Raw genomic sequence first — 72,089 nt, 5'->3', positions numbered from 1 at the left:
TTTGGGTGAAATCCCATGACCCTAATGCCTCGTTTGTTTTCACAGATGAGTTGAGATAAAAGTTGAAAGTTAAATAAAATATTGTTATAAGATATTTTTTTCATATTATTTTTGTTTTGGGATTTGAAAAGGTTGAATTGCTTATTTTATTTTGTATGGAAATTTGGGAGGTTGTAATGATTAGAGAATATAGGATGAGTTAGATAAAAGAAAGAGAAACGTTGTTCTGAAAAGTTTTTTTGATTCTTTTTGCAGTCTGATGGCTTCCCGACACTTCTCTTCTTCCCAGCAGGAAACAAGAGCTTTGATCCAGTGAGTGGTGTTGAAATTTAATTCATGTTTCTCTATACTACCTGTAGATTGTATTTTTCAAGTATATTTTCTCTATTCTGATTTCTTTTTAAAAAATATTTGTGGATATGATAAATATGTTTGGATCCTTTGTGTTTCAGATTACTGTAGATACTGATCGTACAGTGGTGGCGTTTTATAAATTCCTCAAGAAGCATGCATCAATCCCTTTCAAGCTCCAGAAACCAACTTCAACGCCAAAATCCGAGAAGGCTGATGCTAAAGACGGCCATGAGGGAAGCACAGAAGATTTGAAAGACGAGTTATGAGGATTTTAATTTATTGGCACACGTCTCTTGTCCGCCATCAGCAAGGTGGAAAAGGAATAGTGTCATGTAGAAGAAGATATAGTGAACGGATAGGGAAACCATTAGAGAATCCAATCCCCATCCCCCCCCCCCCACACCAAAAAACAAAAGTACGTTGTTGTAGCAAGTAAGTTTAAGTTTTGCATCACTTATGTTGAGTGAGTTTGGCTGAAGAATTTAATAAAATATCCTATTTGTATTTTTTTTTTTTTTTCCTTTGAAGGGTGATGATACGCTTCCTACGGATTAACAACCTGTTTACAATGGAGTTGATGACGTGTCATATTATTTATTAAAAAAATTTAAAAATTTTGGATCTGAAGTCCAGTACCCACTGTACATCATCTTGTCCAAAATTTTGCCATAGAGCATGTCAGAGCTCTACAACTTTGGATCCCTACAGTGCGAAGTTGGGTCTCCAGGGGTACCACCCACGTCAAGCGAGCGGCCCCCTCTCTCTCTCTCTCTCTCTCTCTCTCTCTCTCTCTCTCTCTCTCTCTCTCTCTCCTTGAAACTTGACTAGAAAATGGATGCTACTCGGAGACTTGACATTGGAGACGCGTTGGCCATGCACAGCGGCAACACACAATCATGAGAATGAGGGCATCTAATTGGTGAGATGCACGATCTCGAGGGAGAGAGAAATGCGGCACCGTGGAGGATGCAATCTTAAGAGAAGTGAACACAAAGGTTTTTGAAATGTGAAACTAGTTGGGGGAGAGAGAGCCACTTAATTCTTGAACAAAACAAAAAGTTAAATGGGTAAATGTTCTCGAGCCATTCCTACGACACGTTGCCACTAACGTCATACAGGAAGGAGAATGTTTCGTGATGATTGGAATAGAAATTTTTTATATTGGAATAAACGGGAAGGAGAATACATGCGTATCATGTGCGATGTCCTCAAGTTGGTTGGTCGATCGGTGTGTTCTTCAATACAACATGTACATCTTAATGTAAGATTTGGTGATTTGATAATTTGTATGTGAGAATTGGTAACTTGATAATCTCTGTCTGAGAACTGGTGATTTGATAATCTCTAAGTGAGATCTGGTGGTTTGAAATATTTCTGTTGGAGAACTGATGATTTGAAACGTCTCTATGTGAGATTGGATGATCTGAAACATTTCTATGTGAGAACGGATAATCTGAAACATCTTTGTATGAGATTAGATGTTTTCATCTTAAATTTTATATCTTAAAATACAATGAGTTTTACATGCTTGAAAACAAGATGATTCATTGCATCAATGATATATATGTACACTTGAGTTTTGCACAGAGGGAAATTTTTTAAAAGATGATTTCTTGTCGTATTTATATACTCATGTTTGATTTAGAGAGTGATTCCTCACCATACACTATACATGTACTCGCGGGTCTCTTAATATGGAATTGTGCATTATATTAGGACTGCAAATAAATAGAGTAGCTCGTGAACAGCTTGATCTCGGCTCGTGTATACCCAATTCGAACTTGATTCATTTAATAAATTAGATGTTTGTAAATACTAATACAGGTTTGAATATTAAACATGCAAAACTCATATAAACTCAGCTCGACTTGGTTTAAACTTGCGAATAAAACTCGTATTAAGTTCAGCTTGACTCATTTGAGCTCGTTTTTTAAGCTTGTAATATGTTTTACATCAGTATGTGTTATATATATATTACATGTTAGTTATATATTATATACTTAATTATCTATTATTAATTTATTTATAGTTTACTTTATCTAATATAAATATGTTATGTTCCCAAAATGTGTATAGGATAATTTGTATAATAATATATCATACAACTACAACTATTGATTTATTATAATTATCTATATGTATTAAACAATTTAGTTTATTACATTTATCTTGTGTATTATTCTTTTAATTTATAACTATAAGTTATTTTTATAAAGAAAGTTATACCATAAGGACTTTGAGTCAAAATTATTTGGTTGAATAGTTAAATGGTTGATTTTTATTTTTTATTCTTTTATTTTTATATAAAATTTAAAAATTTTTTATTAATCAAACAATAAAATTAGAAGTTTCAAAATAAAAAATTGAGTTCGAGCTCTAGTATTTTTAGTCGAGCTCAAGTTGGATTCGAACAACATTAATAGTTAACGAATTGAGTTTGAACAAGGATATTTAAGTTTTATTCAAGTTCGAGTCGAGTTCGAGTGAGTAAACTTTTTAATCGAATACCCTTATTTGAATTCGACTCGACTCGGTTCGTTTGCAGCCCTACATTACATCATCACATACATTATCTCACATTAGTAGTCTTGTCATAACTGTTTAATTTACTTATCATTTTGTTTATTATAATTGTAGACTTTAGTGTAGAGATAGACCCAAGAGAGGTACCCGAGGAACAAAGACCAACCCTATCTGAGCAATAGACACGGAGGCATGCCTCGGTTAATTGTAATTATATTGTTATTTTGAAGTTGTATTTTATTATTTAGTCTGGTGACAAATTGTGTCCATTTGCCATATTTGGATTTAGAGAACAAATAAATGGGTCTATATATTATTTTGGAAAATGAAGTGACATATAAATATTTGGATGTTTATTGAATGAACCTATTGACGGTTTAAACTCTAGTAAAAATAGCAATTAGCCTTTACTTATTTCACTGTAGTTTAAACATCCATTCATGTGCACATCTTCTTCTTAAAGAACGTTGCACATCTAATTTTGACAAAAAAATTTTGAGTGTCACCGACCGACTGACATCCTTGAAACCATGAATTCTAGCCAAATCTTTTACAAAAAAACATACACCAGATAGTAGGGCTATACACCGATGTATCGGCGTTAGTTTCGGCGCAAAACCGAGACCCAACCGACGTGGAAGAAAGCTGATTAGAACCTGCTGAAACCGGTCGACTATGGGAGAGAAAACCAATCCCATCTGTCTCGACATGCGTCGGCACGGTCTTCAGTCTGTCTGCATCTACAATTTTTCCCAAGGTCTGTGAATAAATGCTACAAGTAATCCTAAATTCTAAGGAATAAGAAGACGAGGAAGAAGAAGGGGAGAGGGGGTTCATTTAATCCCATTTTGGCAGTAGGGCTGAGCAGAAATCCGAAAATCTGACTCCGACTCTGACAAGTCGGAGTCGGAATCGGAGTTTTTTTCCTGAGAAAAGTCGGAGTCGGAGTCCAGTCTGATCTGACTCCGACTCTGCTCCGATTCGACTCCGATCCTCCGACTTCGACTCCCTATTCTGACTCCGACTCCACTCCGCTAGTGTACATATTTTGTAAAAAAAATGTGTTTTTCTATATAGTAATCATATAAATATAAATATAGTAACATCATTAGTTAAGTCCAATAATATACTAGCAATTAGCACTAGTTATTAGTTATAAACTTATAGTAAATAAGTTAATAAATATTATTAATTTACTATATACTAATAGACTAATAGTATTAGACTAGTAGAATATAGTAAATTACTAATATATATAATAGTATACTATTAGTTGTATATATTAAATTAATATCTTTAAGTTATTATCTATTAGTAATTTAGTACTAGTGTAGTGTTATCACATATTATTAGTTACTAGTTATTACATCTAGACTATCTAGTTATTAGACTATAGTAAATAAGTTAATAAATATTACTAATTTACTATAAATTAATAGACTAATAGTATTAGTATTAGTGTATTACTAATATATAATATATATAATAGGATATATTTTTACTAACTTAAATATATTTTTACTTACTTAAAGTAGATTGTTACTTACTTAAATATATTTTTACTAACTTAAATATATTTTTACTAACTTATTAATTTGTATTTGTAACTTTTTTTTTCCAATTTTTTAAAAGTGAAGCGTCGTTTCAGCCTAACCCATTAGGGTTTTCAACAATTCACTTCCCCCCCCCCCCATTCCCTCCCCTCCCCCTTCACTGAAAGTCTGAATCATTTTCTTCCTCAGTGCCTCACCTCTCATTTCAACCTTCACCGACAGAACCCTCACCTCTCATCTGAACCCGTGCCGTGCCGTGCCGTCGCCCCTCCGACCTCCATCACCCCTCTGAAAGCCCATTCTTTGCAAAACCGAGGTGCCTTTCTCTCTCTTTCTCTCTCTATAATTTGTATATCTTAACTATTTTTGCATTATTTTTGTTCATTTTCTTGATAGTTGTGGATATGAGGTTTGTTTGTGTGCTGGAATCGTTGGATAGTTGTGGATTTTAGGATTGTTGTGTGCTATTTATGAAAGGCCATGGGTTTTATTCATGAGAGATGGATGGGGGTCATGGGTTTAAGTGTACAAATGGTAGGAATTTATTGAAGTATGGAATTTGTTGGAATTTGTTGTTAGGATCTACTATGAAATACACTAAATGTTGTTAGGATCAATCTCCTTCAGTAGCCCTTGATGATCTGAAATGCTATTACTTATTTTTTCCCATTCCTCTAGTAAGCACTAAGCAGATTCGCAGAAGCTTTTAACCCAGTAAGCACTAAGTTCGCTCGAGCTCAGTGTCGACTGAGTGTCGAGCGGCACAATCTACCTGAGTTCGCTCGAGCTCAGTATCAAGCGAGAGTCGAGCGATGCAACCACATTTATAGATTCATAGGACATTTTTTCTCATTACTACTATATATATATATCATATAAGTTACTTGCGTAATCTTTACATTAGTTCATAAATTTATTTTGTTTATGTTTATCTTATTTGTTGTGTTTTACAGTTCTAGTTATTAAATCATGGATATGGAAGGCACAAACACTCCTACATCTATAGGTGCATCTTGTCCTGGCATTCTAGCCCCAGAAAAACCAATTGATATTCCGAGTCCAATAGTTGATGAGTCTAGCGGACCAATAGGCTCTTCGGTAAGTACTCCTAGTGCCTTTCATTCTACCCCTCGCCCTCCACCTGGTAGTAGAAATATTAAGAATAGGTCTGAGGTATGGTCCCACTTCACAAGAGTTCCCGATTGTGATCCCGAAGAGCCTATAGTTACTTGTAATCATTGTCATAGGCAATGGAAATGCCATCCTAAAAGGCAAGGCACTTCGGCCATGAAAACACACATCTAACTTTGCCCCAAAAACCGTAAGAGTAAATTGGACAAGAGTCAAACATTCTTGGTCCCGGAAGCAAAAAATGAAGGAGGGGAAGGGGAGAAGACCTTAGGGATGACCAAATATAATGAGAAAAAAATCCGAGCTGCCCTTGCTAGGATGGTGATAGTGGATGAGCTACTATTTAGATGTGTTGAGGGAGAAGGGTTTCAGGAATTTGTTAAAACCCTTTATCTAAGGTTTCCTATTCCTTCTCGATTTACCGTAATGCGTGACTGCATGAGGGTATTCTTGAGAGAGAATGATAGCTTGAAGAAAATGTTTTTGACCACCAAACAAAGAGTATGCCTGACCATCGACACTTGGACTTCTATCCAAAATATTAATTACATGTGTGTGACCGCTCACTTCATTGATAATAATTGGAAGTTGCATAAGCGGATCATTTCATTTGTTTGGATTAGCGACCAGAAGGGGGCAACGATTGGGAGGGAGTTGGAAGAGTGTATGCTTGATTGGGGCATTGATAAAATCCTCACAATTACAGTGGATAATGCTACCTTTAACGACTCCGCTATTGATTGGTTGAGAACAAGGGAAATAGGAAGTACGGATTGTATAGCAAGTCACGAGTTTATTCACATGAGGTGTACGGCACACATCTTAAACTTTATTGTGAGTGAAGGTTTGAAAGATGTTGATGACTCAATTGTAAGAGCTCAAAATTTGATTAAGTATGTGAAGTTTTCTCCCCAAAGACTTGCCACTTTCAAGTCTTGTGTTGATAGATCAAAAGTTCAATGCTCTAGTTTTTTTACTCTTGAATTCGACTTTTCTTATGTTGGACGTGGCTGAGAAGTATCAAAAAGCCTTTCAACTTTTGCTTGATGAAGATCCCTACTCACGAGTTTATTTGTCTGAGGATGGACATGGGAGAAAGGGTCTAGGAGCTCCTGGGCCGGATGATTGGGAGACCATAAGAAACTTTTCGAAGTTTCTTCAAATATTTTATGGTATTACATTGCGCATTTCTGATACACTATATGTCACATCAAATAATTATGTCCAATCTATATTTCTGGTACACTAGACTCAGGTAATGTATTTAGAGATTTTTTTAAGTTGTTACAAGAGTTGATTTTAATATTTTGTAATACTAATTTCCTATACTTTAACATCTTAATGCAGAATTAGCCAATTCTATGGCCAGCATACTTCGTGAAGAGGATTGAAAATCTTATTTCTGGTATTTTATTTCAATTTTGTTTTCTTTATTTTTATAAATTTATATGGTATCTTATTTTTTTACTAATTTTGTTCTTTTTTTTTTCAGGCACAAGTTGAAAAATGACATTTTTTGGACCTTTGGTTATGTATTTTTAATTTTAGGTTGTAATTTTGAACTTTTGGTTATGTATTTTTAATTTTAGGTTTTAATTTTGGTTATGTATTTTTAATTTTAGGTTTTAATTTTGGTTATGTAATTTTAATGTGTGTATTTAGTTTTAATTTAGTTTTTAATTTTGGTTGCACATTTGAATTTAGTTTTATTTTTTATAGTGATAGATTTTGAATTTAGTTTTATTTTCTAATGTGATGATTTTGGTTAAATAAATTAGAAATCTCAAATTATATTTTTTGAAAAAATTGATATAGAAGCCCAAATCCGATTAGAGTTACAAATTGTAAAATTGAAATGTTAATTGGGTAAAAAAAAAGTCCAATAAAAAAGCCCAACTCCGACTCCGCTCCGACTCCGACTCCGACTCTGACTTGTCGGAGTCGGAGTCGGAGTCGGAGTCAGAACGGAGTGGGGTGTAAGCGGAGTCGGAGTCGGAGTCGGAGGTCGGATTCGACCTCCGACAAAGTCGGAGTCGGAGAAGGCCAAATCCGACTCCGGTTGAATCGGTGCTCAGCCCTATTTGGCGGTGCCATTCCATTAAATTATTTTTCTCAGCCTAAAGTGAAATGGCATCGTTTCAACATAGGTATAAAAATCAAAATAAAAGGGTATAACTGACGTCAGCCGATTTAGCAATTTTTCTCAGGACCGAACCCCGAACCAAACCGGCCGACATCGAATCTACTTAGATCCTACTGTCGGCCAACCGGTTCTTCACTGGTTCGGTCCCGTTCATGTCTCCGTCAGCCAGTTCCTGTCGGTGGCAACCAGTTCGAGCAGTCCCTGTACACCCATACCAGATAGGGGAAGGTGGAGGGTTGGGAAGGCCATCCTAAAGGCATCCTCATTTGGCCAAGCCAATGAGAATATTGGCCAATATTTAAATTATTTGTATAAAAAAGACCCACATTGGACATTGGATTGAGCAAATCTAAAACAATTTAGATTTTTGTTACAGTGCTTAGCTAAAGTTGGAAGACTACAATTCATTTAGTTCATTCACCAAAGATCAAAATACTGCTTTCTCACTCCTACCAAACATGTGGGATACAAGAAGGCTACAATGTGAGAAAGAAACTACCCTCGACTCCATTTCACCCAAACTCTCTCTCTCTCTCTCTCTCTCTCTCTCTCTCTCTCTCTCTCTCTCTCTCTCTCTCTCTATTCGCAGAAGCTGAGCCCCTCCATGACCCACGGCTGAGCCCAACCATCCCACGGTTATGCCCCTCCTCTCTCTCTCTCTCTCTCTCTCTCTCTCTTTCACACACACACACACACACTCTCTCACTCTCGATCTGTAAGTTTTCTTTCATAATTTTTTTAAGCTCTCGATTTTTCTTGGTTTCTTAATCTCGATTTCTCAATTGTTACTATACTTCAACACGAAAGTAGAAATGGGATCAACAGTTAGGGTTTTTTATTTTTGGATTGACAGTTAAGGTTTTTTATTTTCGACGATTAGAAGTGATTTCAATCTGCTTGATAACTCATCTCCAATGAGTATTTGGAATCTAATCCTTTGATGGGAAAAATCTTATCTCCAATATTAATTTTAGTCCATTACTTTGGACTTGAACAAGTGTTAGTCCTCGTGGGTCTTTTGTTTTCAGAACCTATTTTACGTCTCCATGGCCTCCATATGTGCCGTAGCAAAACTTTCATCATGTTATGACACAGCAATTATAGTCAGAAAAAAATAGCAAAACTTTCATTCATGTTGTTTTACTTTGATTCATGTTATGATATGAGGTTTGTTGTTTGAGATGTTCTTTCTAGTTCCCATGGACCAACCTATTTGTATGAACTTGATGCAACCATTCTTATATGTTCATAACGTACCAGTTAATAGTCAGAACCTACTTAAACAAAATAGTTAATAGTCATCCTTTCTATTTTTTAAGTGCTATGTCATGTGTGTATGGGTAGAAGTCAGTAAGACTAAACTTTTTGAGAGACAAAATCATAAATATAACTTGCTTACTATTTTATGGAATTTGCTTACAGTATGATTTTAATGTCTATTTTTTATTGACTTTTTTAGTCATTTTGGCTTACTATTTTGAATGTTTCCCCTACTTAAATTGTTGTGTTGATTTTATTACTTGTTGATTGTTTTTTGAAAGATGGATTCATACTTATTGGACGATTTCTTTTTCACAACACTCTTGCAAACTGCAAAGTGGTGGAGAATGTATTAATGACTCCCCCCATGACTCACGTCTTGCATGATAATATTGCTAGATATTTGGTTAGTAATTAAGAATTTTAGATAGAATTTTAGATGAGTTTAATCTCAATTTTTGGTTATTAGGATTAAATGACCTATGAAAATATAATTTTTTAATATTAATTTAATTAGAATATAATTATTAATAATATTAAATTGATAGAATTATAAAATGTGATAATATTAAATTAAATAAAAAAGTATTAATTTAATAATATTTTATTATTATATAGAGCATGAATGGTTAATCTAATGTAAGGATTGAATTTAAATAAAATAAGTAAATATAAAAAAGTGTGATATTGGCTAAATTTTAAAAATGCATAAGACCAAGTCAATGAGGATGCTTAACATGTAAATGAGGCTTTTATTATTATTATTATTATTATTATTATTATTATTATTTTGAGGGAATAAAGGAGGCTTTTTAAGTGACGGGTATCGAATATTGATTAACTTGGGTCTCGTTTGATTACATAGATGAAATGAGATGAGATATCTTTTTAAAAGTTGAATAAAATATTATTATAATATAATTTTTTAATGTTAGTATTGTTTTAAAATTTGAAAAGGTTGAATTGTTTATTATATTTTATATATAAATTTATAAAAATTATAAAAATAAAATAAAATGAGTTGATTAACTAACATAATACTGATATATTGCTTTTAATAGTTTACTAACAGGGTTGAATTTTTTTAATCAACCGAACTCAACAACTCAAAACCGACTCGGCTGGACACAACTCGATTACAGCCCAGCACTGGAATAGAAATAGAACTAAAGGTGGAGTCCCCTCGAGTCTCAAAATTCCGACCTTTTTGGAAAAAGAAAAAACCAAAGTCTTCGCACTGCAGTGCAGTGCACTGCTTTGAAAATGATGCTCTTACACCCAACTGGTCTTGTTTTTAGTCAAGTCTTCCCCCACCGTAAGGGTTGGTTTAGGTAATGAAATGGAAATTTTTTATTTTAGATTAAAATTAAAAATATTATTTTTAAATATTATTATTATTTTAAAATTTAAAATTTAAAAAAGTTAAATTATTTATTATATTTTGTGTATAAATTTAAAAAAATTATAATTATAAAATGAAAAAAAATAAAAATTTTATACCTCATCTCACTTGTTATCTATACTAATATTACACAAAGAAGAGCTAGATTTGATAAACAATTTCCTAAAATATGAAAATATAATATTAAAAAAAATATTGATGAGCATAAAAGATCTTATAAATGTACCACATCAAGTCGCGCTAATTTATAAATTTATTTTTATATATTTACGGCTAAAATATTTATAATTAAAAAAATTGAGTCAAAATGCTTTAGTTTCAAGTTTTCTTAGTTAATTAAGGTATCAAAAATGAATAATTCTATTTGAAAGTATTTACGCTATATATAATCTGCGTGACACAATTTAATTTTGAAGATAAATTTTAAAATGTAGATGATTTGCAATATAAAGACTTTTACATAACAATAATCATTAACATAAAAAAATAAAAAATAAAAAAAGATGACCTAAGATTGATTGGTGTAGTGGTCTATATTAAATGGATAGCAGCTTTGATTTGTCTAATGTGGTTCCATGTTGCAATATTATAAAGAAGTGAGATTCTAAGTAATGCTGAGTCCATTAAAGAGTTCTCGATTTAGTAATGTTTTTTATAAGTCATGAAGTGCACAAATTTCATGTAAATATTTTGAAAAAAATAGAGTTTAATATTAGAAAATAATTTTTTTTTCCATGCATATTCTTTATTTACTCAATTTTTTTAAACAAAATTACATGATTTTTACATACTCAACAACTAAATATAATTTCCAATACTCAAAAACCATTACACAAGTACTTAAATATTCGGTAGCTAGAAATTTATGGTAAATGAAATTCTATATAATCATAATGCTTTGCCCACTACTGGTAGCTCCCGTTGGGGGCCACTGTTGGGGCTTTTTTTTTTTTTTTTTTTTTTTATTTTCTCAATGATTTAAGACATTTTTTTTAATACTATTATAAATTTTTTAATTTTTTTAAAATATTTAAAAATGATTTAAATAAAAAATAAATAAATAAATTATTTTGCCTAGTGGTGACTATCCGCGGCAGCCACTAGCGGTAGTTGTAGCACATTCCTAATCATAAATCACGTACCTTTTTGTTTAATGGATAATATTATATATAGTTATTTTTGTATAGTTTCTGCACACTCTACTGATATGATTGGCTGAATTAATTTTTTTAATACATAATCAATTATATTATTAGAATGCACAAAAAAATCTATAAAAATAACTACATATAAAATTTTTCTTTAATAAAATACGTCATTTTACACATTCTGAAAGACATGATATTATATTTATTATAGCTTTTTAAAATTAATAAAATTCTACTCTTTTATATTTGAGGTCAACGTCAATGATAGCTCAAAACCAGATGGCCCGCATGTCATGGCTCGTAATTCAATGACTCATAAATGCCAACTCAACTACTTTTTAAATAATTGTTTTAAAGATAATTAAATATTAAAAGACTACTTTTACGTTAAAATAATTTAATATATTAATTAAGTTAATTTAAAAGTTATACTTCTGTAACTAAACATTAAAAATAAATGTTACATACAGTGAATTTTATAAAATTAAATTTATAAATTTACTTAATTTCCTATAATGTATTAAATTTATTTTATAATAAATAGAATTTTATAATTTGAGATATTATATTAAATTATATTAATTTTAAAAAAATTATTAAATATAGTTATAGATAATATAAACGTCATACATATATTTTAAAAAAAATTGAGTTTATTATTAAAAAAATTATTTTTTATATAAATTTTATGTTTAATTTTTTTTAAACTATGCAGATTCTATAATTATAAATATAATTTATATATTTATTTAAAAAAAAATTCTTTGCGACTATATTTTCCAAAAAAATGCCAACTTTCAACCCGCGTTGCGAGAGAGACCTCCGCTCTCCCTCTTCTCTCCCTTTTCACAATGAAACACCAGGACTTAGCCGACCAACGTTTTTAAGACCATTCTTCGAGTCGCGCATTTTGTCTCCTGTACTGCTTTCAAGTTTCACGTTCCTCTCTCTCTCTCTCTCTCTCTCTCGTCGCCGGTACTCACTGCACTTCATGCCTCCGTTGCCGTTCTCGTCAATCTAGTTCTTTTCTCTGCTCCCCAAGGTCCCTTCTTCCCTAACCCGCTCTCTTCGATCTACTATTGCTTTACTTCAATACTTTTTCTTTGCTCTAGTCTCCGCCATCGCTACTTTTCTCACCAATCGCCATTCACAGATCCCATTGCCTTTGCGCATTCCATAGATTATACTTTCTAATGGCGGCACTCCCCAAATTCTGTATCGCTCTGCTTTTCGCGTTCTCCTTGGTGGGACTCTCCGTACCCGCACATGCTCCCGATAATTCACCCGGTCCGGCACCAGCATTTGGCAACGAGTCTCCGCTGCCACTGGCCCCGGAACCGAACGTTCGAGCTCCGGTGCACACGCCGTCGACTTTATCTACCCCGGCGCCTTCTCCAGGAAATCTCCCTTCAGACTCCTCCCCGACTCCAAAATCACAGGCTCCGACGCCAAAGCCTCCAGTTTCTGACAAAAAAAATCCGGAAAAGAGCTCCGGCAGCGGAAAAGAAGAAAAGAGCTCGTCCGACGGGATGAGCAGGGACAAGAAAGCGGGGATCGTGGTGGCAGTTATAGTGGCGGCAGGGCTGGTAGTAGTGGCTGGGTTGGTGTACAAGAAGCGCCGTGACAACATTCGGCGAGGTCAGTACGGGAACGCGGTGAGGAGAGAGATACTGTGAAAAGGCACCGTGGGGTTCAACTTCCTATCAACCGATACAAGATATGATGAGCAGAGAGAGGTTTCAAAAATTTATTTATATGTAATCGGTCCGGTTTTGTATATGTTCCATGAATTGGTATATGCCAGTTTAAAAAATTTAAGAATCAATATTAAATCAATTCACTATTAAAATAGAAATTTTCAATTTTTTAAGTTTATATCCAATCCGGTTCGGTTTTACGGATTATTTATATTAGTAATAATATGGTATTTACATATACTATACTATTAATTTATTTAAATTATAATATAAGTATATTATATATTTATATATCAAAAGTAAGTTTACAGTAATAACGTAATATTAATGTTTATGTTTAATATTAAAACTTTATATTATATTAATTTTATATTATAAGATTAAAATTTATCTATTATATAAAAAATTATATTAAAAATTATAAGATTAATTTTATGTTATAAGATTAATATACTTAAATAATAAGATCAAAATTTCATATTATATTAATTAATAATTTAGCATATAATACAAAAAATTATATATAATGAAAAAATTATAAATATATATACCAGTCTAGTTCTATTTAAATTAGATTTCAAAATATAAAAACTGATACTGCACCAGTTTCGATTCTTAAAATCCCTGCACTGACTGCTTACAATTGAACTGGTATGGTCTGGTCTAATACAACCGGTTTTTTGATTTTTTTTTTTTTTTTTTTTTAACCCTAAAGAGATCTCTCGAGTCAATCTATCTCAATAATGAATGAATATAGAGGAGAGCATTGGTTTTGGGTTTGTTTCATGCCATGTTAGGCAGAGATTTATTTTGTCCCTCTTTGGGATTGTGGAAAACATCAAAATAAAAATTATAGTTCTAAGTTGGATTAGAGTTCTACGTATTATTGATATGATTTAATTTGTAACAAAAATTTAAAAATTCATACTTCTGCAAAATAATAATAATAATAATAATAATAATAATAATAAATAAATAAATAAATAAATAATAATCTTATTATGGTGAGGAAGATTTGTCCTCTACAATGACTTGCAATTAAAGCCTACGTTCCCCATATGGCTTTCAGCAATGAATTTAACACAACATTTTAATTCATAATTAAAGTAAAGAGCGGAGGTGATTTTTTTTCTTAATTTTTTCTCGGGCTTCGTTAAAAAATTTGTGAGGTTTTGTAGTTTTTAGTTAAATATTTATACCGGGTATATTATATTCATAAGGATTACACAATACATATTGCATTAGGAGCATGAGTTTTTCAACTTTTAATACTTAAAAATGATATTCGCGTTATAAAGTTCAAAATATAATTATATTTGCAACCATTTTTTTTTTCTACGCACCAAATACACTGTTGAAGAGCGTTCAACGATAATGAAAATATATTAGTATTTTAATTTTTTTTTATTATTGTAACGAGTCTTGCAACAAATGATGCGTTGACACACATTGTAAATAGAAAAACTCTAATAATAATAATAATAATGCAGTTATTTAAATTTATATAAATTCCTACTAGTCAAGTCGAATTTTATGCAACGATACGAGGATGTCCTCTAAATATGCTCCCAAAAGTAGTGCCCCTAGTGTATTTTGATATTATTAATTTTCTTAATGTTAAAAAAAACATACACACAAATTCACTAATAGTAATTTTTTAAAACATTAAAAAAATATATATATACAAGGGATCACCTCGGGAAGGTACCCAAGTATTTTCTTTTATATAATTTGTATTAGGGGTGTAATCGGTTTGGTTCGATTCGGTATTTTATAAAATTTATGACCGAATCAGTATGCACCAGTTTTGCATTTTCTAAAACTAATTACGCACCAGTTACTCTTCTAAACCGGTACTACTATTTTACCGGTTTCTAATCCGGTTCGATCCGGTTTTTTGGTTTTAATATATATTATATATTATATAATATAATATGGTATATTATAATATATAATATATAGTGATAATATATTGTAATAGATTATAATATATAGTGACATAGTATTGATATAACTATTAATACAATAAACTATAGTGATATAAGATTTTAAAATTCAATATTATATTAATTAGTAATTTTATAATACAAAACTATTTTATATATAATTATATATTATATATATAAATTATATACAATATAAAAAATTAAAATATATATATACATGAATCAGTCCGGTTTTAGAAAAATAAAAACAGGAACCGGACCTGTTTTGACCGATTTTAAGAAAAATAAAATCGGTACTAGATCGAACTAAACTTGGTACCAGACCAAACCCATCGGTCTGGTTCGGTTTACCCGTTCAACGATTTTTTTACACTCTTAATTTGTACCATTTAATAGTTAATTTATGATTAAAAATTAACTAATTTAATAAATAATTTGTAGAAGCTCCACAATTAATATAAATCCAAAATGTTCGAAAATACTTAACTTTTGAAACATTAGAGGAAGACCAAGCGGCTTGAATTTAATATGGCCACCCAAAATTACTTAAAATGAAATCTTCATGTACGTCATGCGACACTCGAATATGAATTAAAATCCTCTCGATAGTTATGCTCTCATAGAGGCTCTCTCCTACGCAGGGCTCTGGTGTTTGAGTGAACATTCTGAATAGATGTGGCGAGGAAGATAGAGGAGCATATTGAAGAGTTGTACCGAAAGTTTTCTCTTTTAGAGCAAGAAAATTTGGAAGTTCTAGAGAACATAATTAATGGAGGGGAAAAACGTTTGCATGTGTTCTTGTTGACAAGTAAACATTACAACAATGAAACTTTTAAACAAACAATGCGGAAGATATGGCACCCAGTGAAGAAAATGGTTTTTATCAATTTGGGACCTAGATTGTTGTTGGCCAAGTGCGAAGATAGTATTGAGAAAGAAAGAATTAAGAGAGAGGTGTTGTAGTCCTTTGAAAAAAACCTGCTTTTGCTTAAGGATATTGAAGGGGAATTACAAATTAACAAAATAAAAATTACAAAAGCATCTTACCGAATTAGGATATACAATTTACCATTGCATGCAATGAATGAGAATGTTGGGAGGCTAATTGGGGAAACCATTGGAAGTATAGAGGAGTTTGATGTAGAAAGTGGCAAAGTGGCTTGGGAAGAGTTTCCATAATTCAAGTACGACTGAATATTATGCAACCTCTTATGAGAGGTAAAAGAATCAATCTGGGACCTTATGGCTAATGCTGGGTTAAGTTTGTATATGAGCTTTTACCAACATTCTGCTATGTTTGTAGAGAATTGGAGCACAATCAACCGTGATTGTAGTATGTGACAGTAGAACAAAGAGGTGATTTCTGAAGAGGATCTTTCGTTTGGGTAGTGTATACGACTAGAGGGATAGACTGAAAGGGGACGAGACCTGTGACGCCTCGAAATTCCGTTTGGGATCGGACGGACATTTGAAGCGTCGAGACATACAACACAAGGTTACCTGCCCCCGTTCATGACATATAAGATGTAATGTTCCTAACATGCATCTAACATTATGCAATATTCGCAGCGGATAATTTTTTTCTTTAGCAATACTATGCACCAAATTGAAAATATCCCAAATGCTTAAAACATACTTCATACATAAAGACCCATTGAATAGATCATAACACTAGTCCAAAATGGTTATGATCCAAAAAGTACTAAAGATGCAACTCCATTGTACAAGTAGTAATTTACGTTAACTACTATATTAACATTGACGTCGCAACGTCGCTTAGTCATCTGTGTCTAGTTGATCAGCTCCTGATTCTCCTTCAGGTCCTGTAACAAGATCTACCATTCGGGGGGAATGGTAGTTGGGACTACCAAAGTGAGATTTGATTACAAATCTCAGTAAGTTAACAAAAAACTTCCACACAAGCTAATGATACATGCATGACAGTAAAAGCATAAATGCATAATCAAATTCACATAACTTGGCGTAAGTATAACTTGGCGTACAACATAGCATAATTGACATAACTTAAATTGAAACATGAACTGAACTTGACTTGACATGAACTTGATCTGAAACTTGACTTACCATAAAAAATACATACTCCACAGTTGTTGTGGCCCCATGTATTCTACACAAACTTGACTTAACATGAAAAATACATACTCCACAGTTGTTATGGTCCCATGTATTCTACGTGTAAATACATACTCCACAGTTGTTGTGGCCTCATGTATTCTACACAAACTTGACTTAACATGAAAATATATACTCCACAGTTGTTGTGGCCCCATGTATTCTACACAAACTTGACTTAACATGAAAAATACATACTCCACAGTTGTTGTAGCCCCATGTATTCTACGTGTCACAATTGCTGTGTCTCACGTAGTGTATGCGTCACAATTGCTGTGACCCCATACATAAGTAATCAAGATGAAACGTGACTGGAATACAAAATGACTGAAGCCCCGACGTAACATAACGTGACTTGAATATAACTTGAAATACATAACCAACTTGAGATAGAAATATTTCGTAACATTGCATAACATATAATAGACAACATATTTAACATGACATACTTGCAACAGTGAATATTACATGACTTGACATACATGTAATAGATGACGTACTTAGCATGACGTACTTGTATGGTACAGTAATACATGACAGAATATATTATGTAACAGATAAAAATTGACGACAGAATAAATTCTGTATAATAGACAATTACGTGATAACTTGGCATGGCATGACATATATGATAACACACATACATACACTGTAGTTCCTTTACTTAGCACACATACACAGTAGACTGCTAGTAAGTTAAAAACTAATTTACCTCGATCTCCACGTTTCTTATAAAACTTCAAGTGCGACCACGATGAACTATAATTAGTGATTCTAAAAGTTAGAACTAAATCACTAATAATTTGAAATATGGAAAATACTAACTTAAAAAGTAAAATTTTCATTTTACTCTCTACATGTGGAAAAATGACCGTTTTACCCATAACTTAAGGATTTTGCATACTAACTCCAAAAGTTTCCAAAATTTACATTCCTCATGTAAATTTTGTCCTAAAGTTAAATATCAACTCAGAAAAATTTAAAACAAAACACAACTATGAAGAACACACTATGGCCGAAACATCCATAGGCCATTTCCCTTGATTTTTGTTGTAATTCCTTCCAATTTCAAAACTCATGCTTAAACCAAAATTTTGTAACAAACATCTTCCAATCCTAAGTTCAAAACCATACTTAAAACACCCATTTAGAAAAAGCTAATAATTAACACCAAACTTTTTTGTAAAAAGATCCAAGCACTTGAATCACAAGTTTTGACCTTAAATCAAAACATCTCCAAGAATTTCAAAAATCAAATCTTACTTCTAACATATTCATAATATCATCCTAACATCAACCATGCTTTAAATCATCAAACTAAAGTCACCAAAATCACAAAATAACATTTGGAGTTTTTGGTTTTACACTTAGTCCAAAAACAGAAACTTTGTCCTCAACTAGTTTTGATAAATCTCTTGATCTATGACTTATAAATATATGATCTTCAAACCAAACCATCACATGGTTTAAAAAGATGTCATAAAACATATATAAGCTTATAATTCAAGATCACATGGTTAGAAATTAACCAAAACATAAATTTAGCCAAGAATATCCACACTTTGGCTTATTTGAATATCTCTTTACATAAAATTTCATATATTTGAAACTAACATCAAATATCTTCAAAATAATAATATAACATGTATATAAGATACTTAGGATCCTCAAATAAAATTATTAAAGTCATTATAATAGGTTTAGACCACCAAAGAGTTAAACTTTCTCAAAACAGAAACTGTTTTCTTCTTCCAGTTTTTAAGTTTCTAAATCTAAGAAAATATTTAATCAAAACCTTTAATCATGCAAAAATCCTCAACCAATAGTCATATATACATGTTAACAATACTCCATAAAAATTTCGGACCAATATCTATCTATTAGCTTGGTCAAAAACTCCAAACTATAACATATTCTCCAGTTTATCTCCCAAAATGACCTTTTTATAGTTTACACAATATTTGACTGACTAAATGATCTTCAAATGGGGCAAATAAGATATCCATGTAAACTAGACTAAAAAAGGAACAACTTATATGAAGGAGACTTTATGATAAAATACTTACAAAAGCTTCGAAATGGGTGTGCAAAAGACCTTCTAAAAGCTGTCCGAGAGAGAGTGTTTGATATTCTTTCAATGGAAAGTGTAAATGAAGATAATTTCGTGAGAAGAGGTGACTGGAGATACTTATGGATGAGATATGGAAGAGATGAGGCTGGAGTTAAGAGTTGAGTGTAGTTTTTTCCTACCCAAAATATCTATAAAAGATTATCTCATAATATTCTATCCAATAATATCTACAAAAAATCAACTTAAGATATTTTTATCTAATAATATCTATAAAAATCAACTCAAAATATTTTTACCCAATAATATTCATGAAAATTACCTCAAGATATTTCTTTTTATCCAATAATATCTACAGTTTTGAACAGACGTTTTGTCCGAAAATATGAAAAAATGTTATTGCGCCATAAGACTTTAAATAACCCTCCGAGTCTAATGGCACAAACCATAATACATTTTGACACTTCTAACTATCTCCAATAATCAAAAACACATTTCTGATACCATAGTAAATAATAACACTAACTATGTAGTTAGACAAAAACCTATACGATTAATGGATTCGTGAAAACTTATGGGGTTTTCACGAGGTTCCTAAAGTTAATAGAAATTTTACAATTGAATTTCTAGCGGGCTGTTACAAGACCACTGTGAGCAGTAGGTGAATTTCGGTCCGAATCCTTCACCTCTCCCATCAGTGGATTTGAATTGGAGGGAAGCGAGATATACAGTAGAAAAATTGGGCGAAACGAAAGGGAGATCTAATTTGGAGAAAACTGTGAATATTGGTCATGTGTGTCAATTATTTTACCATCGTTACATTATTCTAACTGATGTATATGCAGCCAATAAAAGTGGGACACTTGGTGATAAGTAGCAGCTCTTATCTATATCCAGTGGTGTGGACATGTGCTAGGCACATGAGGATTAAACGGTGGTGTCTCTGATAAAGATGAAGGAGAGCCGCTCGATCAAGACATGTGTTGTAATTTGTTAGGCATGTATATATATGTAATGTTGTTGTGTTAGGGCAAGCGTGGTTTTCATTTTGCATTCTGCCAACTTTGAGGGCTTTGTGAGTCTGAGAGAAATGTGAGCTAGGGTTTTATCGAGGGAAGAAGAAAGCTGTTTCTTGTGGCTTGTTTTGGCTCGGTATTAGTTCAATCTTGTCTATGAGACACTGGCTTTGAAGATTCATCAATAAAAAATGATCTCTGAGGTTGTTCCTGTCGGGATGTAGGCCATTAGGGCCGAACCACGTAATCTCTGTGTGTATTTCTGATTTCTCTATTCTTTTCTTATTTCTTATTGATGAACTGGTTGATCTTGCTAATCTTGTTATCTTTATCTCGAGTAATTGTATTTTTAATTGGATTTCGGTACTGTGTCCTTTAGGCTATAAGAGACTCTGGTTGTGCTTTTAACCATCTTGTGTGTTGACTGGAAAAAAGTTTATATGGACTCAAGCAAGCACCTCAACAATGGTACAAGAAGTTTGAATCTTTTATGAGTGAACACGGGTATGATAAAACTACTTTTGATCAATGTGTATTTGTTAAAAAGTTTTTTGAAGATGACTTTATTATTCTCAAGCTATATGTGGATGACATGTTGATTGTTGGTTGTGATTCTAAAAAAATTATTAAATTGATAAGAGAATTAAGGAAGTCTTTTGCTACGAAAGACTTAGGCCTTGCAAAATAGATCCTTGGTATAAAGATCTCTCATGATAGAAATAATGGCAAGTTGTGGCTATCTCAAGAGAGTTATATCGAGAAAGTATTAAATAGGTTCAAAATTGGTAAGGCAAAACCAGTCTCCACTTGCAAGCCATTTGAAGCTAAGTTCAAAGCAGTCTTACAAGTGAAAAAGATAAAAAAGAAATGCAGAATGTGCTTATGCATCAGCTTTGGGCAGCTTAATGTATGTCATGATATGCACAAGACCCGATATCACTCATGCCATTGAAGTTGCCAATCGATTTCTCTCTAATCTTGGCAAAGAATATTAAGCAGCTATGAAATGAATTCTCAGGTATCTCACAGGTACTTACAAGGTCTGTTTGTGCTTTGGAAATTGTAAGCCTATGCTTGATGGGTTTACAGATGCAGACATGACTGGAGATATTGATTCCAGAAAATTCACTTTTGGGTACATGATTACTTATTTAGGGGGAGCTGTGTCTTAGTAATCCAAACTATAGACATGTGTTGCTCTATGTACTACAAAGGCTGGGTATATTACCATAACTGAAGCTAGTAAAGAGTTGTTATGGATGAAAAAATTATTAGAAGAATTGGGTCAGAAACAAGAGAAGCATATTCTCTACTGTGACACTGTCATCCATCTCACCAAGAAATCAACCTTTCATTCAAGATCCAAGCATATTGATATGAGATATCACTGGATTCGTAATGTATTGGAGATGAGGTTGTTATAGATTGAAAAAATTCATATTAATAAAAATGTATTAAATATGATGACAAAATCACTGCATATGCAAAAACTCGAAATATGTAGAGCAAAAGTAGATTTAGTAGAACCTCTCACATAGTTGAGAGGGGGAAATTTGTTGTGGTGGGTCCCTCCATGTGAGGGAAATTATGAGAATAGCATACTTGTAATTCTACTTGCCATACACATATATATAAATAGGATTGGCGGCTGAAAAGATGTGTAATTGGTAAGAAAAGAAAACGTAAGAAGAGGAAAAAATGAGAGAAAAAAAAAGGAGAGAAACTGTGTGTGTGTATGATGATTGTTTTTCTTCATACTTTCATCAGACATTTTGAGAGATCATCCATGGTTTGATTTTGATGAAATTTTAGTATGTTGATTGTGATGTCGACAACTTCATTTTGATTGGTTCCGATAGCTGAGATTCATCTTCATCTATCCTTTACAAATACTCGGTGAAGTCTTTATTGTCACTCTTGTGATTTTTCATTTGTGTGGTGATGATTTTGTATTGAACCAAGAATATAAATATTCTTGACGTATTGGTAGTCTCTAGATATTGTTCTAGAGAAGACAATTTGTAACCTCATTATCATTGACAGTGAAAGTTTAACTGGACTAGATCCAATGATTTTACCCTCCGCATTGGAGAATTTTCCATGTATAAATTTTTGTGTCTTGCTTGTGAGATTATATTTACTAGATTATTAATTTAATTTGTACATCAAAATGGTAGCAAAATATTCCACTGTGATTTAATATGGTTTTTGGTGTTCACCCTAACAGAGAGATCTATCTTTGTTGAAAAAAGCCCCTTTGCCGCTTGGGATTGACCGCCCGGGTTGACCGCTGGGCAAATTTTATTTTATTTTTTTTACTTAATGATTAAGAAAGTGATTTTAAGTATATTGATATATTTTCCTTTTTACTTAAATGATTAAAAAAATGTGAAATGAAAAATGAAAAAAAAAAAAAAAAAAAAAAGCTGAGCGTACCGCCCAGCGGTATGAATGGGGCGGCATAGTAGCCGGACCCATCTTTGTTATAATGGCTCTCTCTGTGAAGGACGAGAGGTTGCTGATGACACAGACAAGAAACGGCAAGGGTTACATTATCATCATCTCAAATTATAGCTGCCGGGAACCAGAGATCAACTCAAATATGTTAAATACACTGCTAAGTCCGTAAGGAGGATTTGACCACCTCGAATAACCAGAAGATAATTCGGTTGGAGTTTCCTTTTATTTTCTCTTACTTTTCCTTTATTTTCTTTCTTCCATATGCCCACAATTTCAACGTTTCTTGCAGGGAAAGAAAAAATAAAAAGAACACAATTGGTTACCAATGATGAGTATATTAATGTTGTTCCTATAATAGTTGATGAAAATATAATTCATATGCGCAGCTTACATGTTGTTCAGATCTCCATTCTGTGCTGCTGTTTATCATGTATTGTCCCTTACTTAGGAGGAGTGGACCTATGCAACATGATTGAGACACTCTTTGAGAGTCTCTTAACTCCTATTGGCAAGCCGGAACTCCCTATGCTAGTGCTCTTACTCTTCTGCAGGAGGGTCGACCCAGCGGCCATGATCCTTTATAAGCTGGATCAAGGCATCAGTTGCATGCTCCATCGCAATTCCGCGCTTCACCACCGTCTGAAATAGAATCAAAACTTTGCTATATTCACCCATTTGTTGAAATTGGGAACCCACAATCATAAAGAAAACAAGGGTATTATTACCTCTACTTCGACTGCTCAAAAGATGTCCTACTAATGTCTTCAGATTTAAAAGTCTATGAAGTGCTTCAAGAGAATGACTATTGCACTCAACTAAAAGGAAAACGTTATATACATGTTCCAGGGGAAATTCCTGAGTGGGTGCTTGGAAAATAGCACTCATTTGGAAGTCGAATGACTAATTGACAAAGGATCTGAGCAACTCAAGTGTTTGCATTCATTTTTAAACCCTTGTAGAGCCCCACTGTGTGGTTTTAGGACACGAGACATTTCAGATTAAAGGGACTAAAAGGCCGGCAATGTTTAATATCAATATGGTCTGACAAATTCATGTCCAAGGAGAAAAAGAATATGGTTCAACTTTTTTTTCCACTTTCAAAAAAAAAAACTTTTTTTCCAACTTTTTCCTCAATTTTCTATTGGCAATTTTACGATATTTACGGTCTTAGTAATTAACTAAACATGGCAACGATAATGTCTTTAGAGGATCGTGGGTTTGAACCCCACAACTACTGCACTCACTGCTCCATTTCCATACCCCATTATGAGAATGGAACTGTGATTGCTAATCACATGGTAACTCTGTTAATTCCTGAATCCTGTATGGTTTATTGATCCCACTGGGCAGCATGCTTTTACAACATCATCTGGTGTCAACCATATAACTCATACTTTTGGCCATTGGTCATAAAAAGTTCATACTGCATGCCCCTGGTATTTATGCTGACATACAGCTGCTGGACACCTTGAACTAGCATCGCAACTCGATTCAGAAATTCAAGAACTTACATATAATTAGATGAGAAATGATTTGTACAAGCCCCCAATAAACAAGTCCCATACAACCTCTTGTAAAAAAGTGGATCCCACATAAAAAAGTGTAAAAAAAACTATTATTTATTAGTGGGACCCCTTTTTGTTTTACAGAGGGCTTGTATGGGGCTTGTCTATTTGAACATGTACCTAGCATTACTCTTATTAAATTGATGTACTTTTCCAACGGGTTAGGTGTAATAAAGTACAATAAGACTCATAGAGCTGTACGTTCAAAATACGCTTGTACCCCACCTTGATTTTTCTATAGATATTGAAAAAGAATTAGTTATATCCAGGAAACAATTCATACCTTCCCAACATAAAGGTCAATCTTTCCGGGAGCACCACCAACATATCCAAAATCTGCATCAGCCATCTCCCCCGGACCATTTACAATGCAACCCATTATTGCAATCTGATGCAGAAAAGAAATAAATGATCAGAAATTAATGCAAAGAAACTGTTTGATATAAGTTAATCATGAAGGATAGGATGTTGATTTCAATTATCATCAGACGATGGCGCAAAGAATTAGGTAATTACTGAAACACCAGGCAAGTGTGATGTCTTCTCTCGTATTTGTGCACTTATTTCTTGAAGATCAAACAAAGTTCTGCCACATGATGGGCATGACACGTACTCCTGCAATTATATGTAGGCATATCAAGAAAAATGGTATGATACTGTGTTTATCCTCAGATGTCAAATCCTATTCTTTTCAATGTACAAACTTTTACCGTCTTTGTATTCCGCATTCTACAGCCTTGTAGTAAATTGAAAGATGTATTCCGAAGAAAATCAAAATCCTGATCTGGGGCTTCTAATAGGACTCCATCTCCTAGCCCATCTACAAGAAGGGCTCCCGCATTGGTACCGGCACCAATGACCAAGTCATCCCTGCATGTAGAAGAAAAGTAATACGATGAAGAACTATTGATACAGTGTATCTGTCACAAAAAGTGGAGTAATTACCTGTGAATTCCTTTTGGGAACTGAATATGGTGAATTACAGGGAAGTCCAGAGAACTGTCTGCTAGGTACTCAAATAGCCTGCAGTCAACAGTTATGTTATCAGCATAGGAGATATTTGTACAACGTTGTGGAGAATCCTCTCAAGAACCTAGATAACATGAGAGACAATTTAAAATATAGACAGACTGCTACCCAGGTCAAAAGCTTCAGTGGGTCATAAACTACAAACCAATTTTGGTATCTGTTACAAAAAATAAAATAAAACTAAGAAAGAAAAATGCCTTGGTCAGTGGAGTGAGACCAATAGGCAACAGGATTGTGATGAAGAGATACTTGAAAACTATTTCAAGAAAACTATTTCAAGATTGGGCTTACAGTCTTTAGACTCAAACTCAGGTACTCGATAGGCAACAGGTTTTATAATTTATATAGCACAGGTATCATTTTTTCTTCACCAAAGAAATTTAAACAGTGTTCTGGGCAGACGAGGGATGTCTGGACCATTCAAAATCTAAAAGCGAATGCTCTACATGAACTTGTTATTCCCTGCCATACCTATCAGTGAATTTGACCTTTTTAGTACTCAAGTAAATAAATTGAATGATTGACCTTCCAAGACTAGCCAATTGCCTTTTTGTTTCCATACTTCTTCACATGACTGAGTTCTTTACAAGTAACCTTATAAGTAATTACCTCCTTGCTGCATGCACTCTGCTGATTTTTTCTTCTGTAAGAGGTAGTTCATGAAGAAGCATGGTAGCATCTATATCTTTGAGGATTTCTAGCTCTTCATAGGGCTCATCACCACGTACAGACACAACCAAACGTGTGCCTGAGAAGCAAGCAACAGATATGGGATGAGATAAAAAATTTAACATTATAATAAAATGCACTCAATTTGAGGGGATATAAAAAGGAAAATGATGGGTTCGCTCAATAACTCAATACTGATCAAAACACTAATTGGCACCTTCTGGCAAAAGCTTGTAAGCACCAGTTGATAATTCCTTCAGGTTTACCAAAACCATGGAATTGGGCAATGGCTTTGTTAGCTGCTCTGACAAGGGAGTTATAATCCCCATGCTTATATCTATCAACCTTTTGAGAGCTAGCCGCTGTTCATGATGCAAAACAAATAATATCAAGTTGCTCCCATTCTTTCAATGCCTTGATAAGAATGCAATGACATGGTTGGTTTCAGAATTTTTTATTTTATTTTATTGGTACATGGTTTCAGAATATAACAAGGAAGAACTGATAAGCTGTGCATGTGTGATAGAGAGGACACATAATTCTTTTCACAAAGTAATGAAGTCAAAGGATAGGGCTCTTACCCCATCATCATCATCTACTGGTGGAAGCTCTCTCAATAAGATTGAGTCCACTGTTGCCAGATCCTGAATTAACATCGTTGTGGATCGCAATTGAAATGTTAATTCCACAAAAGACAGGTAAATATAATTTCTTCATCAAATATACAGAGTAAGAATAGACCTTAAATGGCATGCCAACAACAAGTTTTGCTGCAAGTGACTTGTATAGGAGCTCTGGCATCTGTATTTTTCCAAAAACATAAATGAAGAGAAAAAGGATTCAGACAGTTCTTAATCAAAACCCTTCCTTCTCTTTCTGAAAAGATTGAGACATAAAGGGAAAGAAGACCATCGCAGTTGATGTGGTACCTTCAATTGATCCAGGGAAACTGACATAAGGACAGAACCGTCACGGTGCAGGACACCTCTATAATCCACCTCCTCACCCTGTACTTATTTAAGTATTTATTCTGTTTTAGAAGTGCAAATAGAGCCTTAAGAATGCACAACTCTATACCACTATCCAAAAATCTCAAAGACAGACCTCTTTCTGCATTGGCAATTGACCAGATCGGCGCTGGAAATCAAAATAATGCCTGTTCTTTTCTTCAAATGGTGCCTGAGGGAAATGGTGCCATTAACGAGAAGACTCATAAGCTTATGTAAATATCAGTATTGAAGTACTTAAGCATATTTATTTGATTGTTCATAGGAAAATAAAGAATCCCACCACTCCTCGCTGAAGTTCAGCTGCTCTCATACCAAGATTGGCCAATCTTCGGCAGGGATCTATTTCCTCCTCCGGTGGTTCTGTCAGAGACACCCTGATCGTATCGCCTAGACCATCCTGCATGTAGAATGGTGTTTCTGAGTTTTCAATATGGCAATCATATTTCGTATGGTTAGAGCACATTTAGTCGGCAAGATCAAATAGAGTAAGAAAAGGAATAGGTATTAATAGGAATTGATATTACTTTGAATAACATAGTCTATATAACTGTTTATTTGTATGGTCGTAATGCAATCAAATTGAAACATACAACATGATATATTTATTATATGAAAAATAAATAATTAAACGGAAAAATTATATATTCAAGTTTATATTTTAATCACACAACCACATGAATATGCTTTCAAAAAGGCGACAACACAAGGAAGGTTTGAAGAAAAAATTAACCTAGATAGCATATTGCATTCTTGACAGCAGAGAAAGTCGTCACAACATGGTAACTATATAAAGTTTAAGAAACAATCATGCATATCGTCACATATGAAGTTCAAACCATACCTGAAGAAGGGTCCCAATGCCAATTGCAGATTTCATCCGCCCATCCTCACCTTCTCCAGCTTCAGTAACTCCCAAGTGTAACGGATAATCCCAGCCATGGACATACATTTCTGCAACAAGTAGACGGTATGCCTGGACCATGACAACTGGGTTGCTTGCTTTCATTGAAAAGACGAAATTATGGAAGTCCAACTTCCGGCATATCCTTGCAAACTCAAATGCAGATTCAACCTGTTCATGGAATGCTGCTTAGTAAGATGTCCTGAGCTTGGAGGTAGAAGAAACAAAGCATAAAAGTTGTTTGGAAGAACCAAAGAAATTAACTGCTCACCATTCCCCTAGGAGAATCCCCATAGTAGCTCATTATACGATCTGAAAGACTCCCATGGTTGGTACCAATCCGCATTGCTCTTCCATACTTCTTACATTTCTCAACCAATGGAATAAAAACCTGGTGTTGTTAGAATAAAAGAAGAATTCAGTACATTACTAATTCAATAATGAATTTTTTACCGTCTGATCAGATAAAACTTAATCTGAATGAAGATAACTAAAAATAGATATGAATATTTTCCATACGATTGGGTTGTTCGGGCGAAACCTGAGTTGCATACTGGTAGAGGAAAATTAGCTTTGATCTTTGAGTGCCCATCTGGCTCACTTACGAGAAAATTTGTGCTTTTAAAGAACTTGTAATTATTTCTAAACTACATTGGTTCTGGGCTTAAAATCAAGGAGGGATTAAGAGGATTATTGGCTTAAAATCAATTAGAGATAACAGTATTAGCAGGCTTACATAGCTAGCCATCTGTAGGAGCACTGAGTTTCAGAGAAACTTAAGGGAAGGAATTTGAAAACAAAGAAAATACATTTTTTTATTTCCCCTATTGGTTGTTCACTACACTCTGGGATACTTCGTACATAACACATGAACTTGTAGTTGAAGTTTATTCGGCAAAGTGCTGACACAGCTATCCATGCTAAAAAAATGAAATTAGCAGGTGCCTATACATTAACGCTTAGTGATTTGACCTGCTCGATATGCTCTAATTCTTTCTGATAGTCCTCCTCTGTGTACTCTAGCTTCTCAAACTGAGCCCGCCTATCAGCTGCAGTCAATCACCCCTCATTATATGCACCGAATAATTGTCATCAAAGATCCAAAAAAATTAATTACTGGCAAACTGCGTACCAAAATTTCCAGGGTTGACACGAATCTTGTCAAAGCAGTCTGCAACACGCAGCGCAACGGATGGAGCAAAATGAATATCTGCCACCAGAGGTATATTGTAACTGCACGAAAATATAGTTAATGGCTATTTGATCGTTAATATGAATTAATGCTCAATTTCACTTTTGATAATTCAGACCTACTTTTTCTGCACAAGAGAGTTCTTTATTTCAAAACATGCATCTGCTTCTCTCTTCCCTTGGACTGTTATCCGAACAATATCTGCTCCTTTGTCTGCTATTCTCATTACCTACTGACAGACAGGGAATTAGTTCAAAGAAATTTGTCTGATAAATGTGTAAGAGCAAAAAGAAAACATGCTTCACTACCTCCAATCAATTCCATCCATTTGACTTCTATTTAGTGTGTGTAAATTATGATAGCAAAATAAAGTGTTAATTAAACAAAAAAAGGTTATTTCATGTCCCATAAAAATTAAGAATTTTAGAACCGGGTAACCCAAAGTCTAGCTCGTCTGCTTAACCACACATGGTAGTATAGGCCAGCCATTAAATAATGATTCTAGACTTTGATAAACATTGGTTTGCAAATATTACTGATGCCCAGTTACGAACACGTATAAGAACATCAGATGCCAGTTACAAAAATCACATCTGCAGATAAGAATGAAGATGCAATTGGTCTTAATCCCTTTTGGTCATCTTTGATAAAAAATCATAGAATTATGTAGAAGGATACTCAAGCAGAAGGGAAGTTAAAGAACCTCTTCAACTGTTGCAGCAACATCTTTAGTGTCGGTTGTGGTCATTGTTTGAATCCGTATGGGATGCTCACTACCAAGAGCCACGTTTCCAACCATCACTGTCCGTGTTTTCCTCCTGACAGTTTTGTGAATGGATTCACAATACTTTTGACGAGGAACTACAGTCAAAATAATTATTTATCCATCAGAAAAAAAGCTGCCCATAAAGATTGAAAAATACAAATGAATTAGATATTCACCACCTTAATTCTAGTTTCTATGATATGCATAACAAAAGGTAAACAAAAAAAAGTGATAAAAATTTCATGAACCGCAGACAACTAAGGTAAACAAAATTGGTTATAGTAGAACCATTTGGCTTAGTGGGACAAGAAGTCAATTTTATAGAAACTAAAAACACTTGATTTTGTTACCCTCAATTGGAACCATTTGCGAAAGCTAGATATTATCAAATGCCTTCTTAATTACTTATAATTTTTAGTTGCATTCTTTTCCCAGATATTCAAAGCAACAGGAAGCCAAGATTGTGACAACATAACAAATGCATTCAGAAATTATACCCAAGAGAGGGCTCCCCTCCGATGCAGCCTGAAGTTCAACAATATCTGAGCCGGGATTTGAATTGCGTATCACCAAGACCTTTCTTCTACCAGTCTTAACCCTTTTCATATCAGAAATTCTCACAAAATCCATACTTCTCGTGAAACCTAAGCTTGGGTCCCTGCTCTTCAGACACGTAAAGGAAGCCGGTACAGCTCCGGTCGCCATTTCCACTGACACAAAGCTTCACCTTCAGATTCAAAACGCAATTCAACAGAATTTTACTTGGCTCATTAAAAAGTTATAAATGAAAATTTCAAAATCAAACTCCTGGTTTTCTTGTTGATGATATTGAGCGAAACATTAGGGGGGCAAAAAAGATTATAGAATTCAAAATCAGTTGCACTGTTTGGTACAAAGCTGAGACCTTCTTTTTTCCTTTGATTGTTAGGTTCCCAGCTCACTGATCAAAGGAACAAAATTGACCAGAACTTCAAAATCATCTTTTCTTTTCATTTCCTGAACTTTATCATCGACCTAACAGTAATTTATTCCTACTTGACTAGAACAAAATTGTAAATATCCACACAAGCAAGTAACAACAACAAAAATTTTCACCTGTAAATCCGTTCAAACTACCTCAGTATTGCCCACCTGGACTACGATCAGACCTCCCTAATAGAAGCGAAATACGTAACTACCGAGAAAACAGAAACAAATGCTTATACGAAGTGATTTCAGAAGAACCAAAACGTTTTACATAATCGAATTCAGCTTAATTGACAGAGCTTGAGCTTTTGTAGGAGTGGTTTACCTTAAGTTCCAATATATATCTATATTGAGCTCGGGATGACTGAAAATAAAAGGGAAGGGTCTGGAGGGAGGAACTGGTGGTGGAAGGAGTTTCAGAGGCCACTGTTTGCAAGGATTTTCAGAAAATTTTGGGCGAATTTGTATTGCTTTGTGAAAAATAAGGCGAAAAGGATGGGTTGGGTGGAGAATTACAGGACAAAAACGTGTTCGAGAGCATATCCGTGGCCATACAAAGCATGCAGAGAAGTTTAAACTCTTTTAAGAATTACTAATTCTGGCCTTATATTAGATTTTCTATTTTTTTTATTTGGTAAGTTTTTTAAATACATATAAATATATATTTTTCTTTGGTTCTTAAATTTGGTATTTTTATTAAAATATATTGGAAAGGAATCCATTCGAATATTAAATTTTAGATATGACGTTTATTTTCTACTAATCTTGACTTTAATTATTTATATTACATTGTTATAATTTTTTTTTTTTTTGAAAATTTTTCAGCGGCAAGTTTTCTTTATATTGAGGGTATTTTTAAAACTAAATTCTAAAAAATATTCTTGAAAATGCTTGTGGGACCCCACCCTCAATTTATTATTATTATTATTGTATCTCATCATGCTCTTAATCCATTGTGTTAAGGTGACATTATTCAAAAAATAAGGGTCAATTTGATTATTGATGGATAATGTAATACAATATTATAAAATTTAAGAGAAATGATATTTACAGTTAAAAAATTTTATTTACAATCTTGAGTGAGAGACTACAGTCTCATTGATAAATGATGGTTAAAAGAAAAAAAATATCATTTTAAAAATGATATTATTATAATTTTAAAATTTTTTAAACATAATTATATGTGCTTGCATGGACAATCCCCAAAAAGAGGTTATATATAGAATAAATCTTTACAGTTATACTCTGAATAAATGTCGTGTATATTTTTATATTAAAAAATTAAATATATATAAAATTCATAAAAAAATTAATTTTTTAATAATAAAAATTTACAATATTACTCATTCCAAAAAGTGATTAGATTCATTCAATAGTATAATATACATTTTTTAAAATTATATTTGTAGAGAGAGAGAAAAAACGACAAGGATTAGAACTTAGGAATCAAAGGGAGACCGTTTTACAAATATAATGAATATTCCACAGCTGTGTGAAGGTCCATCCGAAGACAAACGACCTTTGGCGGTGGTTTAGTTAATAAGTTTTGTTATATATAAGTACGGTTGTGTATTAATCTGTGTATTAATACTAATTTATTTATATTTAAAATTTAAATTAATACTATTTTTAATAAAATCTACTCTTTGATCAATCATATCACATTAATACATAGATTAGTGTACAATTATACTTATAACTATATTTTTCCTTAGTTAATTGATTAATATTTATAATTTGTTTTGTTGTCTTGGTTGTCCACACGACACGAGATTCACGAGCATCGGTTGTTCTTTGGCAGACGGCAACGAGACTCACAATTACTTTTGATGCTTCCGCAATTATCACGTGAATCACTTTTGCTACCTTCAAATGCTCTGTTTGTTTTGTCAAAAGATGTCATTCTTCGCTTATGAAAAAGATTGCTTTTTAAGGTATTTGACAGTTGTAATGTCTCGTGGATATAGGGATGGCAATATATTATACGACCTATTAACTTAACACGAATACGACACGATAATAGTAGATTAGGGTTTAATTTTAACGGATTCAGGTCAAAACAGGTTAACTCGTTAAGACACGATTACTTAACGGGTTGATAACGGGTCAACCCGTTATGACACGTTATAACCCATTATGACAAGTTAAGAAAGTTAAATTTACAATTATACCCCTTTACTTAAAAGTAAAATTGTTAGAATTTCAATTTCGATATTTTTATTATTTGAATTGTAATTTTAAACTTATAGTTAGTTTTATAATTTTTATAAATATTATGATTTAAAAATTTACATAAAATTATGCTAAATTTAATCAAGTCAAATTGGTTAATTTCAGACTTATTCAACCAATTTAAATAAACAGTTTGAAACGGGTCGTATTGTATCGTGTTAAAATATTTCGTAATATTTACTAATGGGTCAAAACGGGTTGACATGACCCGACCTGACCCGACTCGTTATGTTAATGGGTCGTGTTAGGGTTTGAGATTTTGATACGTTAAGTTTAACGGGTCGGGTTAGAGTTGAACTATATAGTATAATATACATATTTTGACACGATACGAATACGACCCGTTAACACGATTTGACACCCCTATATACATATGATGATATTAAATGACAAAATTATAACTATTTAAAAATTATATGAATATTTTTGTTTATTGATAATTTTTTTAAAATTAAAATTCACAATATCCGAAAAAATAGCTGTAAAAAAAGAAAAATTACTTTTTCTCAAATATACTTTTCCACTCACCTTCTTCTCTTTAATGTCTTCATCAACTTCTCCTAGTTGTCATAGCCTTTCACGTGGTTTTACTCTCTCAAGTCGTGCAGTTTAAGATATTAATCGAAGAGTTTTGTTATATATAAGTATAGTTACGTATTAATCTGTATACCAATATTAATTCATTCATACTTAAAATTTAAATTAACATTATTTTTAATAAAATTTATTTTTTGACCAATCACATTACATTAATATACATATTAATACACAATTATACTTACAATTATATTTTCCCTTAATCGAACCACTAGTGCTCTTTTTCACCGCTTGGACGTTGCTTGTACTTTTAAAAGGGTTGACTCATGCTTTTCCCATGCATGTACCTTACTATATTGATGAGAGTCACATGACTTTTTTGATCATTTTTTGTAAGAGAGATGTTTTTTTATAAAAATAAACTCATAAATTAATATAAATTAATATAATAAATTAATGTTATTTGTTAAATTATAAAAATATTTTTATTGTTAAATAAATTTAATGTATCATATGAAGTCATTTAAATTTATAAATTTATTTTAGTGAAATCTTTATGACTATAACACTTCACTTTTCACAGTCTTCTTTGTGATAGATAAGGATATTTTCAAGTGTAAAATACAAGATATTTTAATTATGGTGTAAAATGACCAAATTTATATCGAATGAATACTACGATCTACACTACAACTGTCAACATAACTGAGTATTTGCAAAAACTATTTGCAACAAAAATTATTTTCCTAACTAATTATACTCTTTTTACACCGATCAAATTTGTATATTTGCAAATAGCTATAATTGCAATGAAATATTTTCCTTGCAAAATTATTACTACAGTTAGTCTATTCTCAGGCATGTAAACTTAGTTTCCAACTATCATAATTATAATGAAAAATGTTGGAGACAGTCGATTGCACAAATGGTGTGCAAACAGTGTCTATGTGTAAAAGAAATGGTGCGTTTTGGGCTTAGATGACACGGCGCGTTTTGGCTGTTATTCTGCCTCCATCGTCTTCTCCATTCTCCCGAAACTCATCTTTTCCATTCTCTTTCTCCATTCTCTCGCACCTCCTTCTCGCCCCCCATCTTTCTTCAAACATGTTCCCCCCTTATGATCTACTGGTTGCTCACAAGAAATATCTCCATTCAATTGTAGAGAAATCCCTCCTTGGAGAACATTCCCAAACCCTTTGCAAGTCACTCCTTTGGCTCTTTGATCTTATATTGTGGTTCCAAAGTCATACCGATCGATTATATGAAGGCATATATGCGAGCTAGAACCAAGGTATTCATCTTTTGTGATGCCCCCAAATTCCACGTACGTATACGTGGAAATCGAGACATCGGGATGATGACAACACGGGTCACTACCCTATCGTCAAGTGTCAAGTGTGTGTACATGCAACAAGTGTATCATAAAAATACGCAGCGGATAATAAAAGTCTTATAACTAAGTACCAGAATTTTTGTTTAATACAAACCTGTTTAAAACATACATAATAAAATATTACAAGTTTCAAAACCATAATACAAGACATAAAAACTAATAGAGATATTTTTTTTGACATAACAACTCCAAATCAAAACTCTAGCAAAGCCGCCTCCTCGGGCTCAGCCTCCTCCTTCTCCTCTTCAACATCTGCATCAAAATCTACGGTACCAAAATGGTACCGCAAGTAAGTAATGATCCAAACGCCACAAGATAAAAACATATTAAACTCAACAATATGCATGAAAGAATGCCAAATGTATATATACCATAAATCCATATTTTTCCACGCACGCCAAAAATCACATTTGGCCCCAAAAACACATTACCTTCCAACTCATGCCAAAAGTCTCATTTGGCCCAAATCCAACTCAATTCAATATCCAATTAATCCGAATGCGCCATGACCTCCCCTAGGGGTCATCTGCACACCCTGGCTCCCATCGTCACACCACGGGTAACGACCATGCGTGCAACTTCGTAAAGAGTGATGCTCAGTTCAGCGCCCTGCGCGTATGTAGTCAAGCATCCTCTAACCCTCACCAGCAAAGGGCCACGGAGTCGGTACGAGAGCGTTACCATTTCGCCCGTTCCCGTTGTCGCCCAGTGACAATCCAGGGAACGTCACTCGGTATATTGCTCTCCCGAGTGACCAGAGGAGCTCCACCGAGATAATACCTCATCTCGGCTTGGGGTCGTGATACACACGCACCCGAAAATCCATTTACACTGATAAAACCAGATTTTCTCAATTTAATACATGCACATGAATGCACCATATAATGCACACCTCAAGACACAATTTATCCAACAAATCACAATGTTAACAATAACCAAATAACTCCGTCTTCAAATCCATCCGACCCCCGACTCCTCGGACTCAGTCCGGAATAACCAACCAGCCAATGAATTTATTGTAAAAGCAATAATATATTTAAATCTAAAATATAGTTTAGAAAATACTTATTGCGCTATATGATAATTTTTGAAGGATCAAGGAGCTGTAAACGACGGAGAAAAAGTAAAGTAACAGTGTAAAATACACTGTGGCCGTGAGTTGTAAAATACCCACTTTCGAACGGAGACAAACCAAGACTTGAGATTGATAGGAAATGACCTAGAAGTGTTTATGAAACTAATAGAAGTGAGAGTTGACCGTTGGTAGCGGTGGAAATGGCGGTGGAAGCGAAAAAACGGCAAAATGGAGATGAGCTCGTGGGAGCTGTTTCGGCAACGGATCAGAGCTGGAAATGGGTGGTTTAGGATGAAAAGAGGTAGGTGATGAAGTGGTGAAGAGATGGTGGCCGGAGGTGAAACGACGACGGCGGAAAAGTATAAAAACTATGCGGCTTGGAGAAGCTCGTGGCGGCTAATGGTGGCTCGGATGGAGGTGAAATTTGATGGGGAGGTGCGCCGGCCGGATGAGAAGATTTATGGGTTGGTGGTGTTGGCCACGTTGCCGGCGAGCGACGGCACTGGGCGGTGGAACGAAACCGGCGATAGTGAGAGAGAGAGAGAGAGAGAGAGAGAGAGAGAGAGAGAGAGAGAGAGAGAGAGAGAGAGAGAGAGAGAGAGAGAGAGAGAGAGAGAGAGAGAGAGAGAGAGAGAGAGAGAGAGAGAGAGAAGAACGGGAAGGAAGAAAGGAAAAAAAAAGGAAAAAAAAAGAAAGAAAAAAGAAAGAAAAGAAAAGAGAAAGAAAAAGAAAAGATGGAAAAAAAATGAGGTCCAATCCTCACCTCTGGAGTCCAGAAACTGATCCGACGAAAATAATCTTAAAAGCTATAAAACGACTAAATTAATTTAAACACCACATCAAAATAAAAAATATAATAAATAACTAGTAAAAACAAATAACTAAATTTTAAATCTAAAAACAAACTAAAATAAATTATATAGCAATTTAAATTCAAAACGATAATTAATATTAAAAAAGCTCTACAAAACAAATATTACAACTAAATAAATATAATTAAAATACAATAAATTAAAATAAAAGAACTAATATTTTAATTAAATTAAAATACTTATTCAGTAAAAATATACTTAAAAACGGGGTATCACATCTTTCATTTAGAGTTTTCCTTTTCAAAAACCAAAAAAATCCACTACCATGGAAATCCCATTGGAAGGAAAAAAAAAAATCAATGTTGGAGATGATTGTATTTACAATTTTCCAAGAACTAGAGAAACCCATTACCATGAATGCCATCTGAAGGAAAAAAATGAAAGCTTGAATGCCAGAAAACCAGCGAAGCAAGATAAAATACAGTTAGATATCAAGTGCTAGTTTGAACATACCAATCTAAAATTTAAAATGAGAAACTCGTTTCTTTCTCAAACAGTAGATTTGCAATTGTCACAAAAATCCTCCGATGAAGTTTGGGAGAAAATGCTCTAGACAAAGGCTTTGAGTTTGGACGAAGGATCTGTGTGAGTTCTTCGATGAACTGTACATCTTTTTTTTTTTCTTTTTTCTTTTTTTTCTTTGTAATTCTAACGTGGCAACCACCTCTTCAGCTGACTGCATCCAAACTCCTTCACACGACTGTATGTAGAAGAACTGAATTATCGTACTATCGCAAAAAATACCCACTCAATTTAAAAAAAAAAAAAAGTAAATTAGAAATGTGCAAAAAAAAAACATACCCACTCAATTAGCAACGGCTTATTTCCATTGCAAAAAATAATTCTTTAATTAGCAACAACTTCTTTACGTTGCAAAAGATGCCCACTCTTCCAAAGTATCATTTTTTAATAGTGAAAATATTTCATCTCATTTTATCTCATCATTATAACTTTTTTAAATTCCAACACAAAATATAATAAACAATTCAACTTTCTAGATCTCAAAATAATAATTATATTAAAAAATAATATTCTAATAATATTTTATTCAACTTTCATCTAAAACCATCATATCTTATCTCACCATCTAAAAGGCACCTTAACAATCACTTTTGAACAAGACAAGCACTACATATATAAAGAATAGATCAGGCAAAAGGAGGAAGCAAAAAAAGAGTAAGGAATGAAATATCAGATTTAGCTATCCTCGGATGTATCCTCCCACTTACCTTAAATGTTTAGGGACTCGTTTGTCACACTGTCACGTCCTCAAGATTTTGGCTATTATAAATGTATGGACACAAACATAAATTTCCTTACATTAAAGGCTGGATCATAGTTGTCCACCAGGAATACCGAGCTTATGAAGTTTATAAAAAGCTAGATGGATTCATTTCAATTTCTATGTACAAGACAAGGGCATGATTTCAGTTTCACCAAATGTCCAAATGATTTTCCGTGGGTTGAAATTTCTTTTGTTAATAAAACATAAGGCTCCGTTGGAATTTCCCAATACAGTTCAAGAATATAATTATAGCAATAATAAAAAATAAAAAATAAACTACAGTGACACAGGCAGCAACATTTTTCCACACCCAAGCAGCCTTTGCTTCCAAGGTAATAAACTAGTAAGCCTATAAAATACAAGGGAGCAAGCAGCATACTCCATTTCTTCAAGTAACTGTTGCTTCTTCTAGTAGAGAATGGCTTTCAAGAATTCCAATAGTCTCATCCTTTGCACTGGAAAAAGAAGGTAGAACACAGCACAATTAACAATCATGGGCTTTGTGACACCAGTAGAATTTACATGAAAACAGACGTTCGAGTCAAGAATGCCTGCAACCATGCAAAAGACTATTGTTCTACTGTAACAATAGAGTCCATGTGTAGAACAAAAGAAATGAAGGGGCATTTCCTTTTCAACTTAATAATGAGCATAAGTCCATTACAAATCCAACATAAAAATATAGGCACTGAATGATTGCTTCACTGGTCAAAAGTGAATTCCAGAAATTCTTTAAACGTTTATTTTTGTTTTCCCATTTTTTTGAGCATAGGATGATATAGTCCTTATGTTTATTTTTTAATATATTATTATTGGCACCGGGTGTCAGGAATAGCATCCCGACTAATGCTGGGGTGCATAGGCACTCAGCAAGGAGTTTTCCGTAAGTGCACTTCAGGTAATTCAAGGGAAAAATCCCCCAATCCGATGGCCCTTAGAGATTGTTTGCACCCAAGGGGATTTGAACCTTAGACCCAGGGGGAGCATATCCCTAAGCCCAAGGCCTTTACCACTTGAGCCAACCCCTATGATATAGTCCTTATGTTTCAGTTCATACTGAAAAGCATCAAAGAAATAACAATCTACCATTTCCTTCTGAATATTTAAGAATGAAATTTTTGTTAGTATTCAGATCCTCTAACACATTTGAAATTAATAAATGCAATGTTTCATAATGCATTATGAAATTAATACATGCAATGTTTTCATAATGTGTTACTAAAAGGGATATATAACAGTATACTGCATCTAACACATTTGTTAGATGCATCTAACAGTATATATAACAGTATACTGCATATAACAGTATAAAAGGGAAATTTTCATTAGTATTCAGATCCTCTTAACACATTTGAAATTAATACATGCAATGTTTCATAAGGCGTTATGAAATTAATACATGCAATGTTTTCATAATGTGTTACTAAAAGGGATATATAACAGTATACTGCATCTACTAAGCAGGGCTTATCGTGATTTGTTTCACAACTTCTTCTCGGCCTGAATGACTCAAAACCAATAATTATCATACTCCTCTTTCCTCTGGCTCATCCATCTACAATATAAGGAAAGAAATTGACCAACTAGATGCTTACCTTCCAGGTCTAAGAATCTTAAACTTTCCTGGCCCGGTGAGGTCCACAATTGTTGAGCCTGCTCGACCAGATGGAAGCACACCACCATCATAAACAAGAGCACAGTGTTGCCACTGGTTCTCAAAATCTTTGATGCATACACTACTTGGTTGCCCACTTAAATTTGCACTTGTAAGGGCCAGCGCACTTCCTGAACCACGAGCAACAACCCTTATAAAGTTACAGTCAGGCACTCGGACTCCTATAGTATCCAATCCTGGGTTCAAAGACCTCTCAAGAATACTTGACTCTCCTGTAAGACATTCAACTATCTAATCTTAGACTATGGAATGATTCAACCATTAATTAATTGCACAGTACAAACAGAAGAAGTCTTCAGCACTACTATCTTTTCCTTTATACATGAAGCCACAGAAATCAGTTACAAACCTCGCCTTAGTATGACAGTGACAGGACCTGGCAGGAGAGAATCAAGCAAGCGATGAGGCAAATGGTCAGTGATAGCAAATCGCTTTATATCTGATACATCCCCAACACATATTGCAAGAGGGCTAGTGTGTTTGCGTCCTTTAATCTCGTAAATCCTATTAACTGCTTGCAAAGAACTGCATACCGCATAAAAAGAAAACATGACAATTATATTCTAAATAAAGCAGGTAAGAGTTAAAAGTGGCCTGTTTCCAAAATTGTGCTCTGGAAATGAACAAATTAAGTCAAGGCCTTCCAATCATTCTTCATCATCTTTGAGGCAAACTATGAAATGCAGAGAAATAGGATCATAGATGACTAAAATACTATCCAAATGGTAACGTTTGAGATGAGAGTTAAAATTCTTCTGGTACTGAGATACAATGCCTGCCAGGGGAAGGAAGGAAGGTGGGGCTTCCTGGAACAAACCGTGAAAGCAATCTTCATGTACAGGTCTTTGCTGACAACCTACAGGATCCACCCATTAAGGTTGTACTAAACTCCCCGTAACCGCATAGATTTTCAGTAAGAGAAATTCTATTCAATAACATCAAAAGGTTGCCAATTATTCGTCCGACTCCTCCCAGAAGAAACACAGGGTAAAGTCTTTTTTTTTTTTTTTTTTTCCAACAATCCACTTCATTCTTGAGAAAAACGTCAACACTGCCAATCTTTACCTCGTAAACCAAGGAAGTTCGATGCATAATGGTCCAAGGATTTTAAACATACAAGTGATGGGCAATCTAAAGAACCCGTTGGAATGGCATACCAAGCATCACAAGCGAATCCGTAGAGTGTATCCGTGGGCACAGCAATAACCTTCCCAGCTTTAAGAGCTTCCATTGCCTCCTCAGCATACTCTTCCGTGGCAGGGCGAACCACCCCCAACGTATTTTCAATACCCACATCGCACTTCTCCATGCTCTGAGCCATTTTATTCGAAACACCCAAAGTCAACATCCGGTTCTGGTGCAAAAATGACACAAACCCAAGCTTGGGCACACCTGAAAAACATTGCAAAAGCTCAATATTGGTTCCTTTGCAGCTTTTCTTTTCTTTTCAATAAAATTCCACCCGCAGCTTTCTCAGCAACCAGAGTGAATATCAAGAGAGAAGAAGGGACTGACGTGTGGATGCGGTTAATGATATGAGAGATCACCTCGGAGATAGAGGAAAGGAAGGGCACGTGCGCTGAGAAGAGGCAGCCTCTGTGTTGCAGTCGCTACCCCTGTTGGAAGAATCATCCTATTCCATTGGAACTGGACAGTCCGCTTTGTACTATTTTAAGTTTGGATTCGGACTAATGATCGTTTTACTGACTCCTAATAAATAAAAGTAATTTGAGGTATAATTGTAAAGTTCATAAATGTCATATAATTATTTAAAAAAAATAAAATATCTTATTAAAAAAGTGAATCTCATATTTTATTTATTTTTTTCAAAATACATAATTTACAAATGCAAATATATTTTCTCAATAATCTTAAAAGACAAATATTTTAGTCACGAAAGATCTCAAAAAAAAAAAAAACACACAAATTGATATGATTTAAGCTCATTTGGATTCAAATAGTGTTTCATCCCATCTCATCATTAAAATTTTTTCAAATTTCTACATAAAATATAAAAAATAGTTGAATTATTTTAAATCACAATTCAATTTTTTTAAATCACAATTCAACTTTTTCAAATCACAAAATAATAATAATATTAAAAAATAATATTCTAATAATATTTTATTCAACTTCAACTTTAATCTAAAACCATCTTATCTTATCTCAGAATCTAAATATAATATGTTAAATTATAAATCTATTTTTATTATAAAATATATATAATGTACTATATTAAATCACGTTAATTTATAAATTTACTTTTATTAAATATCTTTGTCACCGTAGCATTTCTCATTTTAAAAATATAACAAGAAAGGAGTTCTATATAAGGGTTTAACATGCAAGTAAATTCATGATTAAATTGTCAAAATTTATTTATTTTTTCTCTGTTTTTGCCATTAATGCTACTGCAAATTTTCTAGAGTTACAAATAAAATCATGATAAAAAAATGTAAATAATTTTTTTTTTCCTGAAAATTAAATCATATTTATACGAACATAAGGTTAATAATTCAATTTTTTTTTTATAAATTATCTATCTATTTAATCTGAAAGGTATAATCTATTAATCTTAATAATAATTAATAATCTTTTTATATATTGATAACATATGTATTTAATTTGAAAGTTATAATCTTAATAATAATTAAAAAGTTATCAAAATAATTGTAAGAGTATTGGCAATAGTCTAGCCAAAGTCAAAGTTTAAATTTGCCTAAAAATATATGTTTTGGCTTTTGCTTTTTGTCATTCAAGATATAACCTCACGTTAGATTATCAATCATTAGCCAAAATAATAATAAATGTTACTTTTTTAATACTAATATTTTTTTTTATACATTTTTTCTTTAAATTTTATAATTATACTAACCATATGTTAATTAATAATTTAATCTTTAATTAAATTATTTTTTGACAACTATTTTTTTCCAACATAATTATCCAACAAACACATTTTACCAACCCTTCTTCAACCCCATAATCTCATCTACAATTTTTTAAACTAACAAACACATTTTGCCAATATTTCTTTTACCTAACAAGCACATCTACAATTATTGAAACTAACAAACACATTTTGTCAACCCTACTTCTCTACCCAACAATCACTTATACAATTTTAAAAACAAACAAACATATTTTGACAACCGTTCTTTTACCTAACAATCACATATATAATTCTTAAAACCAACAAACACATTTGGTTAATCATTCTTTGTAATAACTCTGCCCAATATTTCTAAGGTCGAAATATAGATAACGACATCAACTTACTCGATCAATCTTCTGTTTTTGCTACATTGGCCGAAGGTCATACTCCTCCATGCAACTACTCAATTAATGGTCACGAATATACAATAAGTTATTATGATATATATCCTTCTTGGGCAACATTAATGAAAACAATTCCTGCTCCACAAGGAAAAAAAAATATTTTACTACTTGCCAGGAGTATGCAATGAAAGATGTGGAGCGTGCATTCGGATTACTCCAACATAGATTTGCAATTATGTGTGGACCTGTTAGGTATTTCCAACCTAAAGTTTTAAAAGACATTATGTACACATGCATTATCTTGCACAATATAATCGTTGAAAACAAGTCTAATCTATATTGTGCAAGATAATGCATGCATACTTAATGTCTTGTGAATGTATGACATTGAGGATTATGCTGACGTGAAGCAGATGCTCCCTCGGTAGCCCTTCGTTCTACCGCCATTGCTTCAATCATATTAAACTTATGATTAGAATAATCATCATATACAATATGACCAGTACTTCAAGAGGGATACATAGCAAACTAAGGGAAGATAATTTGAAGAAGAAATATTGGTTTTTGATAAGTGGGAAGTAGTTAAAGGTTGATCTATTTATAGGACTTAATATGAGACAATTAGCTACAACTAAAAAAGTTGACAGAAGAAGAAAGGTTGGCAAAATGTGTTTGTTGGTTTGAAAAATTGTAGATGTGATTGTTGGGTTGAAGAATTGTTGGCAAAATATGTTTGTTGGTTTTTTAAAATTATAGATGTGATTGTTGGTAGAGAAGAAGGGTTGGCAAAATGTGTTTGTTGGATAATTAGGTTGGAAAAAATAGTTGTAAAATAATAATTTAATTAAAAATTAAATTATTAATTAACTTATGGTTAGTATAATTACAAAATTTTAAAAATAATTATAAAAAATTATTATTAAAAAAAGTAATATTTTATTATTATTTTGGCTAACAGATAAATAATCCAATATATTGAATTACAAAGGAAAAGACCAAAATATGTAGTTTTAGGCAAATTTTAGCTTTGGCTTTGGTTAAACCATTGCCAATGCTGTCATAGTCTTATTTAAAGGACTTTAGCCAGTCCAATACCGCTGATTTAATAAAAAACAAGCCATATTTTTTGTTTCGCTGGCATTTAGCTAGTTCAATGATAGTGCTCTAACATGTTAAGATTTAGCCATCTACGTTATGTTACACATCGTTCCAAACATCTTACATTATATTATTTGATTTAAAAGATAAATTTTAAATTTGAATTTTACAAATCAAGTCTTACCATTTAAGTTATGTAAATTATGTATTTTACATACCAACTTGATAATAGAATAACTCAAATTGTATATACACTCACTAAGGTGCCTTGTCAGCCAAACTATGTAACGCTTTGAATAGTCATCTTTACAATTAATTGTTATTAAAAACTTATTGACAGTTGGATTATTTATGATAGTTAAAAGTAGTTAATTATAGGTTAGGATTTTATATACAATTAATCAAGACCATAAGATTGCACTTATAAATAATGGTCAATTAATCTTGATCGTTAATTTGTGGTGTTATTTAATTTGAACATTATACTGATTAATTAATTAATAACCGTTGAATCAGCCATTTTAGATACGGTGATTCAGATCTAGCCACTTGACTGGATCTGAATGGTTGTGTTGAAGAAATCAATGAAGGAGAATGTGTTTTGTACTACAAAATCTTCCGTGCTACAAAGTGGAGAATACCTGTGTTATAGCCGTTTGGCAGGAAAGAAAAAAAGAGTTGTTCACAAATAATTCAAATGCTAGTAATTTTACATACTAGCACTGTCCTTTCACTTTTGGATCGTCTATTATTTTTTTAAAAACTAAATTCAAAGGTTGATGAACAATGTCATCTCGTTATAGTAGGATAAGAAGGTGAGTGACTGTCTCACTCTTTCGTTGAAGGAAGGTGAGTATTTGTACTCTCTCTTTGAGAAGGTGGAGCGTGCTAGTACCTCTCTTTTTCGAAAGAGAGATCATTTCAGTTCTGTTTTTTAACAGAGTGCTTTCTTAAGTTAAGACAATGTCTTCTATAAAGAAATTTATGGGTGGGAGAGCCATTCACAGATGAGTAGTTTGGCTAGTAATCTGAATTTTTTTCTGTATTGAATCTATTGATTAGTAACAGTTGTAATTTCGGTTTCATTGAATGGAATGAAGTCTATTTCAAAAAATAAAAATAAAACATTCACATTCAATTTGGGGGATAGATTTTAATAGGGGTGAAAACAGACTAGTGCGGGATGTCCATCATTTTTCCTGGACTGAACATCCATAGTGACTTGACCGGTCTAATCCGATTGATCCATTCGGTCCAACCTAATTATTTATTTATTTATTTTTCTTTTTTTTTGAAAAAATTGATTAAAAAATTATTTAAAATGCTAAATTAAAATTAAGTGACTTATTAATGTGGATTATGTAACTAACTCAATAAAAAAATATTTTATATGATCAATGATAATAAATTAAATGAAAATTACATTATTAATTTATATAATTACTATATAATTAGTTAATTTATATTATATATTAGTTAATTGATATAATATTAATTTGTTAATAACATATTTAAAATTTTATATTGTTAATAGTGATAGGTTAGATGAAAATTACATCATAAATTATATAATTATTATATAAATAATATATATAATATATTTTTTATTTTTAGTTTTCATTTGGTCTAATTCGGTTTGGTCTGGGGTGAAAAAACTCTAGACTAGAACTAGACCAAAACTTTTCGATCTTCTAAAAAATGGACCGAGACGGACCGGTCCAGTCCAGACCGACCATTACTCAGCCTTAGATTTTAGAGACAACAATTACAAGGGACCTCAATGCATTCAAATTACAAACACAAAATCTTGAAAATACAGACACTGAAAACGACAAGAATCTGTATATGTATAAATATATATATATATATATATATATATGGACAGCATAATGCGTTTTGCATTAATTCTATTGCCATCAGAAGCCTGTACAAAACAAGTCTCTGTCTTGAAACTTGATCACATAAAAATGCATATATGATGCCGTTAGAGATGTATTACAAAATAGATCACATAGCCTGTCTCATATCTAACAAAATTAGCTTAGCGCCTTTTCAGCTAGCTAAACCATGCAATATTGACCACCTGTGGGATACCATTTCAGACCCCGCTAAAGGTTTCTGGATTTCCCACTTCGGTTTGGTGGTGGCGTTCAGGAGGGCCTATCCGTGGTGAATTTAACGATCTAGGAAATTGACTTCGTCTAGTCATCACTTGTGAACCATGATAATGCTCTGACCGAGCTCGCAACCTTCTTCTCCATCTCAAAAATTCAACAAGAATAGAGCTTCCACTCATTGCAACACCGATCCCAGCAAATGTTGCTAGCAGAATTGACAAAACTGCTTGCAAATGAACCTGTAATCCACAAATACATATTCAATATAAATTTCCATTAGCATAGTCATACTTGGAAAGAGTCTCCTATTGCAGGTGTCCAAATCGTATCCCATAACCAAACTATTGTGCCATGTCAAAGTCAAGGGATGCTTAAGTTAGTTTTATGCCAAAACTAGAGTAAAAAAAGCATCATAATCTGAAGGATCTAGCATCCATTTTTTTATCTGTGGCAAAGGCTCCTATGGGATCTGAAGATGCAGAGACCAAACAGAGCCATGGCCAATTCAAATAACTGGTGATAGACACTATTTACTCATATATATATATATATATAATACAAATAGAGGGAAAAAGCTTAATATTTGCCTGCCTAAATCTGGATATGATATTGATCTTGGGATCATGAACAAGGTTCCATCCAGAAGAATTGAGTATATACATGTTTAAAGGTTCAAAGGAGGTCAGATAAAGCCAGCCTACTTGTCAGCTAAACTTGGTTTCGGATTCATTCTAAGCAGATACAGGGAAATAACAAATAGAGATCATAGTTATATATATAAAAAAGGAACAAATAGAAATCATACATGAACCAGATCTTCACTTTGGTCCAACCGATTTTGTGATGGTTTAAAGTTTTTGTGATGGTTTAAACATGGTACATGAACCAGGATGGTCCAAAAATACATGGGATCGCACCTCCCACTCATGGAACACCAAACCCTCACAAAATTTCTAAGCTTATTAAGCTCTTTGGTAGTTTCACCGCAGCTAAGCAAGCAACAAACAAAATATTAAGTAGAAAGTCTCTTACCAAGGAGTAAAATATATGTGCAAAGAGAACCAACAGAGCAAACTGAATTGATGCATAAACCCAAACAAATCTTCTCCTCACTGAAGACACAGGTTCAAAAGGTGAGGGTCAGTAAAATCATATGAAACATACAATGTATAAAATAGGAGATTCTCTGACCCTTAAAAACTCTTTTGTTCAACATAATATCGTAAATGAATATCATTCATGGTCATAATTGCATCAACATATACCAAGACTTTTTACACTTTACCAAACTTTGATGTTTGATATTTGAATTATCGACCATGATTGCCTTGTCTGCAGTCATTAATCTGGTTTTTAAATGTAGAACTGTCCACACATCAAACATGCAGTAAATAGTTTGCCAACATACCCATGGTTGACGAGGTCATGGATGAGAGTAGACCCAGCACACAAGAAAATGGAAGAGATATGGCAATTGCACCAGTACCCATATTCCCAACCTGCAAACAAATAGAGATATCACCAAGGCATTTCTTGGACTTGCTCACAAAAAAGGGGTTTTTTAGCAGAACTGGATGTGGAACTGCTAATCTTACCAGTAGCTGTTCAAGGAAACAAAAGTAGGCAAGCATGCTGATAATGACGAGCACTGGAACCTCCTGCCAAACCCTAAATGAATGTAAACAAATAAAATTTAATGCATGACCATTTTCATTACAAAGCTTATAATAAAACACGATAAACTTGGATATACCACGAGGAACAATTAGATCTCATTTTCCTAATAGATTGGTTCTTCATTGGATTTAAGGAAAAAGTCATACTATGTGTGAAATTGTTGTTGAATTAGGTGCTAGGCCCCAAAGTCCTGATACCAATTCTGTTCATATGGAAGTGGCAGCAGCAGCCACGGTGGAAGGTGAGGCAAAATTTGTTATTTTAGGGGGCATAGAACAGGAGGATGGTTGGTCAGGCCAAACTGTAACCATAGACTGCAGCAAAGAAACAAGAGAACTAAATGAGGAACCACTACGGTGGTGAGACACTATAATAAACACTATTTCAACCATGTCATACCGATCTCAGAGTGGTATAATACTAGTAGCACTAACCAAAATTGGCATATACAATAACAGTACTGTAGTTTTGTTTTGCTCAATTCAGATGTCTTTCATAACAGCATTGAATGAAGGTCTTCCTGCATGACATCATTTCCAACTTTGTAATTGAGGTGGGAAAGCAAATTAAGTCCAGCCAATCCTCCAAGAGTATGCAGTTCTTTAGGTGAGGAGGATCCAGAGAAGGGCATCCACTGAGAGTAAATTCATCCACTATTTTGAGCTGAATTTTTGGTTGCATGGTTCTCATAGAGGATGTTTTAAAAGAATATTTAGGGTACCAATTGAACAACTGCATAAGATGTCCCGAGTCCAACAATATTGGCAAAATTTTCATAGGTGAGCAAAGAGGACAGCTAACTGATGACTCTATCTTGTGTTAATAATGAAATAATTTGCAGGTCAAATGAATTGTAGGGACAAGAATCTTATACATGCTTGTCTCATATAACTATTATCAGTAGCCAAGGCATGAGCCATTAATATAGGTTTTAGCTTTATACAGCTGGGCAATCAAGGTTGGCATAGAATAGTATGAATGCAGCGGAGGAATCAAGATTTCCATAGAAGAAAATCAAGATGAGGCATAGGACAGTCCAAAAGGTGCTCTGAGAGATCTGAGAAGAATGGGACATAATGGAAACAGACCAAGGATGTTTTTAAATTTATTAGAGCTCAACACTCAGCTAGCATCCCAGATTTCCGACCAATATGGGTTGGTGTGTCTGTAATGTTCCTTATTTTCTCTATATCTCCTAAAACTTCTTGGCATTGGAAATCAAATGGTGCACAGTGACATTTCTCAGGCATTAAATTATGTTCACTTGCCTGTATCCCTGAACATCAGCAAGTACTCTATTTCCTCCAGTGTTTCGAGTTCGAATACTTTGAATGCGTAACAGAGTGACAGGTAAATTCTTAACCTCTTGCTTGCACACGTCACAGGTCTTGTTGCCCTTGATGCTGAACCATTTTACTGCACATTCTTGGTGGGCCAGAGCAAGTTCACCCTTGCAGCTGCATTCCATCTTGAGGGTCTCACCACCTTCACACAGTTCAACCAAACAAATCCTACAAACAGCCTCTTCTTCCGGTATGTCTTCACCATCATGATCATTATTATCTGAACCATGAAATTGCCATAAGACATATGCTGATAAATGCAATTAATAGATTTCTTAAATGTAGATAATAGAATTTAGAATAATAAATTCAGTTCAGAAGCCATTGAATAAGAAGAAAGCACTTCTCTTCACCGCTTGTGAATTAACAACATTGCTACATATAGACCATACATTGAAAGTGCTAGTGACATTCAACAAATAACGCTTTGTTTTTTTTAAGAACACGACCCACTTTGGTCTGCAATCTAGTGACCAACCCACAAAATATAAAATTCAATTAGTTTTTGATATTCATGAACACAACATGATAGCATAGAGTCGTTAATGCAACAGAGTTACCAGCATCACTGGTGGGAGATGCATTTAACAATAAATCCCCTTCCTTCACTCGAGGTGTAGAAGGAATTACACGAAAAAACGAATCCATCCTCCTTAGGCTTCTTTCTTTGTTGTTGACAGGGACTGAAAGGGAACGAGATATCTGCAGCCGGGGTCCTTTTCTCTGCAAATGGGAATATTAGTAATGCATGCTCAGAACCTCATATTATATGACTGGTGTTAAAACTTGCCAAAAGTAAGAAACATATATGTTTGAAAATTAAAGGTAGAGTTACTCAAAGTTTACTCTCTTTTTTTTACCTATAAGAAAAATATAACTTCCAATGTCCTTGACTAATTTTTCTGATGCCTACTCAGGACAAATCTACATACTGAAAATATTCTGCTCTAAATTGATTTCCTTGCACCTAATCATCACAAATGAAAGATTTACAGTAACAAGTCCAGAGAAGCTCTACCCTTGTGTTACCACCATGTATTGTTTTATAGATGAGGTCAATCAACTGGTTAAACATTTTTAGTACACTAATCACAAAAACTTACACTTGAACTCAGTGGTCCACCAATGCTTCCAGAATGTGCAGATTCTGGGTTTGAATGTGCAACTGGAGTTACCGGAAGTGATGATGTTCTCTTCATCCTAGGAGTGAATATCTTTGTAAGTGAATATGACCTTGAGATTGAAGGCTTTTCTTGTGGCCCTGTAGATGAAGCTTCAGAAACTAGGTTGGAGGCCTTTTCAATATCTGAGGAATTTCGATAAATGAAACTTAATTTTGGTAAAAGGCTTCTTATGGATGTTCTGCCCCTAGATGGGGAGGGCCCAGGAGATGCAGTAACTCTTTCGTCAATAGAATCAGGTGTGAGGAGAAAATTTACTCTCTTGGGAGTGGGAGTTGGTGTTGAGGGCATCTTTATTCCAACAGCATCCTGAGAGGACTCTCCTGCTGTTCTGGAGGGTATCTCTAGGAAGAGATTTTGCCGTTTCCAGTGGTGATCATGTTGTTTTTCTTCAGTTATTCCCATTGAGTCTTCCACCTGAAGTGGGACAAGAAGATTTAGGTAAATATTCAAAACAACTTCAATCAATGGTTTCTTGCTCTTAACAACCTAAATATGCAGCCAAAAAAACTTTGCAGGATATTTTAGGCTGTTTGTCTTTAAACTCTTTATGCGGGACTGCAGTTAACATGCTGATTTCACCACACTCACTTTCCTAACTACACTCAAAGCTTTAGAAGACAATCAATTTAAGAACGTGACAAAAATTGTACAAGTCCATTCTTAATCCCAATTAAATTGGGATCAGCAATTGATTATCATCAATTCCTAGAGATTGGCCACACGTACTCCTTTTCATCATTCAATCTTCTCTAAAAGCATACTCCCACTTGCCTTCATATTCCATATATCTCTCCAATATTCTACCCATGTTATTTTAGGTCTCCCTCTACCTCATTTTTTCCATCATCTTCAATCTAATCACCCTTTCTCATCAACGTATTAATCAGTCTCCACTGCATAAGACAAAATGACAAGCCTAGTTTAAGCAACTTTCCCTCATGCAGCCCACCCTCTACCTATTGATTACAATCAATACGCTTCAAACTCCTTGGAAGCACAAAAGAGAAAAAGAAAAAGTGATCAACTTTCCAATGAACAGATATTTGAACAACAGGTCACCCTGCATATAGATTGAAATTAATGAATTTCCAGAGGTTGGCCAGCACCAGAGGTCCGGAATGCATTCTGTCATCATCAGAAATAGCAACGCATTCACGGCACAAGATAGCTTTTTCCGGTAGACATTACATGGTCCATGGCGTAATACATCTTTGCATTATTTAACTCACTAACCTCATCATATCAACTAGGCAGAACCACGAAAACATCAACTGGCATGTGAAATTACTTAATAGAATTTTGTTAATACATTTTAAACTATATCAATATAGAGTCATTTACTAGCAGGTAAAGGTCAAGAAATCTTGCCCATAAAATTAAAAGAAGAAAAGAAGAAAAAGTCAAGAGACCACTTTTTCAAACCAACTCCTGCAACTCCTGAACACTACATAGCGTTCCGATAGCTGATATCCTGTGTACTTGTCCAAATTTTCTTGAATCAGATATAATTTGTCTACCATTGAGTACTGTGCCCCACTCATTGCTGAGTTTTATAGCCATTAAACTTCTATTGATTTTTAATCTTGTGCCTATACAAACGATAAAAATTTGTAGTCTGTAGGCATCGTATATTGAATTTTCAATCTCTCACCACCCAGTCGATGTATGTTTTCTCCGTTGAACTTGCTAATCTGGAGCAGGATTTCATTTTTTCAGACATGGGATCCGTCCAGAAAATATGTTTATCGCCTGAGTAATGAAATCAGTGGAAACTTTTGTAGTGTTTAGACAAATATAATAGCGATCAGACGCCCCTCTTAAGCTCATTTCCATCTCTACACTCGATTGAATTGATACTAGTACTTCACATATACGGTAGTTGGCAACCAAAAATATAACAACACTAAAGATAAATAACATAGCCCTTTAGCAGGAAATAATATCACCCAGAAAACAAAAACAGTTGAATTGGAAAAAGAAAATCAAACGAGAACAGGAAAAAAAAGATATGTATAGAATCAGAACTAGGAGGCCACCAATCATAACATTCGTCCAAACCTTTAAACTATGGCGCATACCTGATGAGATTAGCATTGAAAGTCATATGAAAGAACAACTTTAAAGAAATATTGGGGAGGGGAGATTTGAAAGAAATGCAAACAAATAAAAAGCAGAGCAGAAAAGCAGCAAGGAAGCACAAAGTACCATCTGAATTGGGACAACAATTGGTCTATCGCATGAACTCACATCATGCCCCTGATCGCTCCCAGGCTTCTCCTCGGTTCCCATTTTCTCATAACAAAAACCCACGACCGATTGCCCAGCAAACCACCGAACCAAAGAAATTTGAACTCCTATGCCAACAAAGGCCTATCCAACGCAAGCCACACTCGCTGAAGTTTTATACGACAGAGGGACAGGGAGGAGAGTAAATACTCATTCCTTGAGATGTGAGGAAGGGAAGGAGAGCAAGGGGGAAGACGTTTTCACATTTATGATGGGAAAAGGTGGTGGGAAGGCTGGCCTACTTCCTTACTGCAACTCCCACTCCCAAGACACCAGTGCACGCGGACTCGTTTGCATTTTGGCTGAATCACGTTAAACGCGCCCCCTTCGTGACCGGTTGACATATCTTTCCAGATTTCGTGTCATTTTATCTCATCCCTATCCCAAATTCTCACCACAAAACAAACTCCTCAAACAAGTTGGGTGGTAGGTTTCGGAGCTTTCATCCCTGCTGCAAAACTTGAAAAAAAAAAAAAAACACACTTTTTACCATTTGGAGTAACTTTCAAATGACACCCAACACACAAAACTAGCTAGAAAATGGTGGCATTGGTGATGGTGCTGGCTTTTGGTGGGCAAAAGTATCATATTTGGCTTGATGTCAATATCTTATCGTGATGTTAAACATCATGACACCTTGAACAAATTCTATTGAAATCCAAAGTTATATTCATTTAATATTGCATATTCACTTATATTTATGTATTAGGCTTTCCTCAAAGGTTTGATTAAAAAAAATAACCTTGAAGCTTCCACCAAACGAGCATTGACCAATAAAATAGTGTGAAGTACAACAGGTTGATGGTTGGTTGGTTGTTTTATTAAATGACAAGAGACAATGTAACATTAAGATTCACGCATGCAGCCCGCAACATGTTTACAAGTGACACGATATATGATAAGGAAGTTGTTTTTTTAACCAAAAATCTTTCTTTATTTCAGTTTTTTTTTCTTTTCAGTTCATTTTCTTGGTACAGCTAAAAGAGTAATAGATTATAATGAAACAGAAAGATATAACCAAATGCCATGAAATGGCATACTGACATACTTTCATGTCAAATCGACATATATTTGAATTGTCTGCGATTTCTTGTTCAAATTGTTTGCAATTCGAGAAGGAGTTGGAATCTATATGTATGTATGAGAAATCAGGAAAGAACAAGGAAAAAACATTAGTTTAGTGTGACCACATTTTACACAGTAAATATGTAACTAATGAACCGTTAAACACTCCTTTTATTAGTAACAACTCCAATGAACAGCATACTTTGTCGTGAGTTAACAAATCTGGATAGTGGATGTTAGTCCAGAAGCCTTAAAAAAGAACTCTTTATTGAAGAAAAGGCAGTATTCCTTTTTGTGGGGCCAACAAATAGGACTGTTGGTTTGAATTTCAAGAAAAAAGCTGAAGTTTCGTTTGTCCGGTATTTTCTTTTCCTTTCATTAAAAAAGAGGTCGAGATTCGATAAAGCAAGATCTTGATGGTCGAGGAGGATTGATTTTTTTTTGTTTTTTTGTTTTTAATTGGGCTTTCTTCAAATTTTAATTTTGGCTATTCATCAGTTGTTAAAGGGTCTTAAAGAATGCTTGATATCGTCTTTAACAGTCTTTTTCTACTTTTCCAAAAGATGGCCTGCAACCTTTGGTTTGGTGATCAGGCGGGAAACCCATCAACCTTGCTTCCAATCTCGGATCGCTTGCACGATTAAGATAGACCATCAAGAAATTAAAGATTATAATATCAATTGCCACCATTTTGATGGGTTGCATTTGCAAAATAGTGATACTCTTAGATCAAGTAATTTGTCATTAATTTTCATGATTTTCGCCAGAAACAATTCTAAATACAAGTCAAGATTGCAGTATATCAGGCAGTTTAATTCCAAAGAGATGTTATGTACAATCATCGTTATGATGGCAGAGATCTCAAGATAAAAACAATCCCACAAACCCAATTTTTGAACGGTGAAATAAAAAGAATAAAAGCTATTATTTTATCTTCTCATGGTGGCGGACTGACTACAAGTTGTCAGTGTATGAGCCTAGGAATACCTTCAATGATTTGCAAAGAGAGTGGGATTATTGATATCCCCATAAAGATAATCAAAACTCATAGTGGGATAGAATGTATTTCTTTGGATGAACCCCACAAAGTGGCTGTGAGTGGGGTCCCTCCGATGATATCAAAGCAGCAACTGCTAAACATGCCAGTGGGTTTGCTGTTGTCTTTCGTTCTTTTTTACTGTTCAGCAATCACTTAGGCCTCAAAAGTCAAAGAGTCTCCCACAAGCTAACATTGGCAATGTCAATTTATCAAATCCGCATTGAGATTTCAAAATATAAAGTATGTATTTAATAAGAGAAGAAAGACTTGACAGATTATCCTACAATTCATTTTACACAAAGTTAATATGATAACGTTACTTTATTAAACTAATAATGCTAAAGTCACAAGATATACATGAAAAGAAAACAGTGGACGTAAACAATGATATTATTCACATGAACAGTGCAAAACAATATTCTTATTAAAAAGATTATTATTATTATTTTAGATTTTGAATTTTTCATATGATTTGAACTTCAAGTTTTGTGTAATCGTTTTTCATTTTATACAGATTATAAAAGAGGCTATAAAAAAGGTTTGGGCATGTATTATTAATAACTAATGATTAAGAACTGTTTACTTATCAAGAGTGGCCCAGACAGAGGGAGTGCGGTGATTTAAAGAAAAAAAGAAAGAAAAAAGAAGATACTGAGAAAAAGCAAGGTGAAGATAGAAAGCAGAGCCTGAAAGGGAGAGTTGGGCTAATTGTATTAGGGCAGTTGGTAAGGGTTAGGCATGGAGATTTTCATGGAAAACCAGAACTGCAGCTCAAAATTAATTATGCCGATGCCATACCATACCAACTTTTCATGTTTGAAAACTTGTGTCTCTTCCCTGGGTAGACAGTGACCTCGAGAGGTGCACTTCACCAATTTCCATCCATTTATTATTGAAAAATTTTATGTGTAGTTATTTTTACAAATTTTTTTATGCACTCCAATGATATGATTGGTTATGTATTAAAAAAAAATTAATCCAGCCAATCATATCAGTGGAGTGTGCAGGAAATGCACAAAAATGACTGTATGTAGCATTACTCTTTATTATTTACTTCACTTTCCTGCCACTATCTCCCTCCTCTATCATTGGAATGGCAACTCTATTTTTTTTTCAGCTCCAAGGCAGGATATTTCTATTAATAAATTATTATTATTTTTTTAATTAGTTGTTGTTTAGCCTTCTTCGAGTGGCCTGACCCGACTCTCGCTCGTATCCTATCAGCCACCCGCTATGCGTGATTAGAGAACTACTCTCCTATCAGCCACCTGCTATGAGTGATTAGAGAACTACTCTCCTAATGGAGTGGTTTTCCGATCACTCGACATGTAAAGGCAGATGTCAATCTTTTAGAAAAGTGAGTTGAGAAAGAAGAGTATCCCTCTCTTCCACTCTTTCCCAAACAAGGAAGGGTGGCTGTCTGATTACAATTTAAGGGTGGGTAGCAGGGGCAGGCCCCCATCCGCCCTGCTCCTGCATGGGTGGATGGGCTACTCCACACCGCCCCCGCCCCTCCATGAAATACTCTAAATTAATACAAATCTCATCAAACTCAATTTTATTTTTTTAAAAAAAAGGCAAAAGCCCAATGGCTGTAGTTGTAATTTAACTTATGTTCTTTAAGCCAAAAACTTACTTTAAAGAACTAAAACCAAAGTACCATTTTTATATTAGGTTTTCCAGTTTTTTTCATTCATTTAAATGAACATTGTATGAAAATAAATAACATGAATATTTGTGTTGCGAGTAATATTTTATACAATTTTAAAATAGACAAACAGCACATTTCCTCTAAAAAAAAAGTATAATTCATTATTAAAATTTTTTTATATAAATATAATATATTTTTTTATTTTTTTAAAGGAGTACGTGAAATTTAAATACTTTAAGGTTTTGTTTAATTATACAGATGAAATAAGATAAAAACTAAAAGTTAAATAATATTTTTAAAATATTATTTATTATATTTTATGTGAAAATTTAATAAAATTATAATAATTAAATAAAATTAAATAAGATATAACAAAACGAGGCATAAATGTATATAAATGATTTTCCTTAGCAGCATGTATCACGAAATCCATCTAATGCTCATAAATGATGACGCGGGGATACATTATATCTAATAATAGCACGAAGTCAGACATTCTCCACTAAAGTTGGTGTCTTTCTGCGTAATCCCACCATTTATGTTTTCGTATTAGAAAAATTTTCTTACAAATAGAGTTTGTGTACTAATTTACATACTGATATTAATATATAAGACATATATTTGAAATGATGTGAATTGAAAACGAAAATGATTTTTGTAAGAGACGAGATTTTCTTCTTCTCTCAAAAATTTTTTTATATATTTTTTTTAAATAAAAAAGATTATCAGTACATGAATTAGTACACTAACTTGCTTGTACCTACGAAGACTCAGGATAACTATATAGTTTTAATTAGGCCCGCAACCCGATCAGCTCAAGCTGGGTTTGGGATCGACCCGACCCGAACACCTTCTTCCAGAATCGATCCAACCCGAATAAAACAAAATCAGGTCGAACCCGTATGACCCGACCTTTGCCTAAAAACAACAAAAGCTTTGCAGAGTCTCCTCGTCTGCAAAAGCCATTTTCAAAGAAAAAGCATTACAAGAGCTCTTCATTTGTTTCACATTTTGACCATTTGGATGCTAATTAGAGCACCCAACAATAATCACACTACAACCAGATAGGGGAAAACTAGAGCACCGTCATTGCATGATTTAAAGGAAAATCACACATTTCAGATAATTAAAAAAGACCCAAGGAAAAAAAAAAATGAAAAGAGAAGTTTTGCAGCAGTTCTCATCGTCTCCTCGTCCCAATTTCAACCTCGTGACACGTTGGTGACGCCCAGTGATGTCGCCAGTGTGACATCCTCAAATTTCGTTTAGGATCAGACGGACATTTGAAGCGTCGAGACATGCAACACAAGGTTACCTGCCCCCGTTCATGACATATAAGATGCAATGTTCCTAACATGTATCTAACATTATGCAATATTCGCAGCGGGTAATTTTTTCTTTAGCAATACTATGCACCAAATTGAAAATATCTCAAATGCTTAAAACATACTTCATACATAAAGACACATTGAATAGATCACAACACTAGTCCAAAAATGGTTATGATCCAAAAAGTACTAGAGATGCAACTCCATTGTACAAGTAGTAATTTACGTTAACTACTATATTAACATTGACGTCGCACCGTCGCTTAGTCAACTGTGTCTAGTTGATCAGCTCCTGATTCTCCTTCAGGTCCTGTAACAAGATCTACCATTCGGGGGGAATGGTAGTTGAGACTACCAAAATGAGATTTGATTACAAATCTCAATAAGTTAACAAAAAAACTTCCACACAAGCTAATGATGCATGGGTGACAGTAAAAGTATAAATGTATAATCAAATTCATAAGTAATTAAAGCATAACTTGACATACAACATAGCATAATTGACATAACTTTAATTGAAATATGAACTGAACTTGACTTGACATGAACTTGATCTGAAACTTGACTTAACATGAAAAATACATACTCCACAGTGTTTGTGGTCCCATGTATTCTACGTGTAAATACATACCCCATAGTTGTTGTGGCCCCATGTATTCTACGTGTCACAATTGCTGTGTCTCACGTAGTATATACGTCACAATTGCTGTGACCCCATACATAAGTAATCAAGATGAAACGTGACTGGAATGAGAAATGACTGAAGCCCTGACGTAATATAACGTGACTTGAACATAACTTGAAATGCATGACCAACTTGAAATAGAAATAATTCGTAACATGGTATAACATATAATAGACAACATATTTAACATGACATACTTGCAACAGTGAATATTACATGACTTGACATAGATGTAATAGATGACATACTTAGCATGACGTATTTGTAAGGTACAATAATACATGACAGAATATATTATGTAACAAATAAAAATTGATGACGGAATAAATTCTGTATAATAAACAATTACGTGATAACTTGGCATGGCATGACATATATGATAACACACATACATACACTGTAATTCATTTACTTAGCACACATACACAGTAGACTGCTAGTAAGTTAAAAGCTAACTTACCTCGATCTCCGCGTTCTTATAAAACTTTAAGCGTGATCACGAGGAACTGTAATTAGTGATTCTAAAAGTTAGCACTAAATCACTAATAAATTGAAATATATAAAATACTAACTTAGAGAGTAAAATTTCCATTTTACTCTCTACATGTAGAAAAATGACTGTTTTACCCATAACTTAAAGATTTTGCATACTAAATCCAAAAGTCACCAAAATTTACATGCCTCATGTAAATTTTATCCTCAACTCAAATATCAATTTAGAAAAATTTAAAACTAATCACAACTATTAAAACTCCATTGGGCCGAAATTCTCATATGTTATTTCCATTGATTTTTGTTTCTAATTTGTTTTGATCAATCTTTTGATCTATGACTTATAAATATGTGATCTTCAAACCAAACCATCACATGGTTTAAAAAGATGTCCTAAAACATATATAAGCTTTTAATTCAAGATCACATGGTTAAAAATTAACCAAAACATAAATTTAGCCAAAAACATCCACGCTTTGGCTTATTTGAATATCTCTTTGCATAAAATTTCATATCTTTGAAACTAATATCAAATATCTTCAAAATAATAATATAACATGTATATAAGATGCTTAGGATCCTCCAATAAAATTATCAAAGTCGTTGGAATAGGTTTAGACCACCAAAGAGTTAAACTTTCTCAAAACAGAAACTGTTTTTCCTCTTCTAGTTTCTAAGTTTCTAAATCTAAGAAAAAATTTCATCAAAACCTTTAATCATGCAAAAATCCTCAACCAATAGTCATATATACATGTTAACAATACTCCATAAAAATTTTGGACCAATATCTATCCATTAGCTTGGTCAAAAGCTCCAAACTATAACATATTCTCCAATTTATCTTCCAGAATGACCTTTTTATAGTTTACATAATATTTGACTGACCAAATTATTTTCAAATGGGACAAATAAGATATTTACGTAAACTAGACTAAAAAATGAACAACTTATATGAAGGAGACTTTATGATAAAACGCTTACAAAAGCTTCAAAATGGGCATGCAAAAGAACTCCTAAAAGCTGTCCGAGAGAGAGTGTTTGATATTCTTTTAATTGAAAGTATAAATGAAAATAATTTCGTAGGGAGAGGTGGCTAGAGATACTTATGGATGAGATATGGAAGAGATGAGGCTAGAGTGAGAGTTAAGTGTAGGACTCTCTTACCTGAAGTGAGAGTTAAATGTAGGACTCTCTTACCCGGAGTGAGAGTGGAGTGTAGGACTCTCTTACCTAATAATATCTACAAAAATCAATTCAACATATTTTTACCCAATAATATCCACGGAATTAGCTTAAAATATTTTTATCCAATAATATACACAAAATTAACTTAAGATATTTTTATTCAATAATATCTACAGTTTTGAACAGACGTTTCGCCCGAAATTATGAAAAAGTGTTATTGCGCCATAAGATATTAAATAACCCTCCAAGTCTAATGGCACAAATCATAATACATTTTGACACTTTTAACTATCTCCAATAATCAAAAACACACTTCTGATATCATAATAAATAATAACACTAACTATGTAGTTAGACAAAAATCTATATGATTAATGGATTCGTGAAAACTTATGGGGTCTTCACGAGGTTCCTAAAGTTAATAGAAATTTCATAATTGAATTTCTAGCGGGCTATTACAATCTCCCCTCCTAAAAAAAAAGATTTCGTCCTCAAAATCGAAGTAAGAAATAACAAGTTAAGGAATAGGTGTTGCTTACCAACTTGCTGTCTATCCCGTATATATTTGCCTTTGAGATTATGTCATTCCTTAACTCTCTTACTTTAATCAACAATTATATTATACTTCTTTTCAGAAGGTTGGCCAAGTTGTATCGACACACTCTGCAAACCTAAAACTTCAAGTAAATAATCTTCCGAAACTCTTCTTTAGAAAAATATATGCGATATACTTTAAGTGTTCTCATAAATACCATAATTAGTAGAGAATTCATCAAAATTAAGCCGTTAACCTCTCTCTCTCTCTCTCTCTCTCTCTCTCTCTCTCTCTCTCTCTTTGTTTTTTGTTTTTTTTAACAAAATCGGTGGCCCTTTGTTTTAGACCAGACAACTCTGATCCGCATGATTTTTATAGGTCTTCTGTAGCTGTCAGGCGCTGCATAGCTATGACACTACTTTGCTCTTCAGTAGTTGTCAGGCGCCGCAGCTATGATACTACATTGCTCTTGTCTCTTGTAGAGAAATGCTTCACGAGAGATGATTCGTCATAATTTTTCCTATAAAAGAATTATTCAGTTCATCTTCTTTCACATCTCATCTTCTTCACTTTTCTGAAATTAATCTGCATTCTTACTCTGCAATCTCTTTCTGCTTACTCACTTTGCAATGGCTCAACAATCTTCTCATTACCAAAACATGAGGTATTCTGCACCTCGTTCACCAGTTGTTTATGCTTCTTCCGTAGGTGCTATAATGCAATCCAATAATGATCTGACTAATAAGTCAGATAATGAACTTATCTACGAGCTTGTGAGTTTCGGTACTCGATACTCATCAGCCATTGTCGCATATTCTCAGCGACTGCAATTCACGACTGGTGGGGTTGACAAACTCCACGAGAATATTTCTATCCTTCATAGGCTTCTTATAGAATCCAACATGAAGATAGAAGCAGTAAAGCGAGAGAACAAAGATTTAAAATTTTTGCTTAACTCTTCTTTTCGAGTGGCTACTCCTTTAGATAGGAAAGACATGAAGATTTTTGAAGAGTAAGAGCGTTTAAAAATTGAGGCAAAGAGTCTCAAATTTCTGTAATTTTGCTTTATGATAATAAAATAATACTTCACAAATATTCATATTTGTGTTTCTATATTTTGGTAGATGTTTTATGTGCTCCATTTTATTTCTTTCAGGGATTTTCATATATATGACATGATCCAATGACTCATATAAATATGCATTTAATCATGCATATCCAAACTCTAAGTAATCTTCAAGTTAATAAAAACTTCAAGGAGTTCTACTGGTCTAAGACTAATTTACTTCTTTATAATCGCAACAATCAGTCATCTTCCTAGGTGGTATTTCGATAACTGACCAGTTAATAACTTAAACTTGAGACTTTCTCTTATGATTGTCATAACTCTTCTATCCATCGTGAGTTATCAATTATTCTAACTCTAAATGATTTGTTCCTAATGTTCACATAAATCTTTAAGACCAAGATTTTACTCCCTATATAATAGTTTTCAAAAGAAGATCGATCTATGTATCCATAAAGATAGTGCTTTGCCAGAAATCATTTACTGGCGGCGTGGTAATACTATTATCATAAATGAATCCTACTAAGGTTAAAGCTTCTCCTAATCAAATTACTCTTCCAAACACAATTTCTATCGTATTCTCACAATCAAAACAATTCTCCAAATATGTGGAATATCATTCATCAATCCTACATATCTTTTCTCATATTACTAAAAGGTATTCTATATTTACATTGGTATGAACAATAATACTTCTAATGAAAATTGTTACTCTTACCACTAGGGTAACAATTCAGCTTCCAAGCTGAATTCTCAAGCACTACCACAATTAATAGAAACAATGACTCGTTTGAATCAAACAATATACAATTTACCAACCCCAATGACTTGACCTACTCCAAAATAACAATAATGTAATACTATCATCAATTGCAATCAGATCAACGTTAACTATGTTTACCTCAACTAATCCTTCATCCATCGGGAAATTCTGATCTTCTTGATTGTTATCTCCCTTAGGATTCCGAGGTATTCTAGCACGAGTCATGTGTCCCTTCTTGAAATACATGAGTATATGTATTAAAACCACATACTACCTTTCATACCTTAAGAAATTCAAGTCTACTGACGACTAAAATTTCAAACCTAATGTTTGGTGCATTTCCTAAGGACATGTGGATTTACTGCCTAGAGAAGTATTGCTCTGATACCACCCTGTGATGCCCCCAAATTCCGTTTGGGATCGGACGGATATTTGAAGCGTCGAGACATGCAATACAAGCTTACCTGCCCCCGTTCATGACATATAAGATGCAATGTTCCTAATATGCATCTAACATTATGCAATATTCGCAGCGGATAATTTTTTTCTTTAGCAATACTATGCACCAAATTGAAAATATCCCAAATCCTTAAAACATACTTCATACATAAAGACCCATTGAATAGATCACAACACTAGTCGAAAAATGGTTATGATCCAAAAAGTACTAGAGATGCAACTCCATTGTACAAGTAGTAATTTACGTTCACTACTATATTAACATTGACGTCGCACCGTCGCTTAGTCAACTGTGTCTAGTTGATCAGCTCCTGATTCTTCTTCAGGTCCTGTAACAAGATCTACCATTCGGGGGGAATGGTAGTTGGGACTACCAACTAGTGAGATTTGATTACAAATCTCAGTAAGTTAACAAAAAACTTCCACACAAGCTAATGATGCATGGATGACAGTAAAAGTATAAATGCATAATCAAATTCATAAGTAATTAAAGCATAACTTGACGTACAACATAGTATAATTGACATAACTTAAATTGAAACATGAACTGAACTTGACCTAACATGAACTTGATCTGAACTTAACTTAACATGAAAAATACATACTCCACAATGTTTGTGGTTCCATGTATTCTACGTGTAAATACATACTCCACAGTTGTTGTGGTCCCATGTATTCTACACAAACTTGACTTAACATGAAAAATACATACTTCACAGTTGTTGTGGCCCCATGTATTCTACGTATAAATACATACTCCACAGTTGTTGTGGCCCCATGTATTCTACGGAAACTTGAGTTAACATGAAAAATACATACTCCACAGTTGTTGTGGCCCCATGTATTCTACGGAAACTTATTATTTAACTGCTTAAATACATACTCCACAGTTGTTGTGGCTCCATGTATTCTACATGTCACAATTGCTGTGTCTCACATAGTGTATGTGACACAATTGCTGTGATCCCATACATAAGTAATCAAGATGAAACGTGACTGGAATACGAAATGACTGAAGCCCTGACATAACATAACGTGACTTGAACATAACTTGAAATACATGACCAACTTGAGATAGAAACAATTCGTAACATGGCATAACATATAATAGACAACATATTTAACATGACATACTTGCAACAGTGAATATTACATGACTTGACATACATGTAATAGATGACATACTTAACATGACGTATTTGTAAGGTACAATAATACATGACAGAATATATTATGTAACAAATAAAAATTGATGACGGAATAAATTCTGTATAATAGACAATTACGTGATAACTTGGCATGGCATGACATATATGATAACACACATACATATACTGTAATTCATTTACTTAGCACACATACACAGTAGACTGCTAGTAAGTTAAAAGCTAATTTACCTCGATCTCCGCGTTTCTTATAAAACTTTAAGCGCGATCACGAGGAACTGTAATTAGTGATTCTAAAAGTTAGCACTAAATCACTAATAAATTGAAATATATAAAATACTAACTTAAGGAGTAAAATTTCCATTTTACTCTCTACATGTAGGAAAATGACCGTTTTACCCATAACTTAAGGATTTTGCATACTAAATCCAAAAGTCACCAAAATTTACATGCCTCATGTAAATTTTATCCTCAACTCAAATATCAATTTAGAAAAATTTAAAACTAATCACAACTATTAAAACTCCATAAGGCCGAAATTCTCATATGTTATTTCCATTGATTTTTGTTTCTAACTTGTTTTGATCAACCTTTTGATCTATGACTTATAAATATGTGATCTTCAAACCAAACCATCACATGGTTTAAAAAGATGTCCTAAAACATATATAAGCTTCTAATTCAAGATCACATGTTTAAAAATTAACCAAAACATAAATTTAGCCAAGAACATCCACGCTTTGGCTTATTTGAATATCTCTTTGCATAAAATTTCATATCTTTGAAACTAATATCAAATATTTTCAAAATAATAATATAACATGTATATAAGATGCTTAGAATCCTCCAATAAAATTATCAAAGTCGTTGGAATAGGTTTAGACCACCAAAGAGTTAAACTTTCTCAAAATAGAAATTGTTTTTCCTCTTCTAGTTTCTAAGTTTCTAAATCTAAGAAAATATTTCATCAAAACCTTTAATCATGCAAAAATCCTCAACCAATAGTCATATATACATGTTAACAATACTCCATAAAAATTTCAGACCAATATCTATCCATTAGCTTGGTAAAAAACTCCAAACTATAACATATTCTCCAGTTTATCTTCCAGAATGACCTTTCTATCATTTACATAATATTTGACTGACCAAATGATTTTCAAATGGGACAAATAAGATATTCACGTAAACTAGACTGAAAAAGGAACAACTTATATGAAGGAGATTTTATGATAAAACACTTACAAAAGCTTCGAAATGGGCATGCAAAAGAACTCCTAAAAGCTGTCCGAGAGAGAGTGTTTGATATTCTTTTAATGGAAAGTATAAATGAAAATAATTTCGTAGGGAGAGGTGGCTGGAGATACTTATGAATGAGATATGGAAAAGATGAGACTGGAGTGAGAGTTAAGTATAGGACTCTCTTACCTGAAATGAGAGTTAAATGTAGGACTCTTACCTGAAGTGAGAGTTAAGTGTAGGACTCTCTTACCCGTAGTGAGAGTGGAGTGTAGGACTCTCTTACCTAATAATATCTACAAAAATCAATTTAAGATATTTTTACCCAATAATATCCACGAAATTAGCTTAAAATATTTTTATTCAATAATATATACAAAATTAGCTTAAGATATTTTTATCCAATAATATTTACAATTTTGAACAGACGTTTCGCCCGAAATTATGAAAAAGTGTTATTGCGCCATAAGACCTTAAATAACCCTCTGAGTCTAATGGTACAAACCATAATACATTTTGACACTTTTAATTATCTCCAATAATCAAAAACACACTTCTGATATCATAATAAATAATAACACTAACTATGTAATTAGACAAAAACCTATATGATTAATGGATCCGTGAAAACTTATGGGGTGTTCACGAGGTTCCTAAAGTTAATAGAAATTTCACAATTGAATTTCTAGCGAGCTGTTATAGCCAGCCCCTCTATGTCATCAACCCATAACCACCGCGTCTCACGATGAGATTATTCTTCTCCTCGACGACATGCCTACTCTTTCTAATGTCTCTCTCTCTCTCTCTCTCTCTCTCTCTCTCTCTCTCTCTCTCATCACACACACACACACACACACTCTCTCTCTCTCTCTGTGTTACTTGGCCATGGAGATCAACGTGAAGTTTCACCATGCCACCCAGGTCAGCCATGCCTCTTCCATGTCGGCCAACCACTAGCTTGTTCCCCTCTTGGCATAACACCATCTTTCCTCTTGGATTTTTGTCACCATCGTTGACATTGGTTTGACCGCCTGGAAAGTAAGTCACGTGCCTCGTCTTCCCCACAGTGACCTCTGCTGCTTTGGGTAAGCTTTTGCTGCTTCCCTAAACTACTCAACACGATCTGATTTCATTGAAAGCCCTAACTTCTTATTTGACTCACAGAAAAAGAATGAGAGTGTTATGTTTCACTGAATCACTACAATGGATTTTAATTCGGGTCTCGTCAAATATTGGTCAAATTGGAGGGTTGTCAAAATCGACATTTACTCTACCCGATTTTAGCGAGTTCAACCCAATCAAGTTGTGCGGGTTGTGCGAGTTATGTGGCCCAGCAGATATTTTGCATAGGCTTAGTTTTAATTACTATAATTATTATTTAAATAGTTTTCCTAAATTTTTTTATTTTATTTTATCAATCCATATATATTTAATATACTCTACTTTTTAGATTTTTTGTTTCTCGTGTTTTCAGTTTTTAACTTTTCATTACTTTAATCATTACCCCACAACTTCGTCATATTGACACTTGCATAATTCACGCGACGTCAGTACAAATATGAGAAGAGAAGAGTCGTAAAAAAAAAAGAAGTATTTCAGATTTATTTTATAATAAAATAATTTTATAATTTAATATTTTCGTCAATTTATAATTTTATTTTTATAAAATTACTTTCTAGCTAAAGATTTATTGTAATTTTTGTACCAATATAAAAATAAGCTAGCTTAAGTATATGGAGGCTATATAAGATAATATACATAATTAATAAATAGGGATAAATACAAGAAATTCATGAAAATAAAGATCCTTAAAATCATCCGCTTAAATAAACTCTTGCAACAAGAAAATTTTTGTTTGTTTTTAGAGATAAGATGAGTTGAGATTAAAATTGAAAATTGAATAAAATATATTATTTTTATATTGAGATTTGAAAAGATTTAATTGTTTATTTTATTTTATATAAGAATTTGAGAAAATTATAATAATTAGATAAAATGAGATGAGATGAGATAAAAAAATTATAAAAAAGTGAACAAGGCCTCTCAAATGATTGTATGAGTATCAAAGATATCCATTAAATGTACGTACTCATATATATGTTTTTTATTTTATTTTTTACTTAATGATTAAGAAAGTGATTATTAGTGAATTTATAATTTTTTTTATTTTTTATTTTTTTCTTAATAGTTAAGATTGTTTAAAAAATTATTAATAAAAATAAAATAAAATAACTCATTTGTACCAGTGTGTATATTTTGTGTGCATATTTAATAGCAATGCTACTACATATAGTCTCCATTTGAGAGGTGCAATGTAGGTCTAGGTAATTTTATCTTTAAAATTATAAAAATATCCTTCTTAAAATGATACTTTTTCTCATTTAATAAATAGTCTACATATGCAATCTCCAAATAGAGATTGCAAATATCCATAAAAAAAAAAAAAAATATAGAGATTGCAAATAAAATTTCTTATTTAATATTCATCCTAGCATTATCTTTAAACTTATCTATCGAGCAATTACGATATTTTAAATTCTTTTATTTCTAGATACACTATAGAAGGCAAATGGGTGGTACTTCCATATTACTAAAATGTGAGTAATTTTAAATATAATTGTAAAATATATAATTACTTTGATTAAAAGTAGAGTCTATTATTAAAAAATTAATTTTTTTATTTAAATCTCATATTTTATTTATTTTTTTCAAATCGATTATGCGGCAGTCCTATTCAAGACTACAAATATTTTTCTAAAACGATAAAAAGTTTCGCAATACGGTACAAATTCGGTCCGAGTAGCACTGTAAAAAAAAAAAAAAAAAAAAAAAAAAAAAAAAAAAGTGCCTCCTGATGATTACATTAAGGAAATGGGCCTTTTGCTTTTAGCCCATTCAAAAAATAAATAGTGAACTTTACCTACTCAGGTATTTTGAGCCCATTAATATGGATGGGCCTAATATATTAGCCGATTGACATGGTACAATTGTAACAACACTAAAAACATCCATACCAGTTTTTGACTTACCTTTTCAGTGAATTATTATTGGGTAGATGGTTAGAACAATATAAGTTAATTAAAATCAATTAAGTAATTTTTACTTGGTGGCTTAATTAATCATATCTTATAGATAGTGAGTCATTAGGTGATTGCATTTATTGAATCTTTTTTGTATTTTGGACTCTAGCAACTCTGGGGATATCCAAAAGGGTGGGTCTACGCCCACCGCTCCTCCTGCTGGGAGCGACCGTTAGCGTTAATCAATTTTTTCTTTTTTTTTTATATGCTTTTTTAAATACTTTTAAATATTTAAAAAAATAAAAAAATAACAATATTATTAAAAAATACTTTCTTTATCACTAAGTAAAAAAAAAAAATCGAGCGGTAACAACGAACACTAAGTTTGAGCGGTGAGAGTAGCATTTTTCTATCCAAAATAGCATGTTTTTTCTTTCTCAAGCTTGTTCCATATTTTGTCTTGATGTTCTTAGCTTTTGGAAACCCTCTTAAAATTTTTAAATCTTGAGAGGGAACCAATTATAAAGGTTGGTATGAGTCTTTTAGCATTAATTTGGTGATTAAGAATTCGGGTTCGTATGAGTCTTTTAGCATTAATTTGGTAATTAAGAATTCGGGTTCATCTTCAATGGTAATTAATATTCACACAAGTAGGCAGTTTCTAAGCCTACTTGTGTGAATCTTGCTATGGATAAGCCCCATCTTGAGTTTTTGGTAGCATTTAAATAGTGGCTTTTGTTTTTTCTAAACAAATTTTAAGGGTCAACATTCCTAGTAGTTGGGGGGGTTTTGAACATCCAACCTTAAATCCTATGGTCCCATAAGATCAAAGATAGTGCCATTCGACCATAAGACCATTGACAACATTTAAGTAGTACTTGTCTTGAGATAAAGCCAATGACTTTGTAGATACCATTGGAAAGGAATTTCCTATATATGATATGGATGAAAAGGTCACTCTTATTAAATTGCTTGCTATTACTACATTTTATAATGTTAGTGGAATATGTGAACATGACAACAACTCATTGTCACTTTTATGGAAATCTACAAAGAAAGTACTTAAGTACTTGCAAAGCATTGCATGTTTTATGCTGACGTATAAACAATTTGACATTTCTGATATGGTCGAATATTCTGATATCGATTATGTTGGTAATCTATATAAAAAAATATACTTCTCCTTATATTTATGTTGGTAGACGATTTTATTCTTGGAAAAGTGTCAAACGAACATTCACAACTTCTTTGACAATATTGGAAAAATATATAGAATATATATGATTGTGGTATTTTATATTCGGGTTGGGTATCGTTTATATTACATTTGGAAACCACTGAAGGTCTATTGTGATAGCTCTACAACATTTGCTTTCTCTCAAAAGGATACTACAAACATGTTCCAAACATATTTGTAATAAAGAATTGAGGGGGCACTCTCAGTGGGCAAACCCCTTACCCTTTGTCCTGCCAGGCAATAACGCTTGATATTACTCCAAGCGCTATGCCAGTAGGGAATGAATGTTGGCCTTTTAAGGCTAAGCGAAAGTTACCACAAAACTCTTTTTAAAAAACTCAGTCCCTTCCCTCATCCTAGTAAGTGTCTTGGGATTAACCTTTGTTCTCTCTGATCAAAACATCCAGTGTGTGGGTATTTTGAGTGTATCTCTAGTAAATCTTTGTATAAAACTCACACATTGCATGGAGATGAATGCAAATCGATAAAGAATTGATAAACTGAATTCACTTGTGGAACAACTACAAAAACTAAGTTTCAAGTTTTTTTTTTTTCCTTCTAATGTAAATATTTTTCTTGAGTTCTAACTAATTATCAAAGCATGATCTGTTCTTCCCTGTGAAATATATGCCTCATTTCTTTCTCATCAGAGTTTACGTTCACGAATAAGCCCATGTTTTTTTTTTCATTTTTTATTAACTAATATGAATTAGTTCCTCTATAAATAATGTTTTTACCTAAGCAAATATTAACCTATAAACCATTCAGGAAGTGCACAAGACATACCAAAGCACGGGGCACCAAGAGGCTCGGCACGCACTAGTTATGGTGCATATCAGGAGGTGCACCGGCCACCAAGGTACTGTAAGCACCTAAGGGTGTTGTCGCACCAAAAAAGCAGAGCCATGCCACACATATGTAGCTGTGGCAGGTGAAGCTTCATGCTGCGTTAAATTTTTTATCTTCATAACTATTATTCATATGAACATTACCATGAAATCAGATGAAGAAGATGGATTTTTTTTTTTTTTTTGCATTCACTGGGTAATTGGGCCAGGTTGTTAATAAACCAGCCCATTTTGTGTCATGTTAAAAAAAAAAAAGAAAAAAAAGGCTTTAGATTAATTCCATGAGACTCATTATCTGGGCTTGGCCTGTTTTTATTGAAGACTTGATAAATATTAAAAAGAAATGCTATGTATAGTCTCTATTTAAGGATTGCAATATAGGTTTAGATAATTTTATCTTTAAAATTATAAAAATATCATTTCTAAAATAATATTTTTTCTCATTTAATAAAAAATCTGCACATGCAATCCCTACTTGGAGACTGTAAATAAAATTTCTCAATATTAAATACATGGGACAAAAGGCATTCATGGGTTTTCTTGGAGAGCTAGGTGCACCACTGGGATACTACTTGCTTTGTTCTAGGTGGGATAAAAATATTTTATTTCTTATCTATTATATATGCTAAAAAAATCCGACTCTTACAAAAATTTTGGCATAATTATTTATTCTCATATGTTACTATTTTTTTTTCTATGTATTCTATGTTATTTCATGAGATTACTTATTTGATTCGAAATTACATGTGATTATGAAACTATTTTATCACAAATTTTGTTAGGTTATTTCTTTTTTAACCTTCAAATGTATTTGGATTGATAGATAGTTGGAGTATGGTTGACACGTTGGATTTTTATCTTCCATATAATTTAAATTTGTGCAAAAACTAAGTTAAAAATTAATAATCAGACATTGTGGCACAAAAGATAATTATAAAGCCTAGTGAATTTTCGATCTTGTAACATGTCTTAATTGCTTTTTATTTACTTAGATTGACGTTGCAAATTTCTTAAAATGTGTGATATCTTATTTGTACCCTTTTGTGGTGAAATGACATCTAAGAGTATTGTTGTCAACTCGAACAAATGAAAAAAATTGAATAAGGAGAACTATGACATTTGGTATCTCAAAATCTAATATGTGTTGAATGAGCCTAAGAAAGGGGCCATAGAACAACATCAAAAGGATCATGAAACCTTTAATTGGCTAAAAAAATTATTAATGTGCATGCTTTACGATGTTAAGCAGCATGCACAATGATATTATTAGTAAGTTTGAGGAGTATAACACTGCTTATAATATGTTGCAAGCACCAAAAGTCCAAA

General features: G+C 33.3%; 5 protein-coding genes across 18 annotated transcripts in view; 2 read left to right on the top strand and 3 right to left on the bottom strand.

The window, feature by feature from the left end:
* LOC122292039 (protein disulfide isomerase-like 1-4) overlaps window positions 1-860 on the top strand; it is a 7,852-nt gene extending 6,992 nt beyond the window's left edge. Inside the window, exons 11-12 of the mRNA XM_043100209.1 lie at window positions 256-312; window positions 453-860. Of these exons, the coding sequence (XP_042956143.1) occupies window positions 256-312; window positions 453-620 (225 nt within the window). The 3' untranslated portion in view covers window positions 621-860. The remainder of the gene's footprint in view (window positions 1-255; window positions 313-452) is intronic.
* Window positions 861-12,308: 11,448 nt separating this feature from the next.
* LOC122292037 (proline-rich receptor-like protein kinase PERK2) lies at window positions 12,309-13,389 on the top strand. The gene is made up of 2 exons (XM_043100208.1): window positions 12,309-12,556; window positions 12,668-13,389. Exon 2 carries the CDS (start codon window positions 12,708-12,710, stop codon window positions 13,188-13,190), a length of 483 nt encoding a protein of 160 aa, XP_042956142.1. The 5' UTR covers window positions 12,309-12,556; window positions 12,668-12,707; the 3' UTR covers window positions 13,191-13,389.
* Window positions 13,390-22,909: 9,520 nt separating this feature from the next.
* Window positions 22,910-31,493, bottom strand: LOC122292052 (4-hydroxy-3-methylbut-2-en-1-yl diphosphate synthase (ferredoxin), chloroplastic). Of its 10 annotated transcripts, XR_006236839.1 has the most exons (22): window positions 31,258-31,492; window positions 31,062-31,118; window positions 30,464-30,693; window positions 29,904-30,061; window positions 29,323-29,429; window positions 29,141-29,241; window positions 28,981-29,057; window positions 28,280-28,399; window positions 27,949-28,179; window positions 27,388-27,504; window positions 27,202-27,276; window positions 27,027-27,104; window positions 26,839-26,898; window positions 26,679-26,741; window positions 26,315-26,459; window positions 26,038-26,176; window positions 25,345-25,422; window positions 25,110-25,269; window positions 24,916-25,014; window positions 24,683-24,787; window positions 23,226-23,473; window positions 22,910-23,116 (listed from the first exon to the last, which is right to left on the bottom strand). XR_006236839.1 is itself a non-coding variant. In XM_043100241.1 (21 exons), exons 3-21 carry the CDS (start codon window positions 30,669-30,671, stop codon window positions 23,433-23,435), a joined length of 2,184 nt encoding a protein of 727 aa, XP_042956175.1. In that variant the 5' UTR covers window positions 30,672-30,693; window positions 31,062-31,118; window positions 31,258-31,493; the 3' UTR covers window positions 23,150-23,432. The 10 variants fall into 10 exon arrangements, 9 of the variants coding, with proteins under 9 accessions (XP_042956175.1, XP_042956167.1, XP_042956170.1 ...); XM_043100241.1 differs by lacking the exon at window positions 22,910-23,116 and having other exon boundaries at window positions 23,150-23,495; window positions 31,258-31,493; XM_043100233.1 differs by lacking the exon at window positions 22,910-23,116 and having other exon boundaries at window positions 23,150-23,473; window positions 31,062-31,140.
* Window positions 31,494-38,472: 6,979 nt separating this feature from the next.
* Window positions 38,473-43,533, bottom strand: LOC122293012 (yrdC domain-containing protein, mitochondrial). 4 transcript variants are annotated; one of them, XM_043101617.1, is made up of 6 exons: window positions 43,281-43,533; window positions 41,549-41,711; window positions 41,159-41,393; window positions 40,351-40,526; window positions 39,922-40,111; window positions 38,473-38,781 (listed from the first exon to the last, which is right to left on the bottom strand). In XM_043101617.1, exons 2-6 carry the CDS (start codon window positions 41,631-41,633, stop codon window positions 38,715-38,717), a joined length of 753 nt encoding a protein of 250 aa, XP_042957551.1. In that variant the 5' UTR covers window positions 41,634-41,711; window positions 43,281-43,533; the 3' UTR covers window positions 38,473-38,714. The 4 variants fall into 4 exon arrangements, with proteins under 4 accessions (XP_042957551.1, XP_042957549.1, XP_042957550.1 ...); XM_043101615.1 differs by having other exon boundaries at window positions 39,922-40,213; window positions 43,281-43,514; XM_043101616.1 differs by lacking the exon at window positions 43,281-43,533 and having other exon boundaries at window positions 39,922-40,213; window positions 41,549-41,728.
* A 2,735-nt stretch (window positions 43,534-46,268) lies between these two features.
* LOC122292071 (E3 ubiquitin-protein ligase MARCHF7-like) lies at window positions 46,269-53,494 on the bottom strand. Of its 2 annotated transcripts, XM_043100271.1 has the most exons (8): window positions 52,905-53,481; window positions 50,619-51,113; window positions 50,076-50,238; window positions 49,441-49,735; window positions 48,091-48,163; window positions 47,904-47,994; window positions 47,528-47,607; window positions 46,269-46,734 (listed from the first exon to the last, which is right to left on the bottom strand). In XM_043100271.1, the coding sequence occupies exons 1-8, from the start codon at window positions 52,986-52,988 to the stop codon at window positions 46,477-46,479; spliced, it is 1,539 nt and encodes a 512-aa protein (XP_042956205.1). In that variant the 5' UTR covers window positions 52,989-53,481; the 3' UTR covers window positions 46,269-46,476. The 2 variants fall into 2 exon arrangements, with proteins under 2 accessions (XP_042956205.1, XP_042956207.1); XM_043100273.1 differs by lacking the exon at window positions 47,528-47,607 and having other exon boundaries at window positions 46,510-46,734; window positions 52,905-53,494.
* Window positions 53,495-72,089: the final 18,595 nt, after the last annotated feature.

Source organism: Carya illinoinensis, chromosome 13, assembly GCF_018687715.1.
Source record: "Carya illinoinensis cultivar Pawnee chromosome 13, C.illinoinensisPawnee_v1, whole genome shotgun sequence".
NCBI lineage: Eukaryota > Viridiplantae > Streptophyta > Magnoliopsida > Fagales > Juglandaceae > Carya > Carya illinoinensis.
This window is presented reverse-complemented; position numbering and strand designations above follow the sequence as displayed.

Coding starts and splice junctions, on each gene's coding strand:
- LOC122292052 (XM_043100233.1), bottom strand. CDS start 30,671: ATGGCGACCGGAGCTGTACCGGCTTCCTTTACGTGTCTGAAGAGCAGG. Junction 29,430..29,903: donor TTGCTGCAACAGTTGAAGAG/GTTCTTTAACTT, acceptor GTCTGTCAGTAG/GTAATGAGAATAGCAGACAA. Junction 28,400..28,980: donor AATTAGAGCATATCGAGCAG/GTCAAATCACTA, acceptor TAACAACACCAG/GTTTTTATTCCATTGGTTGA.
- LOC122293012 (XM_043101615.1), bottom strand. CDS start 41,633: ATGATTCTTCCAACAGGGGTAGCGACTGCAACACAGAGGCTGCCTCTT. Junction 40,214..40,350: donor CACTGTCATACTAAGGCGAG/GTTTGTAACTGA, acceptor AATGTCTTACAG/GAGAGTCAAGTATTCTTGAG. Junction 38,782..39,921: donor AAGATTCTTAGACCTGGAAG/GTAAGCATCTAG, acceptor TTCTTTTTCCAG/TGCAAAGGATGAGACTATTG.
- LOC122292037 (XM_043100208.1), top strand. CDS start 12,708: ATGGCGGCACTCCCCAAATTCTGTATCGCTCTGCTTTTCGCGTTCTCC.
- LOC122292071 (XM_043100271.1), bottom strand. CDS start 52,988: ATGGGAACCGAGGAGAAGCCTGGGAGCGATCAGGGGCATGATGTGAGT. Junction 47,608..47,903: donor CATGACCTCGTCAACCATGG/GTATGTTGGCAA, acceptor CTGTGTCTTCAG/TGAGGAGAAGATTTGTTTGG. Junction 46,735..47,527: donor CACATATATTTTACTCCTTG/GTAAGAGACTTT, acceptor TGTGGATTACAG/GTTCATTTGCAAGCAGTTTT.